At 38.9% G+C, this 72,089-nt stretch overlaps 4 protein-coding genes, 1 long non-coding RNA gene and 1 other non-coding gene across 10 annotated transcripts; 2 read left to right on the plus strand and 4 right to left on the minus strand.

The window, feature by feature from the left end:
* Positions 1-8,025: 8,025 nt before the first annotated feature.
* Positions 8,026-20,362, minus strand: LOC107778314 (uncharacterized). The gene is made up of 3 exons (XM_075224741.1): positions 20,228-20,362; positions 20,070-20,140; positions 8,026-8,344 (listed from the first exon to the last, which is right to left on the minus strand). The coding sequence occupies exons 1-3, from the start codon at positions 20,360-20,362 to the stop codon at positions 8,026-8,028; spliced, it is 525 nt and encodes a 174-aa protein (XP_075080842.1).
* A 2,852-nt stretch (positions 20,363-23,214) lies between these two features.
* On the plus strand, positions 23,215-23,318 carry LOC142174000 (U6 spliceosomal RNA). Its single transcript, XR_012703369.1, has one exon. It is a non-coding gene; the product is annotated as a U6 spliceosomal RNA (small nuclear RNA).
* A 391-nt stretch (positions 23,319-23,709) lies between these two features.
* LOC107778307 (serine carboxypeptidase-like 50) lies at positions 23,710-25,494 on the minus strand. Its single transcript, XM_016598533.2, has one exon. It carries the CDS (start codon positions 25,321-25,323, stop codon positions 23,956-23,958), a length of 1,368 nt encoding a protein of 455 aa, XP_016454019.1. The 5' UTR covers positions 25,324-25,494; the 3' UTR covers positions 23,710-23,955.
* A 686-nt stretch (positions 25,495-26,180) lies between these two features.
* LOC142169436 (uncharacterized) lies at positions 26,181-29,437 on the plus strand. Its single transcript, XR_012699206.1, has 2 exons — positions 26,181-26,373; positions 28,143-29,437. It is a non-coding gene; the product is annotated as an uncharacterized LOC142169436 (long non-coding RNA).
* Positions 26,697-30,258, minus strand: LOC107778313 (serine carboxypeptidase-like 50). 5 transcript variants are annotated; one of them, XM_075230708.1, is made up of 3 exons: positions 29,157-30,258; positions 27,608-27,797; positions 26,697-27,146 (listed from the first exon to the last, which is right to left on the minus strand). In XM_075230708.1, the coding sequence occupies exons 1-2, from the start codon at positions 30,256-30,258 to the stop codon at positions 27,631-27,633; spliced, it is 1,269 nt and encodes a 422-aa protein (XP_075086809.1). In that variant the 3' UTR covers positions 26,697-27,146; positions 27,608-27,630. The 5 variants fall into 5 exon arrangements, with proteins under 5 accessions (XP_075086809.1, XP_075086792.1, XP_016454025.2 ...); XM_075230691.1 differs by having other exon boundaries at positions 26,697-27,155; XM_016598539.2 differs by having other exon boundaries at positions 26,697-27,155; positions 27,584-27,797.
* A 1,400-nt stretch (positions 30,259-31,658) lies between these two features.
* LOC107778306 (dnaJ protein P58IPK homolog) lies at positions 31,659-37,147 on the minus strand. Its single transcript, XM_016598532.2, has 9 exons — positions 36,899-37,147; positions 35,690-35,855; positions 34,536-34,737; positions 34,241-34,401; positions 33,997-34,090; positions 33,669-33,881; positions 33,067-33,147; positions 32,357-32,575; positions 31,659-32,114 (listed from the first exon to the last, which is right to left on the minus strand). The coding sequence occupies exons 1-9, from the start codon at positions 37,032-37,034 to the stop codon at positions 31,941-31,943; spliced, it is 1,446 nt and encodes a 481-aa protein (XP_016454018.1). The 5' UTR covers positions 37,035-37,147; the 3' UTR covers positions 31,659-31,940.
* Between the last annotated feature and the right edge of the window lie 34,942 nt (positions 37,148-72,089).

Below are 72,089 nucleotides of genomic sequence, written 5' to 3' on the forward strand. Positions count from 1 at the left end.
AAGAAATTCAATTATCCCTAGTATAGAAGGGTTACTGCAAGGCGAGTAAGGGTCATTGAAAATATGGAAGGACACCGAAGATGAAAAGGTAAAACATCTGCATGTAAACTTCAGAGCATTAAATGCTAGTACTCCCCTAAAGGGGGAAAGATGGTGCGATATGGTATTAAGTTAGAATTAAGTGGTTCAAGTAACTATGAAATGGTAAAGGAAGAATGCAGTAAAAAGGTGAAAGGGATGAGAATAGGTAGTAAGGGTTCCTTGCCAGGAGTTTAATTGGTAAATAAGTGCGAATGGATACTTGATATATTAGGAGCTAGTACAAAAGGTAAATTAAGACAAAAGACATAACCCAAGAGAGGTTACACAGAATATAGATATGAGCATGGACTCACGAGTAGTTAGTAGTTAATTCAGGAAGAGCCTAGTTATGGCTAGACAAGAGGTCTTACATAAAGCAGTAGATCATGCAAGATAAACATAGTGAAACCCAGCATAGGAAATTCAATCTCGCAGATACGACATCCTAATCCTTGAGAAATATTCAGATAGGAGTTGGGGTAGTTAAAGGTACCGTATAAGTGTTACGAAAATAAAAGAGAGCCACTGGGGAGACAGTAAAAAATTTCAGTCCAGATTTAACCCTACGAGCACAAGGGCATGGAGGTAAGTAACTAAGGATAATTATAGGCGAGTAAGAACATCAAAAATTCCATTGGGTATACGAGGTAATAAGACCGCAGCTTTATAAGAGTTAGATGACCTTTCCTAAGTATTACAACGAAATACTAGTTAAGGAAATAAGGAAGAAGGCTTCAACCTAAGCATAGTAACTTGAAGAAGAAATGGTCTTGTAACAGCAGTCTCAGTACAACATCGTATGCACTCCATAAGAAAGTGGCACCTATCGTGGCTAATGAGCGAGAAGTAAAATCAAAAGTAATATTCGAGATCATATGAGTTTCACAAAAATGATGGCATGTGTGTGAACTAAGATAAGCCAAGTATTCACACAATAAGTGTCAGAATGACCAGGAAAAGTAATTGCTTACATTTAAAGAAAGTTGAGAAGGAACGAAAGAAATTATTCGATCAATGACCCAGAGTTAGTTACGTTATGAACACACTTAAGATTTTGGAATATTATCCATGCAGCATATATGTTGATATTCATACAGCCGTAGAAGACTACGGTATAAGTTAAAAGAAAGAATTGAGTCCAGGTCACAGACAAAGGATTGAATTGTTAAAAGATTATATTATGGATATTCCATAGCATCCATGAAAGGCTAAAGTAATAACTAATATTCCAAGCCGCAGATCGGAAGATAGCTTAAGCCTACATAAAGGCTGAGAGAGAAGAGGAAACTAAAGAGTTACATCAGCTAAGTAAAACAAGAGTCTGATTATTGGACCCAGATAATTATAGAAATCGTGATTGAGAACATTGCAGAATCACTCTTAATATTATAGGTACAAGAGAGATAGTACAACAACCATATTCTATAACAGCTCTATGATAAAGCCAGTTAGAAGAGTACCAGCCTCATAAGAAGTCATTATGAAGCTCCCACCGGATTGTGTACGCACCAGATGTGCAAGTATTATAGTAGAACTTCAAGTTGTGGATGCGAATTATAACTATGTGGAAGGGAGGTTATGAAAGAGATAGAAGATACGATGCGATATTTTAAGGTAAGTAAGGTAAAGGTGAAGAAGGTACGAGATACTCAAGTGTAGAAGGTTGTGAATAGTCCATACTTCAGATAGAGGGTTAGAAGCGCTGAGATTCAGTATCCAGAAATAATAGCTGTGTCGTCAATGGCATATCTTCTAGCCTATGGTTTCCAGGTACTGAGAGGTCTAGTTAAGAGAGTAAAGAAGAGTTAGAGACGATATGATGTCTCACTTGAGGTTCCAGAATAACATAAGGAAATCTATGGTGTAAGCAAGTTAAAGGAAGGTTGTGAGCAGTATAAATAGATATGTGTAGGTCGCAAGCTAAGGCATGGTAGAGCGACAAGGTTTTAGGAAGACATGAGTAAGAATAAGAAAAGGCGAGTGAGAAAGTGACGAGAATAGGTAAATCCTCAGGATTAAGCCCATGAAAACAAGAGAGCTGATAGTTTTTGTAAGTTATAGAAAGCTCAGTATAGCCTAAATGAACTTAGAGGAGTCTAAGACTAGGAGCATTTAGAAGAGATGGAATTATGCCTTGGTAGTAAAATGAAAGTGTAATTGTGATAAATGATAAGAGAATGACATTTAGGCCTTCAATTAAGTAATGATTCATAGAGAAGGGATTTCATGAATTGTACGGGATTAGAATACCCCCCATAAGATGAACTTCGTTGGGATGCCATGAAATATAGTTATTGAAGTATAATATCGCCCCTAGGTGGATTAAGCAAATCACTTCAAATATTCCCCGATGATACGTGAGCCCTAGTGATAATGTATTACGTAAGAGGTTTCAAGTTATCACTGGTTGATTATAGATAAACATTGAGGTGAATCACCAATAGATAGATAAAAGTTCCAAAGTATGAGATAAGATTAGGTTGTCACTCTTAAGATGAACAGTAACGAGGGAGCATTAAAGGACTTAAATTTATACATATAGGATAAGCAGTAAGAGAGTAACCTGGAGTTGGGTAGTAGACCTCGGTAATAATAAACCGAAGTAAGAGTTATGGTATAGTATAACCTACCTAGTTATAGTAAAGTCATAAGCATAGATAACCGAGGCTATGAAACAAGATATATCAATAGTCGTAAGTTTGACAAAGTACAGAGCGAAGAACTTTAGTATACCTACAAATGCCCAGAGGGATAACTTGTCATAGTACTGTATATGTTCACAAAGTGAGGCCTAGAGATTGACTAAAAGCTAGAGGAAAAAGGAGAGAAGAGTCACATAGGCGCACATCAGGTCAGAGTCATACATGCTGCATGACAGAAGGTAGAAACAGTTACGAGATTGGAAGAATTCCAATCATAAGTCGTGGTGTGTGAAAAAGGCCTAAAAGGGGGAATGCCCTGGCCTTTGGATTTATTCACAGAACAATTGCCTAGATGGATGGGACAAAATTAAAGTATTCATAAGAGCTATAGGTTATGAGACTGATAAGTGCACCAGTCAACATTCGAGGACGAATGTTCCAAAGGGGGGAATGAGGTTATACCATATATTTTCATACGTAAAAGTATATCGTAAGTCAATTAATGTAAGCTCAGAAATGAGATCATCTTTGAAAGTACATAAAGTAATTTAATAATATTACTTTGGAGGTTACAAATATTAAAAATTATGGATAACAAGTACCAAGAGGGTTGGAAGGCTTAGAAGCTAAACGAATTGAAAAAAATAAGTTTCGTCGAAAGTCGATAAGTTGGGAGTGTTATAACATCTACTTTCGGGGTGAGACTAGGGTGCTTAACATGATAAGGAGATTATGTTATGAGTTATTTTAGTCGTATGATAGTCGTGTGTTATGTTTTGAAGTCAAGCGAGTTGTGGAACAAAGGTTGGCAAAGGTCATCACAAGTTACATTCATAAATGTGCTAATAATTAGGTCAAATGTAGCTGAGCTTTTCTCCCCATGTACTTTGAATTATGGAGTAATCCATCTACCAAATTGAATATCTACGAGTCTAGTTTCTAACGCATTAAACCGTTCATCGATACGACATCAGAGTAGAGAGATATTTACATTTTTGCAAGACTGCGCAAGTAGCTCCCTTGGGACCCACAAAGTCGGTGTAAAACTCCAGCTTGTATAAAAGTCAATTCTAAGTCGTTTTAACTCATTTTTCTCGACAAAAACAGTTCCTAAACCCTCCTAGATTCGCTCCAAGGGTTCCCCCCCATAATCCTAGAGAGAATCCAAAGATAAACCACCCAAGTTCCGCGTAAAGAATATTGTGGTTACCATTAACTCCCTTTCCTTCTCATTGTGACGACTTAGGAAGCTACTTGGTGTTGAAGTAGAGGGTTCTTGGTATATTTTATGTAAGTTTCATCTTCCATAACCTAATCTTAAGTTTGTACAAGTGTTAGTTGAATTGTTTTGGAGGATTCTTGAAGAAACTAGTAACTATGAAACTTGAAGCTATATTATGTGGGCTATTTTTACATGTTTTAAGATACCAAAGGGAATTGTAAAGGTATGGATATCATGGTGAGGATGAGGGGAAGTGAAGATGAAGATCACTGTGATATAACATATTGAATTATATCTATAAAAGACCCTATGAAGTTATGCACATAAGTTGTTCGATAAAATGACTAAATGTACTTCCCTATAGAATATGAAGTCGATATTGATACCAATCCTTTGTATGATATAGATTACCATTTGTAAGAGGTGTGAGGACTTGTGAAATAGTTGTAACTTCGTTGATAAGGTATGTTAAGTCTATCCATTCTTTCCTTTTGGCATGATCCATATGATACAACAAAACGAGCAAACACACAACCTTCACAAATGACTCTATTCTTAGAAGTACTAGGGTTGTCTATGTTCTTGATTCCCTATATGTCCTACTATTATATCGTCTGTTCATGGATCTCAGAAAATACGTAAATTGATAAAGTTTATTTGTGATATTAACCGAAGGTATATTAATCTTATGATATTCCTAGAGATCTTATTGATTTACTTCATTATGCATTGCATTCATTTATACATATATATTGACCCGTGACCAGATGGCGTTATATACATGTATATTATATGTATATGGGATATGGGGAAATGTTATGGCGTTATATACGCACCATCACCTGATCAGCTAGCATACGTTGATGATTTCGTCCACAGAGGCCGAGATAATATGATTGGATGCTCTTAGAGTCTTGATGATGTTATGTACGCATATACCTATGCATGATATGACATTTATATGCATATGCATGACATTATAACTGTTTCATGATTTACAGATTTATTCAGACTTACAGGTTGTGTCCTTTACTCCATGTTTCTTTCATCTCTTTTATATACTGATTTTTATGCCTTATATACTTGGTACATTATTCGTAATGATGTCCCTTTTGCTGGGGATGCTGCATTTCATGCTTGCAGGTCCTGATAGATAGTTGGATAGACCTTCCCACTAGACAGAGTCAAATATCATCTTGGCTGGTAAGCTCTACTTGCTCGGAGTTATAAGGTCTAGACCTTGGAGTCCATTTTATATATACAGGTTTGATGGGTAGGTCGAGGCCCTGTCCCGACCATGATATAGTTCAGTTATCTCTAGAGGCTTGTAGACGAGTCCTGTATATTTTGTATATTAGTATTGTGGCCTTGCCATCCTTGTGTACATGTTAGTTTGGTATTGCTGGTTGTAGACATTCATGGTGGAATTATCGGCCTTGATTGGTATTGTTAGCTCACAGGTAGTCCTCGTTGGCCTAAGTTTAGGGTTACCCCTCCAGAGTTCACAGTTACAGAGTGGTACGCTCGGGCCAAATATCGCATCGAGTGCCGGCCACGCCTCCCCAGGTTTGGGGCGTGACAAACCAATATACATCACTCAATAAACTTTGCCTTTTAACGCAAACTAGCCACAGTATATAAATGACAAAGTAATTTGAATCTTTTGTCACTTGGTTTCAGAACTACTATTTGATAATGTATGTAACTATATCAGTTATCTGCTCCACAACATTCCATTCGAGTTAGGAAGTTACACATTGACTTGTTATCAATCCGAACTATTCTCCTTTAAGTCTTTTTTCTTTAGTCAAAAGATCCACCAGGTTGGTGGGAGTTAGGACTAGCCCTAACATGTATATAAATCAAATAACAAAAGTACATGGAGAAGGACATAAACCATAGCCTCTAGAGCATGATGAACAGTGCTGCTAGACATTCCTATGCAAAAATGCAAAAGGGATGTAGCTAAGATATGGGAGGACTCCTCTATTACAATATTTGAAGAGTCAACTATAAAGCACAAAGCTAAATAGTGTAAGTGTATAACATAGTTAAGCTCCTTCATCTCAGCCATTACTAACAAAGAAGAGATTCTTCTTTGGCCTAAATCTGAAATTTGGGAAGCCATCCTGTTCTTGCTTCAAGTAAGCTCTAACTTGCCTAGGCAACGAAAGATCTTCAATGAAGACAATCTGGTTCCCGACTTTCTCACCCAAACTTTCCATTTGGCCTACAATCATATTTCCTTCCCTGAATATATGAATAAAAAGGAAGGTTCCCTTCTGTATCAACTCCCCTATTTGTGCCATGATGTTATGAATATTACATGGAGGTCTGACTTTCTTATTGATTATATTAACCAACATAAAAGAATCAGATTCAAAAGTCATTTTAAGAAAACCTGTATCAATACATATACGTAACCCTTGTAGAATTGCCATAGCTTCAGCCACATTGTTACTACAAAGACCAAAGTAATCAACAAATGCTAAAATCATATGCCCACGATGATCCCTTATTATGCCACCCCCTCTAGCACTCCTAGGATTACCCTTGCTACATCCATCTACATTCATTTTCATCCACCCCTCCTTAGGTTTGGACCATATCACTAATTGACTGTGGATAACTTGTTATAATTTCTCCACATAAGCACACTTGTCCTCCCATGTTACAGGTAAATTTAACTTAGAGAATTGACATTGTAGAATCAATGACATTAAGTGACACACCTAACAGATGATATACTTCTAGACATATATAAATTCTCAAACCTTGTTGCACATCCGTTCTTCCATATTTTCCAAAAAATTACAGATGGAAGACACTGCAATAGAATCATATGCACTTCGTTCTTTGGTATAGTCAGCCACCGCTGCATCGTCAAACTCCTAACTGATCTTGTTGTATGCCTTATGCCATATGTACCGGAGAAATAATTCCAAACCTGTCTAGCAATGTCACTATCACCAAATAGATGTGAGCTTGTCTCATGTTGATGTCTGGTACAACAACTGCATCTTGAGGGGATCATGATACCAACTCTTTGAATCCGTTCATTTGTTGAGACTTTGTTCTTTAGAAGTCTCATCATCAGAAAAGAAAAATTAAAAGGCATTCTTTTGTGCCATAAGGACTTTTCAATGAAGGTTTCACTTCTAGATGTCCTTAATTGTTGCCAAGTTGATTTTGTAGAGAAGCTACCTGAGTTTTCTAGAGTCCAGTAGGCCCAATCTTTCCTGCTCTGAGCCACTTCAACCCTTTGTATCTTGTTAACAACACTCGCAGGTAATAAAAGACTTAGCAAATCCCACCTCCACCTACCATTTGATATGATATCTTTTACTTTGATATTCATTGGAGTTGGCCTGCCATCTGTTAGCTTGGACAGTGGTCCCAAGCTAGTCCAGTTGTCCCACCAGAATGAAGAATCACCATCGCCTATTCTCCAGAGAATGAAAGGTTACACTACATCTTTGATCTCCATCATCCTTCTCCAGATATGCGACCGGCCATATCTCCACTTCTTTGACATAGAGTGACCCCTATTACAATATTTGGCAGTCAGGATTTTACTCAACAAGGAGTTATTAGTTCAGAAATTCCACCACATCTTGGCAGCAAAAGCATTACAAAATCTTGGATGGATCTAAATCCTACCCCTCATTCAGAAGTTGGGTAGCATAAATCAGACCACTTCATCCAATGAAATTTGTGTTTGTCCTCCAATTTTTCCGAGAAAAAATTAGCCACAATTTTCTCTATTTGTTTAATGATAGTTTTAGGTGGAGATAACACTGACAGCTGATGAAGAGGTAGTGCTTGCAACACAAATTTGATAAGAGTAGCTTTCCCACCATAAGAAATCATTTTTCCTTGCCAGCCTTGTAATCTTGCAGCTACCTTTGTTACCATATTGTTAAAGTACATAACATTTTTCCTTCCAACATAAATAGGACACCCAAGGTATTGCATAGGGAATTTTGAAGTTGTGACACCAGTGATTCTTCCCACCTCTGCAATTGTATCATCCAGAGAATTTGGATGCATCAAGAAACCTGACTTCTACTTATTTACCTATTATCTTGAGCATTGTTCATAGATATTCAAATTATCCATCATCATCTTCAAAGATTCTGGATCATTAGTGGAGAACCAAACAGTGTCATCCGCATAGGATGAATGAGTAATAATAGGCCCTTTCCTATCAACAACATAAGGAATAAATCCATCATTTACTAGTTTGTCCATCAATCTTGAAAGAAGTTCAGCTCCTGTGTCAAATAATGAGGGTGATAAAGGGTCCCCCTGCTTGATTCCTCTGGTTGACTTAAAGAAACCATATCTGCCCCCATTTATGTTCACTGAGTACCATACATTTGAGAGGGTCCTCCATACACTGTCTATCCATAGTTCATTGAATCCAAGTTGTCTAAGTACTTGGCATAGATACTCTCATTCAACTCTGTCATAAGCCTTTGTCATGTCAAGCCTTCAGTACAACATTTCCATGCTGCTTAGTTTTTCTGATGCTATGTACCATCTCCTGAGTCATTATAATATTTTCTGTGATTGATCGCCCTTTAACAAAGCATGTTTGGTTAGGAAAGATCAGCTTCTGCATCAATGGGGCCATTCTTTGATTCAACAACTTTGAGATGATCTTGCAGGTGAAGTTACTCAGACTTATTGGTCTGAGTTCACTAAACTGTTGTGGGCACCCTACCTTAGGTACGAGTACAAGGCATGTATGTGTGAATGCCTTTGGTAATTCAGTACCTGTAAAAAAATCAAGTATCATTAGTAAAAGATCATTCTTGATGATCTCCCAACAAGAATGATAGAACTTTCTAGACATTCCATCAGTCCCTGGTGCACTGTGGCTGCTCATCGACATCATCACCACCTCCCTTATTTTGTCTATCGTAGGGATAGAATTCAGTGCCAAATTCTCTTCACTCCCTATAATCTTTAGTAGTAGGTTCACTGGTAATAGGTCTCTATTCTGTATTTCCTGAGAAAATTGTTTCTGAAAAAATTCCATAGCTTCATTGGCTATGTATTCCTCTCCTTCGATCTAGTTGACACCCCCCTTCCTTATTTTCTTAAGAGAAAGTTGTAACGACCCGACTTGTCATTTTAAGAATTTACGTTCCATTCAGTGACTTAAGGTCCCGAGCAATTTCTTAATATGTATTATGACCCGGGTGTAGGGTCGAGTTTGGTTTTCGGAAGATTCAGAATTTAATTGAAAGAACAATTCTCATTTATAAAGCGTGAATTTCTAAAGTTTGACCGGAGATTTGACTTTTGAGCAAACGACTCCGGAATGGAATTTTGATGATTCCAATAGCTTCGTATGGTGATTTCGGACTTAGGAGCATGTCCGGATTTGGATTTGAAAGTCAGTACGATAATTCGGCATATTTTGGCAAAAGTTGAAAAATAGAAGATTTTTGGAAAGTTTGACCGGGAGTTAACATTATTGATATCAGGGTAGGAATTCAATTATGGAAATTGGAACATCTCAATTATGTCATTTATGACATGCATAAAAAATTTAAAATTATTCCGGATTGATTTGATACGTTTCGGCACAAGATATAGAATTTAAAAATTTTCATAAACTCATAAGTTCGATTCGAGGTGCGATTCGTTGTTTCAGTATTGTTTAATGTGATTTGAGGCCTCGACTAAATCCGTAATATGTTTTGAGACTTGTTGGTTTGTTCGGACGGGTCCCGAGTGGCTCGGGTGAGTTTCAGAGTGGTTTCGGACCATTTCTAGGCCATTTTTAACTGCTGGTTTTTGGCTACAAAGTATGCATCGCAAAAATTTCTACTGCACATGGCTGACTTTGGGAGCTTATATCTCGCCATCTATAAGGAATTGGGAGATGAGCAAAACATGAAAGTTGTAACCCTTGGTGTCTAGTTTCCAGAAAGTTAAATCATTTATCATTCGGAGACAACTATTTTTCTGGGGCTGAGGAAAATCGCAGGTGTCAAATACGATTTATAAGTCTCAAATGTCAAATGCGACTTGCCTGGACAAATTCTAAAAACGGGGGTTTCAGCCATTTTAACATATTTAGAGCTATGGAGCTCGGATTGAAGCGATGTTTGAGGCAATTTTTACCATATAGATTGGGATAAATATTCTATATCCAAAAGTGATTATACTTCATGATTCCTTGGTTATTTTCATCAATTATTAGTGAATCAAATGGAAGAAATTGGAGAAATTTGTAAAACTCTTCAAGAACGAAAATTTAAGATTTGGAGGTCGAGTTGTTATCGGAATTTGATAAAATTAGTATGGTTGAACTCGTATCGGAATGGGCATTCGAATTTGTAAAAATTTTGTCGGGTTCCGAGAGGCGGCCCCCGCGTTGAATTTTGGTTGACTTTTTAATGTGAATTTTTAAGTCGACGTTTTATTAACCGGAATTATTTTCGATGAATTTTAATGAAGTTATACAATTAATTTGGATAGATTTAAAGTGTCCGGAGGTCAATTCAAGCAAGAAGGTTATTTTGGAATATCGGCCTAACTTCAAAAAAGTAAGTATTCTGCCTAACCTTGAGTGGAGGAATTACCCCTTAAGCATTGAGTCGTATGTGCCAGTTGGTGTAATGTGAAAGCCGTGTACGCAAGGTGACGAGTACGTACTCGGGCTTATATGTGCAAATTATATTATTTTAAATTTGTAGGAATTTTTAAGTATTAAATTAGAAATTTCTGGCACTTATTAAATCCTTATTTGTCATGCCTCGTTCTTTGTTGTCGAATTTATTTTATATGATAATTTGGTGTTATTGCTACTTTGATTTTTATGTGAATTCAGTGTGCTTGTTGAGTTGACATTTTCTGGAAATAATTACATTATGGTTTTTCCATCTGCAAATAGTTAATTTAATAAGTTTAAATGGAGACGTTAATATATTTATCAGAAATTTGGATTTAAGAAGAGGCTGTTGTTGTTGAGTTATTCTTCCGTCTTTACTGTTGCATATTTACTTTTGGGACTATGAGGCGGTACCTCGGGAGATCCCCCTGTTTGCATATTTACTTTTGGAACTACGAGGCGGTTCCTCGGGAGATCCCCTGTTTGCATATTTACTTTTTGGACTACGAGGCGGTTTCTCGGAAGATCCCCTGTTGCGTATTTACTTTTGGGACTTCGAGGCTGTACCTCGGGAGCACCCCTATTGTTTACCTCTATTTGCCGTGTTGTTGTCTTTCTGTAAATTCTTATTTGTTCGCTTATCAGTCATTTCATTATATTATTTAGTCTTATGTTTTGTGAATTGTTCGTGCAGTTGTGATAGAGATATGGGCACGGGGTGCCGTGAAAATATGTAAGTGGGCTGAGACCCATAATTTTTATGAATATGAAATGAGGTATCACATTGTGACTTTTACTTGAAAAGAATTAAATTCGAAAGATTTTATTTGAAGAATTTTATTCGAAAGTTATTTATTTGAAAGAATTATATTCGAAAGATTTTATTTGAAGAATTTTATTCAAAAACTATTTAATTGAAAGGATTATATTCGAAAGATCTTATTTGAAGAATTATATTCGAAAATTATTTATTTGAAAAAATTATATTCGAAAGAATTTATTTGAAGAATTTTATTCAAAAGTTATTTAATTGCAAGAATTATATTCTAAAGATTTTATTTGAAGAACCATATTCGAAAGTTATTTATTTGAAGGAATTGTATTCGTAAGATATTTATTTGAAAGGATCATATTCTAAAGATTTCTATTCAAAAAATTTGTAGATAAAAGATGTATATTTTGAAGGACTTGATTTATTGGCTGTGCTAGTGTTCATTATTTGTTTGGGCAATATTTGTGGTGTTCTTGTTGCCTTGCTGCTTATATCAGTAGTTGATTATTATTGCCATCATTGTTGTTTGTCTTTCGTTTAATTTTGTATGCTAAAATGCACAGGTTATTTGACTATACCTCGTCACTACTCCACCGAGGTTAGTCTTGATACTTACTGGGTACCGACTGTGGTGTACTCATACTACACTTATGCACATTTTTGTGCAGATCCAGGTATTGGAGATATCGGACTTGGACAGAGTTAGTGTGTTGATCGCAAGGATTCAAGGTAGAGCTGCTTGGCCACCGCAGTCCCTTGGATTCTTTCCATTTTTATTGTATTGTCAACTCTTATTCGACCAAGTATTGTATACTTGATCCTTGATATCATTGCATGTATTCAGTTAGAGTTCGTGACTCAGTATTATCAGTTTTGGAAGATTTTTATATTTTTTTCCGCTTTTGATTTCGACACTTGTATTAAATTATATGTTTCAAAAAACAAAGGCTTGAAATGTAATTGTAATCGGCTTACCTAGTCTTAGAGACTAAGTGCTATCACGACGCCTATGGTGGTATATTGGATCGTGATAATTTGGTATCAGAGCTCTAGGTTCATAGGTTCTACGAGTCACGAACGAGTTTAGTAGAGTCTTGCGGATCGGTATAGAGACGTCTGTACTTTTCTTCAAGAGGCTACAGAACTGTTAGGAAATTTCCACTACTTTCATTCCTATCGTGCGGATTTATTGATTCTGTCACAGATGGTGAGGACACGTGTTTCTGGGTCAGCTGAGCAGACACCCGTGCATTCTGCTAGGGCCGTAAGAGGCCGGGGCCGAGGTAGAGGCCGAGGAAGGGCACGTCGAGGAGCCGTTAGTAGCTCCAGTTGGGTTACAAGCACCAAAGACACCTGTTGTTACCCCCGAACTTCAGGAGTTTTAAGCACAATTCCTGAACATGTTTGGTACATTAACTCAGGCGGGATTGATATCCGTTTCACCAAATATTTCACAGATTTGGGGGAGGAGTTCAGACTCTTACCGCCTGTACTCCAGAGCAGCAGGTTCACATTGGTCAGGTTTCGGGTATAGTACCGGTACAACATGTTATTTCGATTCAGCCTGAGGTCAGGCCAGAGGTGTCAGAAGAAGAACAAAAGAGACTGAGATTTAAGAGGTATAATCCACCTACTTTTAGTGGCACAACTACCGAGGATGCACATGGATTTCTAGAGAATTGTCATCGTATTCTCCGTACCATGGGTATTGTGGAAGTGAGCGGGGTTGCCTTTACTATATTTTAGCTATCAGGAGCAGCATATCAATGGTGGCAAGTTTATGAAGAGGGTAGACTAGCCGATACAACACCACCAACTTGGGCTCAATTTTCAGAGATATTTTTGAAAGAGTTTGTTCCCCAGACTCTCCGGGATACGTGGTGCACAGAGTTTGAACGGTTGCATCATGGCGCCATGATGGTGTCAGAATATGCCATCAGATTTAGTTAGTTAGCCCGTCATGCAACTATTTTGGTTCCTACAGTCAGAGAGGGAGTCCGCAGATTCATTGAGGGGCTCGATTATGATCTTAAAATATGCATGGCTCGAGAATTGCAGTCTGACATTTCGTTCCAGTAAGTAGTAGAGATTTCCAGGATGTTAGAACGTGTTCGAAGTGAGGAAAGGGAGTCTACAGGAGGCCAAGGGGTCTCGAAATTTTGGAGAATTCAGTGGATTTTACTCTGTAGCTATCACTCATCATGGCGGAGGTTTGGGCAGTCGGTCAGCCCAGTCCGTAATTCAGAATACTCGCGATGCTCCAGTTAGTACTTTTAGCGCACCACCGGCACGAGATTCTTACAGTGGTTATTCCAGTTATCCGGCACAGACTCAGTATGAAAAACCGCGACCTTAGGGGGGTTGTTATGAGTGTGGTGATACTAGGCACATCATGAGAGATTATCCCAGACTTGGGAGAGGTGAATTTCATCAGAACACTCAGGATACAGGCTCTATTCCAGTTACTACCCCACATGCACAACCAGTTAGGGGTGGAGGACAGGCGGGTAGAGGGCGCCCTCGAGGGGGAGGCCCAGCCCGTTGATATAATTGCTATGGTATGGCCGAGGCTACTACACCAGATGGTTTCATTATAGGTACTATCCCGATTTGTTATAAAGGAATATTTTTCTTAGTTTGATTCGGTTCTAAGTATCGAGGCGAGTCTTCCTATTATGCTCCACTTATGGGTGAGCTTCGTAATTCTGTAACCTACTTATGTGGTTACCGCTGATGGGAGATTTTATTGCGATAGCCGTGTCTATCATTTTGTGTTATACACTATTGAGGACTATGAGTCCAAAAGTGACTTTCTATTACTCGCTACAGTGGATTTTGATGTAATTTTGGGATAATTGATTACAATTTTATGAATTATATGCCCTACCGGTATGGAGGTTCATTATATGTTGTGAAATTGTTTATCAGAAATTTATTAAAAGAAGAAAAAGAAATGGAAGGATTTCATTGGCCCGATGTGCATATTACTTGTGACACAGAGCTGAGGACGGGATTGTCACGACCCAAACTGATGGGCCCCGTTGGGCACCCGGTACCTTACTCAACCGAGTACCAACGTAACGTATCTTTCGTATCATACTATTACAGGTAAATGAGTCAGAGAGGCTATCGTAAGATAAGTAGAATAAAACATGAGGAACTACTCAACATTGGACGACCCAACATGTAATACAAACTGATACATATGACATACGTGCCTATAAGACCAAAATGATCACTCGTACACTGAACATAGGCCGACAAGGCCATACAATATTTCACGTACATGACATATGTCTACAAGCCTCTAAGAGTAGATAAACACCATAAAGGTCGGGACAAGGCCCCGCCATACTAATCAATACATGATCAGATCATACTGACCAAATAAATAACTCCGGAGCAAATGGAGCGCACCAACACCTTCCGCTGAGCTGATAGCCTACTTGGAGGACTCTCAACCTGTCTATCGGGACCTACGGGCATGGAACGCAGCGTCCCCAAGCAAAAGGGATGTCAGTACAAATAATGTACCGAGTATGTAAGGAATGAAAATCAGTAAATAATAGACATAAGAGGAACATGGAGTAAAAGACTCGACATGTAAGTCTGAATAGCTCTGTGAATCATTTCATATTTATAATGTCATGCATATGCGTATAAATGTCATACCATGCATAGGTATATGCGTTCATAACATCATCAAGCCTCTGGGGGCATCCCATCATATCACCTCGGCCACTATGGGCAAAATCATCAACGTATACCAGCTGATCAGGTGGTGGTGCGTATATAACGCCATAACCTTTTTTCATATCCCATATACATATAATATACGCGTATATAACGCCATCTTGTCATGGGTCAATGTACATATATAAATGAATGAAATGCATAAGAAATACGTTAATAAGATTCCTCGGAATGTCATAAAATCAATATGCCTTTTGGATAAACTTTATCAACTACGTATTTTTCTGAGACCCATGAACAGAAGATATAATAATAATTCACATGGAGAATCAAGAACATAGGCACTCCTAGTATTTCTATGAATAAAGTCATTTATGAAAGCTGTATTTTTGCTCGTTTCGTTTGTATCATATGGATCATGCCAAAAAGAAAGAAGGGATAACCTTAACATACCTAAGCCGATTATCTTCACAATCCCTCTAACACACGTCTTTTGTGATAAAATACGTAACGGCAGATCGAAGTAGGGGAAAATCCGTATGATATTCTTGAGAAAAATTGCACCATACTCCTTTAGAATCGCAAAATCCCGTTGCTATTTTCTAAGAAGCCTTGTAATATAACTTCGGATAAATTCTGTTGAAGCAAAATCACGTTGCCAATCTATATCACTTTGTGAATTTGATCATAATCTCATTCCCGAACTTACGTCGATTAACTTACGACGAAACTTTAACATACGAAAATGCGGGATGTAACATCTCATTTCCGAGCTTCCATCAATTTACTTATGGCGTACTTTCACGTACGAAAACATGGGGTGTAACAGGGATCCTTGTATTTTAATATGATGTGAAATGTTTAAACCGGGCTACAAGCCGCGGTAGAAGTTATATAAGGACGAGATCCTTGTGATAAAAATTTATGTGTTTAAATTATCCTTTGTGAAATTAAATTGTACTATAGTACTAATAGGGAGTCATGCTTGTTAGACTTATTTGATAATTCTTGTATGTGTTTTTATGTGCATATTTAGCCATTTCGCGCGGCAATTATTGAGTTTTAGCCTACGAGATGAGTACCCAGGTGGCGTTAAATGTGACTCGTTAATTTGGGTAAATAATTATGAGGTCTTCATGCCTCGTGTCTCGTTATTAGTAAGGTGAAGGTTTGAAACGAGATTTTAGTCAACATGAGGTTAATTGACGACGTTGTAATCGATTATGAACAACTATTATGACCAGAGATGTAGTTATGGGAATACGTATGACGTGTGCGTAGGCACCAGTTGCTACAACCGGTTGAGACTAATAATGTGTGTTGATGTGAAAAATCAGGCCTTTTAGAAATGTTTAGAGTGTAAGAAATTGGTTTTAAAGTTTATAAATGTGGATAAAAGAAATAATCTCAATTCAGATGGTGTTGTCGGACCATGTTAAAATTTCGGTGACGTGGACTCACCGCGAGTAGGTGTGTAATAGTACACTCAGTAATTTAATGTCCTCAGAATAATTATTGGCACGTTCGAGGACGAACGTATGTTTTAAGAGGGAGAGAATGTAACGACCTGACTTGTCGTTTTGAGAATTTACGTTCCGTTCAGTGACTTATGGTCCCGAGCAACTTCGTAATATGTATTATGACCCGCGTTTTGGGTCAAATTTGATTTTCGGAAGATTTGAAATTTAAATGAAAGAACAATTCTCATTTATAAAGCTTGAATTTTTAAAGTTTGACCGGAGATTTGACTTTTGAGCAAACGACTCCGAAATGGAATTTTGATGATTCCAATAGCTTCATATGGTGATTTCGGACTTAGGAGAATGACCGGATTTGGATTTGGAAATCCGTAGGACAATTCGGCGCATTTTGGCGAAAGTTGAAAAATAGAAGATTTTTGGAAAGTTTGACCGGGAGTTGACTTTATTGATATCGGGGTCGGAATTCAATTCTGAAAATAGGAACAGCTCCACTATGTCATTTATGACTTGTATGCAAAAATTTGAAGTCATTCCGGATTGATTTGATACGTTTCGGCACAAGATATAGAATTTGAAAAATTTCATAAACTCATAAGTTCGATTCGAGGTGCGATTCGTTATTTCGATGTTGTTTGATGTGATTTGAGGCCTCGACTAAGTCCTTAATATATTTTGAGACTTGTTGGTATGTTAGAACGGGGTCCCAAGGGGCTCGGGGGAATTTCGGACCATTTCTAGGCCATATTTAACTGCTGATTTTTGGCTACAGCAGTGTGCATCGCAGAAATTTCTGCTGCACTAGGATGATTTTGGGAGCTTATGTCTCGCCATCTATAAGGAATTGGGAGATGAACAAAACATGAAAATTGTAGCCCTTGGTGTCTAGTTTCCAGAAAGTTAAACTATTCATCATTCGGACATCGTATGAGAGAGTTATGTCCATTTCTGTACCGGGAAAGACTGCTATTTTTTGGGGCTGATGCAAATCGTAGGTGTCAAATGCGATTTATAAGTCTCAAATGTCAAATGCGACTTGCCTGGACAGATTCTAAAAATGGGGGTTTCGGCCATTTTAACATATTTGGAGCTATGGAGCTAGGATTGAAATGATTTTTGAGGCGATTTTCATCATATGGATTGGGGTAAGTGTTCTATATCCAAAAGTGATTATACTTCATGATTCCATGGTTATTTTCATCAATTATTAGTGAATCAGATGGAAGAAATTGGAGGAATTTGTAAAACTCTTCAAGAACGAAAATTTAAGATTCGTAGGTCGAGTTGTTATCGGAATTTGATAAAATTAGTATGGTTGAACTCGTATCGGAATGGGCATTCGAATTTGTAAAAATTTTGTCGGGTTCCGAGAGGCGGCCCCCGCGTTGAATTTTGGTTGACTTTTTAATGTGAATTTTTAAGTCGACGTTTTATTAACCGGAATTATTTTCAATGAATTTTAATGAAGTTATACAATTAATTTGGATAGATTTGAGCTGTCCGGAGGTCAATTCAAGCAAGAAGGTTATTTTGGAATACCGGCCTAACTTCAAAAAGGTAAGTATTCTGCCTAACCTTGAGTGGGGGAATTACCCCTTAAGCATTGAGTCGTATGTGCCAATTGGTGTAATGTGAAAGCCGTGTACGCAAGGTGACGAGTACGTACTTGGGCTTATATGTGCAAATTGTATTGGTTTAAAGTAGTAGGAATTTTTAAGTATTAAATTGGAAATTTCTGGCACTTATTAAATCCTTATTTGTCATGCCTCGTTCTTTGTTGTCGAATTTGTTTTATATGATAATTTGGTGTGATTGCTACTTTAATTTTTGTGTGAATTCCGTGTGCTTGTTGAGTTGACATTTTCTGAAAATAATTACATTATGCATTTTTCATCTGCAAATAGTTAATTAAATAAGTTTAAATGGAGACGTTAATATATTTATCAGAAATTTGGATTTAAGAAGAGGTTGTTCTTGCTGAGTTATTCTTTCGTCTTTGTTGTTGCATATTTACTTTTGGGACTACGAGGCGGTTCATCGGGAGATCCCTCTGTTTGCATATTTACTTTTGGGACTACGAGGCGATACCTCGGGAGATCCCCCTGTTTGCATATTTACTTTTGGGACTACGGGGCGGTACCTCGGGAGATCCCCCTGTTTGCATATTTACTTTTGGGACTACGAGGCGGTACCTCGGAGATCCCCCTGTTTGCATATTTACTTTGCGTATTTACTTTTGGGACTACAAGGTGGTTCTTCGAAAGATCTCATGTTGCGTGTTTACTTTTGGGACTACGAGGCGGTACTTTGGGAGCGCCCCTATTATTTACCTCTATTCGTTGTGTTGTTGTCTTTCTGTAATTTCTCATTTGTTCACTTATCAGTCATTTCATTATATTATTTTGTCTTCTGCTTTGTGAATTGTCCGTGCGGTTGTGATAGAGATATGGGCACGAGGTGTCGTGGAAATATGAAAGTGGGCTGAGACGAGTAATTTTTATGATTATGAAATGAGGTGTTACATGGTGACTTTTACTTGAAAAGAATTATATTCGAAAGATTTTATTCGAAAATTATTTATTTGAAAGGATTATATTCAAAAGATCTTCTTTGAAGAATTATATTCGAAATTTATTTATTTGCAATAATTATATTCGAAAGATTTTATTTGAAGAATTTTATTCAAAAGTTATTTAATTGCAAGAGTTATATTCGAAAGATTTTATTTGAAGAACCATATTCGAAAGTTATTTATTTGAAGGAATTATATTCGTAAGATATTTATGGGAAAAGATCATATTCTAAAGATTTCTATTCAAAAAACTTGTAGATAAAAGATGTATATTTTGAAGGACTTGATTTATTGGTTGTGCTAGTGTTCATTATTTATTTGGGTAATATTTGCGGTGTTCTTGTTGCCTTGTTGCTTATATCACTTATTGATTATTGTTGCTATCACTGTTGTTTGTCTTTCGTTTATTTTTGTATGCTAAAATGCACATGTTATTTGACTAGTGAGTGTCTTGACTGTACCTCATCACTACTCTACCGATATTAGTCTTGATACTTACTGGGTACCGACTGTGGTGTACTCATACTACACTTCTGTACATTTTTGTGCAGAGCCATGTATTGGAGATATCGAACTCGGACAGAGTTAGTGTGTTGATCACAAGGATTCAAGGTAGAGCTGCTTGGTCGTCGCAGTCCCTTAGAGTCTTTCTATTTTTATTGTACTGTCAACTCTTATTCGAACAAGTATTGTATACTTGATCCTTGAGATCATTGCATGTATTCAGTTAGAGTTCGTGACTCAGTATTACCGGTCTTGAGAGGTTTTTATATTTGTTTCCGCTTTTGGTTTCGACACTTGTATTAAATTATGTGTTTAAAAAAAAGCTCGAAATGTAATTGTAATCAGCTTACCTAGTCTTAGAGACTAAGTGTCATCACGACGTCTGTGATGGGATGTTGGGTCGTGACAAAAGTCTCTTCTTCCTTCCCTTAATAGCTGAACGAAAAAAATTGGAAATTGACTTCACCCTCTACAAACCATCTGATCCCAGCTTTCTGTTTCCAGTAATTCTCCTCTTTCTTTACTGCTCTAATTAGTTCTGCATTAACCTGGTTGAGAGCAGTTCAAAAGTATTCAGAGTTATCAACTATGGATATAGCCTCCAGCTCTGCAACCCTATCTTCCAGCTCCTTTACTTTATCAAAAATGTTACCAATAGAGTTTCTAGACCACTCAGATAACCTCTTTGCAGTGTTCTTTAGTTTCAAATGAAATCTCCACATTGGAGAGCCATTAATCTCCTCATCCCATGCTTGTTCCACCACCTCCATGAAGTCAGGTTCGTCAACCCAAAAGTCTAAGTTTATATAGTATTTAATAGGTTCCTTACTCTTGGAAATCACTATGAATAGAGGGGAATGATCAGAACCAGTTCTAACTAAGTGTGAGATATTTGTAGTAGCAAACTAATTCATCCATTCTTGATTCACCAGCACTCTATCCAATCTCTTCCAAACTCTCCTATTAGGACTCCGTCCATTACACCAAGTAAAATTGGAGCTAGTATACCCAACATCCATCAGGTCACAATCCATGATACACGGTAAAAAAGCCATACTTTTTGCCATTCTGTGTGGACTTCCTCCCCTTTTTTCCATAGGATCAAGAATGCAGTTAAAGTCTCCAGCCACAATCCAAGGTATCTTATAAGTATCAGATATAAGCCTAAGACTATCCCATAGGACTTCTCTCACACTTGCTTTACATTTAGCATAAACAAATGACATCAAAAGAGAACCTCCATCCACTGTCACTTCATATGTAACTTGTTGCTCATCAGACTGCACCACCTGACATACCACTAGTTCATCCCAGAATACCCTTATCTGACTATTAACATTGGAGAATGCATTTGCATAACCCAACATTCTTTTGTATTTGTCCGGTTTATCAACCTTGTAGAAAGGTTCTAATATTGCAATAATTGGAAGTTTCTTGCTTCTAATCATTTGTCTAAGTCTCTCAAGGGCACCCATAGATTTGATGCTCCTAACATTCCAAAAAAGAGACTGAATCATGATAAACTTATTCAGAGAGTTTTTGACCTCTCCTTTAAGTCTATTGCTAATAAATTACCCAAAAGAAAGAAAAAATGGTATCTGCAGAGCAAAACTTCTTGGAAATGAGTATAAGAGCCTACAGTACTTTGTGCTGTGCGTCCCTTGCAGCAACCAATATGAGGAGTTCTTGGCAAAGTCATTAAGAAAACATGAATAACAAACACCATCCAGGTCAAAAATGGAATCCGCCAAATCCCCCACCTGAAAACCCTCCTTCAAACTGGAATATAAGTTGCTGCCTTCCTCCACCGAATGGGTTGAATCCCCCACCGCCATTCCTGAACCCGTGTCACTGTCTTCTCCCCTGTCATATCATGTACGTTTTTCCTCATCGCCGAGAATCTGTTAAGAGAGGCATAACATTGAAACAAATAGCAAAAAGTTCAAAGAGGTCATCCTTTTTCAAAAGGGGATTATAGCAAAGTAACATTGGGCAAAATGCTAATAGAGGAGAAGCTAAAGGGGGAAAAGTTGAAAAAAGACCATCTTACACAACGCAATCTGTTAACACAATGGCATACAAATTCAACCAGTAAATGTCACCATGCACCAACATAATATTTTCAAACTACTTTATCTGAAATTAGGGTGATGGGTTGATAGACAGTCTAGAGTTTCGCCTTGTCTTACCAATAGTAGTAGTACTAGTCGGGTACTTTCTGATTCCTAGTCCCTTGTTTCTATACGGTGTGTAGGATTGGCACTATTCTTGTAGTTTCATATCCCTGAATCTCTGTCATTACTCATTGTATTATTTGCTTCTACTGTCTTATTACCTTGTTGTTGCTATTGTTTCTCTATTGCTCCATTTTTTACGTTCTTGAGCCGAGGGTCTTTCGGAAACAGCCTCTCTATCTTCATAGGTAAGGGTAAGGTCAGCATACACACTACCCTTCCCAGACCCACTTGTGGGATTCCACTGGGTTGTTGTTGTTGTTGACTCACTTGTATCATCAATCTAACATTACAAGGTAGTAGCTAGTTACAACTATTTTCAGTATGTATGGAAGTGTACGTCGTATTTGATATCTAGATTAAGGCTAAAAAGATAAAACTGTATAGTATGGATTTTGATATCTAGATTAAGCCTACAGATATAGACAGATATTTGGATTCATATGCAGAAAAACAACAGACAAGCAACAGCAAATCGCTTGAGCAAAAACCATGCTCACTTGGTTTGAGTCAAAAGGAAGGACCTCACCTAGACGGGAGACAGTGAATCGTGATTTTCTTTTTTTTCTATGCTGACTTTTGTATCATGGTTGTCACAAAGCATGCGCATGGGCATCAAGTCCATGTTGCTATTCTTGGATCCAGCGGGTGGTACCCTTGGTGAAAAAATTCTTACATGAATTACTGCATATGGATTTTGCCTTAAGATACTAAAAGGTTTCAATCCAGTCATGTTTTGAAATGTGTTGAAAACCTTGATTCTGACATTTGTTGCTTCACTCCGATTGCCACCTTTGTCAATGAACGGACTTCAGCTTGGAGAGATTCTAACTGGATCTTCCTCTTGTCATTTATCACCTCAAAACAGTCGCATTTGTAGCAAAAGACAATAAGGAGAATAGGGAGCTTGTAGTGGTCTGCTGCTGGTATTCACATGGACTCGACAACAAATTATCGAGGTGGAGTGAGCATGAATGTATCGACATTGAGTAAATGACAGATCTTTATAAGAATGAAAAACCTATATTTGAAAGAGCAGGAGGAAGCAGACTGAAAAAAGTTCATTACCTTTAGCTACTTCCACTGAAATTGTCAAAGAAAATATATCCTGATTTATTGGTGTTATTGACCAATGTTGTTTTGTTTTGCTCTCCAAATCAAAGGAAAATAATATGCTTCCTTCAATTATATACACTTTTTAAACACATACAATGACATTAGATGCTGACCTTATATTGTTTTTTCTTTTTCTTTTTCAATCATTGACAATTTCTAAGCAATAATTTACAGAGTCACCAAGCTTGGATAAACACGCCACCTTGATACAAGAGAATGAAAAGCTATCTCTAAGATTCATTACTACTCTATTTTCCTATTAGTCTAGAAGAGTCCCTTCGGGGACATCCGATAAAACTGGAACGATACAGAGAAGATTAGTATGGCCCCTGCGACAAGGATGACACGCACAAATCGAGAAATGGTCTATTAGTCTAGAAGAATGAACACGAGAAATTAGATAGAGTACTAGTGTAAATAAACTAAAAGAAATAGGATGATATATTTTGAACAAACAATGTGTTTTCCGAGCAACATTACCTTATCTTGGGTGAGTAAATTATGTCTTTCAATTTAGCATGAAAATTGTGTCAATTCCCTATTAATCTTCGATTCTTCAATATGCCCCTCCCCAATTTACTATTTTTCTTAAGATCACATCTATTCGATGGGCCAGGTACCTGTAGCTGCAGTGTATCTGAATGGTTAGGACGCAACATTTTAGTCTTTCATTCCCAGAAAACAAGACATGTAAAGATCACGAAAGCATGAGCAAGAGCAAGAGAAACTAGTGATGGTCACATGAACTCCAAGTGTTCTGCTTGCAATTATCAGAAAGTTTTTCCTTTTATTTCTACTTACAACATTACAAACATTGTGTAAGGAACTGATACAACAGTGGCATTAGTGATGGCCAAATGAACTCGAAGCATTAGATTATCAGAAAGTTTTGCTTTTTATTTCTAGTTAGAACATTTCCAACTTCGTGAAGGAGCTGATACAACAAGCATAAAACTCAAATTTCCAGGAAGTCATAGTACAACTACAACTGAGTAGCAGATGCCACAAAGAACTCAGAGTGATTTACCAATATTTCTTGGCTTTTGCTTAATCTGACCCGTGGCAAACAATCCCTTTTCCAATACCCAATCTTCAATCATCACCTGAGAATTCACTGCTTGATCAGTAGGCACAAGATGCCCTGCGTTCATTACCACAACATGGCTCAAACTCTCCCACTTTTGCACATATCCAGCAAGCCCGTCATTCACTCTCCAAACCTTCCGCTCCGCCTCCAAAAACTTATCAATTTCGTCCCACTTCATCTTCTTCATCCATGCCTCAGTCGACACCACTCCATCTCTCAAATCACACTGTCCCTGGTATAACAACACCTTAGTATTCTTAACCAAGAACTCCACCATGTACTTCACGCTTTTCATCACGTCCTCGTGCAATGCTTTGCCTACTGAATCACTGCATACTTCAAAAGCTATCGAATCATTTGCTTTTAGAGCCCTCTTGATATCTACATTGCTTAAAAATTTAGCCACCAATTCATCTTCATAAGGCTTTAGCCTCCTAAAATCATATAAAGTGGCAAGCCCCGTCATATTCGTCAACATCCCTAACACCCTCGATCTAGCACTCGTTGCCGCGCTCCAATTGCCATTTTTGGTAAGTCGAATCGCTTCCTTTTGAAGCGATTCCAATTGTGTCTTTTGCTTCTCATTGATCAATCCGGAATAATAAGCACTCAAAGCATGAGTGCCCACTTGAGTATCGGGGTCAGTCAATCCATTCCCAATCGCGACACCAGCTAAATTCAACTGTCTTGATTTAGGCAAACCCGCATTCTTTTTCACTGTATAGTACCCAAATGCTGGCACATATTTACCAGCATAACTTTCACCGGTTAAGTAAATCGGACGCGTCTTAAACAAAGGATCTAATGCAACAAACTCTCTTGTAGCTTTAAAAAGGTGTTTAGCAACATCATGTTGGTTTCTTGGTATCTCATCAGGAGTCGAAGCAATACTAAATCCAGTTCCAATAGGATTATCAAGAAAAAGGAGCCCAAATATTCGATTCCAAGAACCAGGATTAGGTTCGAGCGAAAGATGTTCGACGTTTTGCCTGAAAGAAGACGATACACGGTAAGGACCAAGTTCATAGAAGTTTCCAAGCATAGAAGAGCAACCAGGACCACCTTGGAGCCAAATGAGAATTGGGGTTTCAGAAAGAGGGAGTTTTGTGCTGGGTTTTTGGGCTTCATAGAAAGTGTAAAAAATGGCTGAGCCAGTTGTTGAGTTAACTGTGAGGTAACCTGATTTTGTTGGCAGGGCTTCTTTGGGAAAGGAAGATAGCACAGTTATTATTGCTGATGATAATAAGCAATAGAAGAGCATAAGGAGGGGCAGTGGTTTTGGTCTGGACTCCATTATTGGTACAAGGGAATTGACCTGTGTAACTCACTGATAAAGTACATATATAGAAGTACTAAAGATTAGAAATTGATTATTGTCTCATTATTGTTGTTGTATAAATCAGTGCACTGTGTCCAGACAATAATTCTATAGGCAATATTCTCCAGACGGATATTCTGATTTCTCAGATGTGCTAAACAATGGATTTTTGCATTTAAAAAGAAAATAAATCATCTAGTACTATAATTCAGTTTAGTTCCTTTTATTATTTTTGTCTGTTTCTTTTGTACTTTTATTTTTGGCATAATACCTCAGGATCCCCTTGTACTTGACACCATTTATTCCATGCATATGTGAGTTTTTTTTTTAGTTTCTTATCCATGAAATTCAATCTAAGTTTTTGGATTGTTGTTACCCATTATTGCATAATTTATCGTTTTGTATGAATAATTGATAAGTTTGCTCAAAGTCTTTAATTGCTATAAATATTATAGATTTTTTTTTAAAATGGTAGCTCGGTGCACAAGGCATTCCGCGTTCACGCAGGATCCGGGAAAGGGCCGCACTCCAAAAGGTATATGATATAGACAGCATACCCTAATGGCATCAGTGACTGCTGTTATAGCTATTCAGATAAAATCTGCTTAAAGACGCTCTTCTTTAATTGTAAAACCAGCCTATCCTAACATGGTTACATGAGAGCATTTGGTAACAAGACTTCCTCAACACTTAAATTGGTCAAGTGGCCTCCCCTTTTCTTTCTCAATTTCTTTTGGATTGGAAAATGGTTAAATAAGTGGGTTGGGGTGGATGGAGCATTTTTAACATTTTAAAAACTTGTGGGTCACATATAAAGTTTGAAAAATATTACTCCTTCCTCATTTTTCCGCCCAATTTCTCTTTCATCTCTCTACTCTCTATGCTCTCTCTTCTCTCTGTCACTCAACCCCATCGACCAAGGCGGTTTCCGGCGGGAAAGGACAAGGATCAAGCTTGGATTTTGGGTGTAATCGTCTCTATAGACCCATCAAGCACTATATTAAAGCTCAGAACGTGTCAATTTTGGTAAATCCTAAATTCTTGTTTTCCGTTTCTTACATTTTTGATTTCGGGTTTTGTAGTGATTCATTCATGTGCATGTTCAAGATCGATTGGGTTGTGTATAACCATATCTTATATGGCGTGGGTGGTTATATTTGCTTCTTGGACTACCCCTATGCTCTGTATCTGAGTTACTTGGCCTCAAAAACTTCACTTCACCTTATTTCTGGAGGTAAATGCAGTGTACAGTTGCTCATGTGAACCAGTATACATCACTCAATCAACTACGCCTTTTAACCCAAATAAGCCAGAGTATAGAAATGAGAAAGCAATTCGAATATTTTCACTTGGTTTCAGAAGAACTATTTGATAATGTAACTACATCAGTTATCTGATCCACAACATTCTATTCGAGTTAGGAAGTTACACATTGACCTGTTATCAATCCGAATAATTCTCCTCTAAGTCTACTGCTACTAAGGTACATAAAAGAAAGAAAAATGGTATCCACGGAGCTAAACTTCCTGGAAATGAGCATAAGAGTGCACCCCTTGCAGCAACCATGTGAGGAGTTTCTTGGTAAGAAAACGTGCAAAACAAACACCATCAAGGTCAAAAATGGAATCCACCAAATCCCCCACTTGGAAAACCATCAGCTGGAAATCCTCCTTCAAAGTGGAAGTAAACTGCTGCCCTCCTCCCGAATGGGTTTAATCCCTCACCGCCCATTCCTTAACCGATGTCACAATGTCTTCTCCCCTGTCATATCATGTACGTTTTTCCTCATCGCCCAGAATCTGTTGAGTCTACGAGACAAATAGCAAAAGGTTCAAAGAGGTAATCCTTTTTCAAATCGCAATTGTAGCAAAGTAACATGGGGCAAAATGCTAATAGAGGAGAAACTAAGGGGAAAAAAGTTGTACAAAGACCATTTTACACAACGGGGTCTGTTAACGGATTGGCACACAAATTCAACCAGTAAATGTTACCATGCACTAACATAATATTTTCAAACTACTTTATCTGAAATGACTCACATGTGTCATCAATCTAACATTGCAAGGTAGCTACTTACAAATATTTTCAGTATGTATGGAAGTGTACTTCGTATTTGATATCCAAATTTAGGCTAAAAAGATAAACCTCTATAGTATGGCCCATAGATATTTGGATTCATATGCAGAAAAACAACAGACAAGCAACAGCAAACTGCTTGAGCAAAAACCATACTAACTTGGTTTGAGTCAAAAGGAAGGACCTCACTTAGACCGGAGACAGTGATCATGAATTCTTTTTCTTTTCTATGCTGAATTTTGGGTCACCGTTATCACAAAGCTTCCGCAGGGGCATCAAGTCCATGGTTCTATTCTTGGATCCAATGGCTGGCAGTAGCAAAGCCAGAAATTTCCTCAAGGGTGTTAAAACTTGAAATAAGTGAAAAAAGTTCCCTGACAAAGAGTGTTCAATATATGTCATATACCTCTAAAACCTAATATTTTACCTATATACGAAGTATAATTTTCCGACGAAGGGTGGTCAGTTGACCACCCTTTAAGACATATAGTTTTGCCCCTGGCGGGTGGTACCCTTGGTACTGCAAATGACTTTTGCCTTAGGATACTAGAATGTTTCTTATCCAGTCATGTTTCGAAATGTGTTGAAAAACTTAATTCTGACATTTGTTGCTTCACTCTGATTGCCACCCTTTGTCAATGAAATGGCTTTAGCTTGGAATTCTAACTGGATCTTCCTCTTGTCATTTATCACCTAACCGTACGCATTTGTAACATGAGACAATAAGGAGAAATGGGAGTTTGTAGTGGTCTACTGCTGGTATTCACATGGACTCGACAACAAATTATAGGGGTGGAGTGAGCATGAAAGTATCGACATCGAGTAAATGACAGATCTTTACAAGAATGAAATTCCGATGTTTGAAGGAGCGGGAGGAAGGAGATTGAAAAAAGTTCATTACCTTTAGCTACTTCTACTGAAATTGTCAAAGAAAATATACACTGGTCTAATGGTGTTATTGGCCAATGTTGTTTTGTTTTGCGCTCCAAACCATAGGAAAATAGTGTGCTTCCTTCGATTATGTACACTTTCTTTATCTAAACACATTCAATGACATTAGATGCTGGCCTTATATTTATTTTTCTTTTTCTTTTCAATCCTTCACAATTTCTAAGCAATAATTTAGAGAGTCACCTAGCTTGGTTAGACTACGCCACCTTGAGGCAAAAGAATGAAAAACCCACCTCTAGGATTCATTACTACTCTATTTTCCTATTAGCCTGGAAGAATGAATACGAGAAATTAGGAGTACTAGTGTAAATAAACTAACTGAAATAGGATGATATAATTTGAGCAAATGCTGTGTTTTCAGAGCAACATTGCCTTATCTTGGTGTCATTCCCTATTATGCCTTTCAATTTACAGTGAAAATTGTGTCATTCCCTACTAATCTTCAATATGCCCCTCCACAATTTACTATTTTTCTTAAGATCACATCTATTCGATGGGTCAGGTACCTGTAAGTCTGTAACTGCAGTGTACCTGAATTGTTAGGATGCAATGTTTTAGTCTTTCATTCCCGGAAAAAAGGAATGTTAAGATCAAGAAAGAATGAGCAAGGGGAGCAAGAGAAACTAGGGATGGTCAAAAAGAACGCCAAGCATTATCAGAAAGTTTTGCCTTTTATTTCTAGTTAGAAAATTTCAAACATCATGAAAGGAACTGATAAAACAAGCATATTACAACAACTACAACTGAGTAGCAGATGCCACAAAGAACTCAGAGTGATTTACCAATATTTCTTGGCTTTTGCTTAATCTGACCCGTGGCAAACAATCCCTTTTCCAATACCCAATCTTCAATCATCACCTGAGAATTCACTGCTTGATCAGTAGGCACAAGATGCCCTGCGTTCATTACCACAACATGGCTCAAACTCTCCCACTTTTGCACATATCCAGCAAGCCCGTCATTCACTCTCCAAACCTTCCGCTCCGCCTCCAAAAACTTATCAATTTCGTCCCACTTCATCTTCTTCATCCATGCCTCAGTCGACACCACTCCATCTCTCAAATCACACTGTCCCTGGTATAACAACACCTTAGTATTCTTAACCAAGAACTCCACCATGTACTTCACGCTTTTCATCACGTCCTCGTGCAATGCTTTGCCTACTGAATCACTGCATACTTCAAAAGCTATCGAATCATTTGCTTTTAGAGCCCTCTTGATATCTACATTGCTTAAAAATTTAGCCACCAATTCATCTTCATAAGGCTTTAGCCTCCTAAAATCATATAAAGTGGCAAGCCCCGTCATATTCGTCAACATCCCTAACACCCTCGATCTAGCACTCGTTGCCGCGCTCCAATTGCCATTTTTGGTAAGTCGAATCGCTTCCTTTTGAAGCGATTCCAATTGTGTCTTTTGCTTCTCATTGATCAATCCGGAATAATAAGCACTCAAAGCATGAGTGCCCACTTGAGTATCGGGGTCAGTCAATCCATTCCCAATCGCGACACCAGCTAAATTCAACTGTCTTGATTTAGGCAAACCCGCATTCTTTTTCACTGTATAGTACCCAAATGCTGGCACATATTTACCAGCATAACTTTCACCGGTTAAGTAAATCGGACGCGTCTTAAACAAAGGATCTAATGCAACAAACTCTCTTGTAGCTTTAAAAAGGTGTTTAGCAACATCATGTTGGTTTCTTGGTATCTCATCAGGAGTCGAAGCAATACTAAATCCAGTTCCAATAGGATTATCAAGAAAAAGGAGCCCAAATATTCGATTCCAAGAACCAGGATTAGGTTCGAGCGAAAGATGTTCGACGTTTTGCCTGAAAGAAGACGATACACGGTAAGGACCAAGTTCATAGAAGTTTCCAAGCATAGAAGAGCAACCAGGACCACCTTGGAGCCAAATGAGAATTGGGGTTTCAGAAAGAGGGAGTTTTGTGCTGGGTTTTTGGGCTTCATAGAAAGTGTAAAAAATGGCTGAGCCAGTTGTTGAGTTAACTGTGAGGTAACCTGATTTTGTTGGCAGGGCTTCTTTGGGAAAGGAAGATTGTATGTACAGTTATTATTGCTGATGTTAAGCAATAGAAGAGCATAAGGATAAGGGGGGGAAATGGTTTTGGTCTGGACTCCATTATTGGTACAAGGGAATTGACCTGTGACTTGTATAGAGGTACTAAAGATTAGAAATTGATTATTGTCTCATTATTGTTGTGAAACTGAGTGCACGTGTCCAGAATTACGAGGCAATAGCAATAATTCTATAGGCAATATTCTCCAGGCGAATATTCTGATTTCTGAGAATTCCTTCCATTTAAAAAACAAATCATCTAGTACTATATCCTTTCTTTCAGTTTCAGTTCCTTTGTACTTTTATTTTTGGCATAGTAGCTCGGGATTCCCTGTACTTGACACCATTTATTGGATGCACATGTGATTTTTTTTTGTTTCTTATTTGTTTTGTACGAATACTTGTTAAGTTTGCTATTATGATATTTAGATTTATCTGCTTAAAGACACTCTTCCTTGATTGTAAAACCAGTCTATCCTAGGATAGTTACATCTAGGGGTGTCAAACGGGCATGGCGGGTCGGATATAGACATGTCGAAAACGGATAATGCAAAAAACGGATAAATTACATGACCCGACCCATATTTAATACATGTAAAAAATGGGTTAACCGACAGATAATGTGAATATCTATATTATCCATGATTTCTCGTGTATGATCACTTTAGGAAGAATTCTTAGTCTCCAAACTTGAGAAACCCTCAATTTGAATCTTTGCAAATATAAAAATTAAACTCATTGGTTATCCATTTTTTAAACGGATAATATAGATCTTATCCATATTTTGCTCATTTTTAAAAAATTTACTATCCAATCCATTTTTTAATCGATAATATAGATGAATAGCCGCTTTTATGCATTTTGCCATCACTAGTTACACCATTGCAGTTGAACTACTTATATATAAATAAAGAAAAGCTATTATTTGGCACAAAAACTATTTAAGAATCCAAATAGTAATTCAAACGAAAAGAGAGTATGAATCCCTTTTCATAGTTGAATGTCAAGTTTCTTTCATAAACTCGGTATAATCAGAAAAGCATTTAAAAGTTATCACTAAATGCAACCCAGAAAAAAAAAACATAACCAATTGCATCAACTACCTGTAATTCAACTTGTCAATCTCAAATATGAGTTACTTGGCTTGACAAACTTCGCGCTACTTGGCTTGGCTCCTGTGAACTCAGTACAGAAATGAGAAATTATTTCGAATCTTTGTCACCGGGTTTCAGAAGAACTATTTGATAATGTAACATCAGTTATCTCCTCCACATCCCATTTTGAGTTAGGAAGTTACACATGGACCTGTTATCGATCCGATCAATTCTCCTTAAATCTACTGCTTCAATTACATAAATGAAAGAAAAAAATGGTATCCGCAAAGCAAAAACTTCTTGGGAATGTGTATGAGAGCCTACTGTACTTTGAACTGTGCATTCCTTGCAGAAACAATGCGAGGAGTTTCTTGGCAAAGAACAGCGTCGAGGTCAAAAATGAAATCCGCCAAATCCCCCACCTGGAAATCCTCCTTCAAAGTGGAATGTATACTGCTGCCCTCCTCCGCCGAATGGGTTGAAACCCCCACCACCCATTCCTGAACCCATGTCGTCAATGTCTTCCCCTTGGTCATATCGTGTACGTTTTTCCTCGTCACCTAGAATCTGGTAAGAGAGGCATGAGATTCAGACAAATAGCAGAATGTCCATAGCCTGACATGCTAATAGAAGAAAATTTAAGGGGGAAAAAAATCAAAGAAAAGCCATTTTATAATATGAGATCTGTTAATAGATAGGCATAATTTCATACTTTATCTGAAATGACTCACTTGTGTCATCAATCTAACACTGCAATGTGGCTACTAAAATAAGAACTGAAAACTGATGGAAAAGAAACAAAAGCGAACCTCATATGCAGCTGCTATTTCACGAAATTTGTTTTCTGCTTCTTCTCTGTTTTCAACGTTTTTGTCTGGATGCCATTGCAGAGCAAGTTTTTTGTATGCCTTTTTGATCTCTGAAACAGATGCTGTCTTTGACACTCCCAAGATCTTGTACCAATCCTTCCGTTGGCTCAATTTCAAAGATCTCTCAGCCCTCATCAGCGTTTCACGAATATTCCTATCCTATAGAAGTATACTTCAGATTATTTGATATTCAGATTAAGGCTAAAAAGATGAACCTCTATAGAAGAGGACCACAGATATAGATGTAGATATATGGATTCATATGTAGGAAAACATCGGACAAGAGAACTGGTTTTGAGTAAAAAGGAAAGATCTTATTTTGACTTGGAGACAGTGAATCATGAATTTTTTTGCTTTTCAATATGCTGACTTTTGGTTCACGGTTATCACAAAGCTTGCCAAGTCTAAGCCTTCTTTGAAATTTCTCAATTCCCTCCCCCCCCCCCCCCCCCAAAAAAAAAAAGAGGAAAAACGACAAATCATATCATATATCCACCATATGTGTTGGCCAGATTGAGTTATCATGCCAATGTCTTCTCTCATCTTAGATGCAGTATTACTATGTGAAGAAACAACACTGAGAAGAACAGTTTGAAAGTCAAAAAGAGCAAATGAACAAACAAAACCACAGCAAATAGTTGCCAACAAACCTGAGGAGATTTTTCAGCTGCTTCTTTCAAATCCGCAACAGCCCCCTCCCAATCTTCTGTTAGAAGCTTGGCTTCACCCCTCTGTAAAAATATGCCCAACTCAAAGATTCAGGATTTATGGTGTAAACTTGATATTTCTAAGCAAACAACTTCATCGAGTACAACTATGCCAAGTTGCTCGGACTCGGATGCGGTGGTCCGATACGGGTCCGAATCTAGAGGTCCGATCCTTCATGATCTAAATTTTAAGATTCGAGGACATGGATCCTGATATGGATAACAACGCGGGGATTCGGCTAAAAATAATTCAAATATTTTAAAAAATGAATTATGGGTCATTATGTGGAAAACTTACAAGGTATTCCGAGGAGGAGAAAATATTGATCAAGAGGAGAATCCAAGAAGGAGATAAAAGGAAAAGGACTGACATAGAAATTTCTATATACAAGGTATTCCATTTTCTTCAATTTTACCCTAGCTTTTGTTTTGATTTCAGAAATAACTGTATACGCTCCGAATTTCTTCGTCAATGTGCGGCATCGAAGGTGAAGAGTCCGAGCAACTACAAGTTGAAACAAAGCAGAAGCAGATGAAGATAGAACTTGCACTAGAGCATCAATAAGCTCTCCATCAAGCTCAAGAGCTTCTGAGCAACTCGATATGGCATCCTTCCCTCTTCCAAGCTTCACCAAGACTTTACACAAACCAAGATGAAGATTAACATTATGTGCAGAATGGTTGGGGTCCATTGTCAGTGCTGCTTTATACTCCTCCACAGCAAGGCGAAGCTTACCCTTACTTGCATTATCTTCTGCCTGCGCGAAAGGTCAAGGTTTAAGAAGCTCACATTGTAGCATATCTTGGAGATATAGCAGCAGGAAAAAGGTCTGCACTTAGGGGAAGATTGTCGGGGAAGATAGCGAGGCTTACACTTTTAGTCTTTTTCAGTAAGTTTTTCAAGCCAAAATATGCTTTCTTCAATTCCCCATGCTCTGGGTCTGAACGAAGACCCTTTTGATAGTGCCTGAAGAAGTGCGTAAAAAGCTTCTTTAAACAACCTCAATAACATGACATTTGGCTTTTTTAACATTTGCCTTTCATTTTCTTTTGGAATGATTTTATCTTGGATTGGTGTAGTGGGAGGTAGGGAAATAGTGACAAGATCGCTAGTTACCTTAAGGCGACATCATGATCAGCCAGATAGTAGTAGGCACGGCCTCGTAGCAGTAAAGCCTCCAGATTATCCTCATCTTCTTTAAGTATGTATCCCGTCTCAGATATGACACTGGAATAGTCTTTATCTGAGAGCAATAGCTTCGCCTTAAGGAGTTTGGCCTAGAAATTCACATTAAGAAAACATCATCCTCTGTGTAACACCAAGTGGCTTTTTCACAAGAAGTTAGGACAATAATACAATATGACTACATCTCTAACAATGACAAAAGCCTCAAATTGCTAGAAATGAATACCTTGGAGCACGCCGGAGAGAAAACGAGAACGACTTTTTCTATATACTCCAATGCTTTTTTAATGTCACCTGTCTCCAACAGGTTGGTCGCTGAATCAAAAGCACTCTTAGATTGGTGCAATTGAGAAAGCTCCTTTTCCGCAGCTGAGTCTCCTGGTTTCATCTCCAGAAACTTTTTGTAGCTTCTTTCTGATTCATCATATCTACATAAGCCAAAGATCGCCTAAATCATATGATTTTTTGATGCAAGGTAAATGCCTTAATAACATAATTTTCAAATCAGATGCTACCTATAGAGACAAGATCTTAAATGCTTGAACGCTAACTAATGGGGAACAAGGTTTGTGGGACCACAGATACATTTATTGCGCCATTCCAACGTAAATAGCCCACAATTTGAGACAATCGGCTACTTGAGCGAGATGCCAACAAAATTAAGAGGTACATGAATTGACCTAGAAAATAACAATTTTGATGATATGCTAGTGTAGTCAAGCTCCGGACATGATAAATGGTTGTTACCATATTCACACACCTAAATATCTTAAACCTAGGTCAGAATAACAAATTCAAGAAAAAGGGCAGCCCGGTGCAAAGCATCGCGCGTTCACGTAGAGTCCAGGGAAGAGCTGCACGCGTTAGGTAGATGCAAGGAGGTTCAATTGAATTAGCTTTATAGGAAAATTATAAGTACAAATAGGGCAGTTGGGCAGTTTTTGTATGTATTCAAATAGCTTTACAGGAAAATTACAAGTACAACTACGGCAAAAGTAAACTTCTTGCATATATATATATATATGTTTTGACTCCCCATGACATACGAGAATATTCCAGTCCAGTGGCAAAGGTGGTTCAAAAATGTTTTGGGCAATAGGTTTAAATCCCAGGAGTAGCATTCTTGCAATTTTTTGAATACTCTTGTTATAATTCTTGGTTACGCCACTGCCTAGGAGTCTAATCATTGAAGGCGTACCCCATTAGCCATTGTAATTATTTGCTATCTAGAAGCTGCATAGCACCATCAACAACAACATGCAGCACATGCCGTTAAATGGAAGATAATAGGAAGCGGCTAATGAAGATGTTCACATACATCAAACAAGCTTATATTAACACGACCAGCTTTTAATATGCAGTAAAAGAGTTGGATTTAACCTGCACAACTGACGAAGAAGAGATGCACGGTGCCAATACGCTTCTGATAGCGCTGGGTCTGCCTCTATGGCTGAATTTAGATCATTAAGTGCCTCACTGTATTTCTTAACTTTTACATTTTGTGAAACTCTCTCAAACAATGCAGCAGCGTCACCAGGTTTAGTGTCTACATATCAAGAATAGCAAAAATATTAGAGAACAATAAATGCCACTTCAATGACATGACAAAAGAACAGCATAAATCATGCTATTAGTAGGCACATAACCTCTTCGCTCCTTTCTTACAACAACAAAACTACCGGATTCACTCAAGATAACATCAAACAACAATTCAAATCCCCCCTCCCAATTTAAAGTATCAACTACCCACTTTACAACATTGCATTACTTTAAAGTTCAATCACTCACATTCCATCTTTTTACCAGATCTAGTTCTTTCTCATTACTGCATGACCTAAGATCTGCCACAGTTAACCTTTCTATCTAACTTTCTATCACTAACATCCTTATTTGAATTGGTGCCTCAGTTTCCCCCTCACTTCCTCAATATCGACGCTAAGTCTCTGATATTTCCTTTTCACAAAAGAACTTTGGTTCCGACAAGCCTGTGAATACACAGACTTCACCTTCCTAGGTTCTTTTTCTTTTTCGGGATAATGTTGGTGTTTGTGCCAACCTGTGCGCACAATCATATCTACCACATCCTACCAGCACACGTATCGAGTAACTATGTCCAGCTTAGGCAAATGGGATGAAATGCAGATTTTTCATTACTTCGAAGACAATTCATTAGCAGAAAGACTAAAAGAGAGGATTAAGAATGCAATATCTTAGAAGTTAATAACAACCAACCAAAAGATGAACAGCAAATTGTCTAATAACCAACCAAAAGAAGAACAGCAAATTGTCTTTTTTACTTCTAAACTTTTTTACTAAGAATTAAATTTGTAATCTTTATACTCTCTAAGTAAAAAATTAAATGAGTTGAGTCTGGTACAATAGCAATATGCATTCTAAGCCAAGAAAATCATAAACATTTTTGCTCAAAGCTCAAATCTTGAAAGTTAAATCCCCAAATCAACTGTCACTATTAATCACATATTTCAAATGCACAAATCTAAAGTATCCAAATTTACAGCTAAAATTTTAAAAACCCCAAATCAAAAAATCAAACAATATAATCATAAAAATCAAATCTTGAAAGTTTACCTAAGGCAGATACAAGGGGTTGAAGAAAAAGAAATTGGCAGGCAAATACAAAGTTGAGTATTAATGCTGAAAATAGAAAGCCCCTCCATGCTACGAAATAATCAAAGCTCCATAGCTTCGTAATCAATGGCTCCATTATTCAATTGACTGTAAATACATACAAAATACAATACATATGTGCGTGTAATTTTTGAACCAAACTATATAGATTTGTCTTTTTTTCACAATGTGAAATTCTTTTGTGTTACAAGTGACAAAGAGGGTTCAAAGGTTAAAGGATTCTCGTGTCATTCCACGTTAGATTAGCCTATCGGATTCTGCCACGTGTCTTTGACGTAGGTGGTTTTTGTGGGATCTTCCACTGGGATCTTGACACGTAGGATTTTGCTATGTGCATTTGTAGGGGAACAAAATTTAATTTGTATATTTTCTTTGATTAGTTGATTAGACATATTTGAAGAGATTACTAGTTTTGCTTAACTATCTATTTTCGGAATATATTGATTCGATTAATCTAAATTTATATTTGAAATCTATATCTATATCTATATCTATATCTACCTATCTATATACCTATATATCTATATACCTATATATTTATATCTATATCTATCTATATTTATATCATACTATATTATAAATTTTAAAACTTTTGGAAAAGTTATTTTACTAAAATATATTTCAAAAGCTAAACGATCATTTTACCCTTCAGTTTAACAATACTCCTTTAACATTGTTAAATAAAAATGTAATTATACGTTATAATGAATACCAAAGATAAAATTGAGCACATTTATTGTATATACAAGCTTTAGACATTTATTTTTAATGATAATAATCTTACGTTATCTCTCAAACCCAGATTTCTTGTTATGTTTGGAGTTAATATGTCACGACCCAAAATCTCACATGTCGTGATGGCGTCTATCTCAATACTAGGCAAGCCGACAATCTCAATAAACCACCATATCTTTTAAATTTGAAAACATAATAATTAAATTCAGCGGAAGAAATCTCACAAATACAAATATAAACACTCCCAAAACCCGGTGTCACTAAGTACATGAACATCTAATATGAATACAAAGTGTCACTGATAAAAACACTGTCTGAAAGTATAGAACAGTACAATAACTGAAGGAAAGAGAGACAAGGTCAGCGGATGCCAAGCAACTACCTTGATAGTCTCCAACTAGTAACATACTGAGGTCTAACAGTTGTCGTGTCCGGAAGCACCTGGATCTGCACACGAGGTGCAGAGTGTAGTATGAGTACAACCAACTCAATAAGTAACAAGACTAACCTTTGGGCTGAAAGTAGTAACGAGCTCCACAAGTACAGTCCAGTATAAATAATGGTAAATATGTAGGCATGCTTTCAAGTTCAACAGTTAAACTCAGTACAAATGAAATAGATCAATACTGCATGATATGAGGAATAGGACATCTCAGTAGAAAGACCTCATGTAAATACTGGTCACAAATTATTCGGTCACTCGGTACTATTTATGGCCAATCTAGCCCAGGGATATTCCAACTCGTATATAAATACACATTGACTGACAGTCAGTCACTCGGTATCGTATAAGGCCAACCCAGCCCTAGGGTAATTTTTCCCCAAATGTAAATGATTCGGACAAGATCCATGTCCAGATAAATTCATTACAATATAAATAAGTAAGGCAAGTCCATGCCCTGGAAAATCCATCTCGAATATATATAATCATCTACGCTCACTGGGGGTGTGTACAGACTCCGGAGGGGCTCCTTCAGCCCAACCGTGATATAAAGCCTTTATGGCCTACTGCAGGCAGGCAGTCCCGATCCGTATAATAATAAAGCCTATAAGGCCTGCTGCAGGCGGGCAGCCCCGATCCATAAAATAATAAAGCCTATAAGGCCTGCTGTAGGCGGGCATCCCTGATCCATATAATAATAATGTATAAAGCCATTATGGCATGCTGCAGGCGGTCATCCCCGATCCATTTAATGATAACATATATAAAGCCAATATGGCCTGCTGCGGCACACAGCTCGATCCCATAAATATCCTCACAGTGGACGAATATGACTGAGTATGAAATGTATATTTTTTTAAAACAATTAATTCAACAGCAACACGACCCCATGGGTCCCAAAAATATTGGCATGTAGCCTAAACATGATCTTTAATAAGAGTATCAGCTCAATTTCTCTAACATGTTCAAATAATAACATTATTCTTTAATTTTTCAACTTCACATGATTTCGTCGAGTAACAATTTCAATGGTGCACGTCCACACGCTCGTCAACTATCATGTGTGTCACCTCCAAACAATTTATATAACATAAATTTGGGGATTCATACCCTTAGAACCAAGTTTAGAAGTGTTACTTACCTCAAACCGTGTAATTCTTTACTCCGATAGGCCCTTGCCTCGTGAATTGGTTTCCAAATGCCTCGAATCTAGCTACAATTAATTCGATTCAGTCAATAAAATTTATTGGAATTAATCCCATAAGAAAATACTAATTTTCCAACAAAAATCCGAAATTTAGCTCAAAATTCGCTCGTGGGCCCTACGTCTCGGAACCCGACAAAAGTTACAAAATCCGAGAGCCCATTCAACCACGAGTCTAACCATGCCAATTTTTCCAAAATCCAGCCTCAACTCGACCCTCAAATTTTCAAATTAAACCAAGAGGGTTTTCTAAATTTTTCAACTTAATTCACCCACTAAATGTTAAAAATCATGGATTCGGGTAATTTAACCAATATTGAGTTAAGAACACTTACCCCATTATTTTCTCTAAAAATCTCCCAAAAATCACCTTTATCCGAGCTCCAAATCGGTAAAAATAAAAAATGGGACAAAGTCCCTTTTCAGAACTTAAACTCTCTGCCCAGTCATTTGCTCTACGCGATCGCGGACAACCATACGCGATCGCAAAACACAAACTTTCACTGCCCAGAAAAGACCCTACGCGATCGCGGTGTCCTTCACGCGATCGAGAAGCATAGGATCCTCAACCCTACGCGATCGCGGACAGCGACACGCGATGGCATAGAGCAAACGCGTGGCCCAGCCTTTTGCCTCATTCCTCTTCGCGAACACGGCATTTCACACTCGTTCGCGTAGCACAACCTGGCCAAACCTACGCGATCGCGGAATCCTTCACGCGATCACATAGCATAAAATCTCACTGCTCCAACTTAGCCTACGCGATCGGGGACATTCTCATGCGATCGCATAGAAGGAAACCAGTGACAGAAAACCAGCATTCTTCAACTGGAATGCCAAGTCCAAAATTGATCTGTTAGCCGTCCGAAACTCACCCTAGGCCCCCGGGACCTCAACCATACCAACAAGTCCTAAAATATCATACGAACTTAGCCGTGTCTTCAAATCACATCCAACAACACTAAAAATACGAATCACACATAGATTCAAGCCTAATGAACTTTGAAACTTTCAATTTCTACAAACGACGCCGGAACCTGCCAAATCACGTCCGATTGACCTCAAATTTTGCATACAATTCATAAATGACATAATGGAGCTATAAAAAATTTCAGAACTGGATTTCGACCCCGATAACAAAAAGTCAACTCCCCGGTCAAACTTCTCGAAAATTCAATTTTCGCCATTTCAAGCCAAATTCCACTACGAACTTCTAAATAATTTTACAGACACGCTCCTAAGTCCAAAATTACTATACGGAGCTATTGGAATCATCAAAACTCCATTCCGAGGTCATTTACACATAAGTCGACATCCAGTCATTATTTTAACTTAAGCTTTAAACCTTGGAACTAAGTGTTCCAATTCCTTCCAAAACCTCATCGGATCCGAACTAATTAACCCGGTAAGTCATAAAATAATTTAAAATCATAAATTGAGCAGTAAATAGGGAAACGGAGTTGTAATACTCAAAACGACCGGTCAGGGCGTTACATTCTTCCCCACTTAAACATACGTTCGTCCTCGAACGTGCCAAAAGTTATTTCCAAGCCATCTCATCACTATTCCGTCTTACCACGCACATACCCGAGGGGTGATCCCACGTCACCCTATTCTGTGTAAACTGTATAGGCCTGACAACAGAACATAATTAAAAATTATTACTTCAACCTTAGCCCATAAACCTTGGAATTCAATTTCCAACATTCAGAATTTCTTACAAGACCCGAATCTCACAGTTACACACTGTATAAGTCTGAACAAGCTGCATCAAGCCATAACTATAACCACGGATATAATCACCTAACATATTACACAACTCGCATGCTCGTAGCACCATTCCTGATCACAGTAACTACTCCAAAACCAACGAAGTACTAGTATTAAACCCCATATCAAACCAAACCTCATCCCAAAACCTTCGTACATTGTTGATAATAAAAGAAACACGTGATATTTCATGACCACTTACCAGATCAACAAGTCACGGAGCTTTCCCTCGTTCAACAAGTACCATAGCCAATTATTTAAGCCGAATTCTAAGTTATTCTTCCAACACGCTATAATCAAACCTGAGAGTATCCATTCTAGGTCCAATGACCTTATATTATTAAACACAACTATCCCGAAGACAAGCCACACCAATATAACTCCAGCCACAATGGCGCAATCCGCGTACCCAAAAATAAAAAATGACTCAAAGTAGAGAACTGTATTGCAAGTTCAACGAGCACCACCACAACTGCAATGCTATAAGCTCATCATACATGGTAAAACCAAGACTCACGAATCTAATAATGGTAACCAGCTCTCCTAGAGCTCACATTAACATCACCCGCACGGACAACTCACGTGCCAATAACATAATCCGCCTGGCATGCTCACATGCCTCCAGTCCAAGCATATCATACATGAGCAATCAAATAAGTACACATGTATATGATAAATGAAGTAAAATTCACATGCTCCTAGACTAGTATAAATAACACGTCATAGAGTAGGCATGTGCAAAGTGCACTATCACAAATCAATTCGGAAGTTAACGCGAAAATAGTAACTACCCAGTTAATTCTCAACAAAGGTACGAATAGGAGAAACGTCATAACTTTACGCTTAACCGTCAACTCTAGGCATATCATAACCTAAACATTTTCCCGAATCTGAATACTTGCCCTGATGCCCGTATATATATATATATATATATATATATATATATATATATATATATATATATATATATATATATATATATATATATATATATATATATATATATATATATATATATATATATATATATATATATATATATATATATATATATATATATATATATATATATATATATATATATATATATATATATATATATATATATATATATATATATATATATATAATAATTAACGCAACTAGTGCCTCCACTGAGTTTAAATAAAATACTCACCTCAAACAGGCCGCAACCCTGAAACAATATGCTTCTGAGAACTCTCAGTTCCCCAAATTCATAGAACACATGAACCATCATAACTGATCACAACTCCAGCACTCGAATGACTATCACATCCTTCATGCATGATCATCCCACTAGGAATATTTTCATAATTCTTCTGTGTCACATATCAATAATTTGAATATCAGCAGTCTATCAACTAGGTGAGTATCGTTATACCGATGCCATCGGAAAGTCAAAACATAATGTGCCTTTTGAAATGCGCACCCTTCTCAGGGATTACCGAGCAGTTACAACATTCATTTAAATATCTAAAGCTGACCATGTTGTCCCAAATTCGGGACCTTCCCTTCAAGACTAAACTGTCATATCGTATATGTAGGTTTTAATCTCGCAAAATACACCGCATCTATCATGCCATCATGTGACAAGCACAAGAATCTCATTATAAACTCTGAGTCACCAGCAAATTTCATACCCAGTTGCCTATTTTCTCCGATTTTTCTTCTAAATTACCCTCCAGTTGTCACTTTCCCTTGTCAGAACACTACGATCCTTGCCCTAAACTCACTACAAGACATCCTGACATAAAATCGCATCGCTCTAATGCCCATAAGGTAATGTATTCTTCTTAAGCACCCTTCATAAATACCGCAACTATAACGCTCACTTTGAAAATACCTTATGTGAATTTTAAAATTATTCTTCTTACATTTCTTATACTAAAATGTAGAATCCATAATCATACAGAATTACCGTAAGTTCCGACACCATTAAATGTCTTTTCAGATTATAAATTGCACCGCCAAAAGGGGCTGAATTCTATATATAAATCTCGAACCCATTAGGACCTCTTCGGGAGTCACCCACTTTGCTCAAATCTAAATTGCACCACCCAAATGGGCTGAAAGACACGTGCCTCATTAGCACAACAACACTCAAAGAGGTAACCCTGCTCTAACACCACCAATTAAATTCATACTCCGTGCGTACTGCATCCTTCACAAATAACAACTCACTCATCCCATGATTTTCACATACTCATAAAGTGCAATATATCCCGTATCTAGGAATTTCAGTATTCGAGTCATCCTCAATCTCAACCTCTGCAAGTCGTAACTAATCCACAAATATGCTCAGACCAAAACTAAAATTTAACATATAACCATGAAATTGAATTGTCCATAACAGGCTCCCCTACTTGGCTCAGAGCCATAAATTAAAACACTCGATAATTCGCAATACCCGTACTCTATTACTATCATAACACCGCGGTCAGTTCAACGAAAATTCTTCTCAAGCTTATACCACGCCAACCATAAAATACCTCAATCGTCCGCTAAGCTCGCATTCATTCTCTTAACACTCAAGTCAACTTTCTCAACCAGACTCAAATTCAAGTCTCAACACATACGCCTCGCTGGCAGAAAAGCAACTCTCTCTATTCACATTATAAGGAACACATCTACGTAGATTACTCCGCAGGGGATAATCCACTTGCTTAGCCTCAAATTGGTGTCTTGTTATACCCTTTCGCAGTTACAGTTTCTATGAAATCACTTAGTCTATCTGAGTCCAAACTCATTAACCAGACATGAGAATTTAATTTGTCCCAAAATTTAACAACGCGAAAGGTCCTTCAAAATATTCATACTCATCACAGAGCCATTCCACCGCTTATCGAGCTACAAATTTCACTCGTAGGGACATTATTAGACATATGAGTCCAAATGTACAAGTTACAACTGAAGCCACCGAACTTAAGCTACGGTCTAACCCTGGCCTCAAGTCCTCCAAACTAGACCATCACCAAAATATAGAATACTCATCTTGAACCTCATTCATGTAATCATAAGCCGGTGATGCACAGTTGATACCGAGCACTCACATGCGCACACGAATGTGTGAAGGAATTCAAAGAGTTATATTTCAAGCTGAATCAATTCCGCACGATAAGGAGAGAAAGATGGGAAGTTTATCCTAAAATTCCTTGTAGCCTCTCGAAGATAAGTATGGACGTCATCATACCGATCTGCAAGACTCTACTAGACACTTGCTCATGACTCGTGAGACCTATGTAACCGAGGCTCTGATACCAACTTGTCACGACCCAAAACCTCACCTGTCGTAATGGCGCCTATCTCAATACTAGGCAAGCCGGCAATCTCAATAAACCACCATATCTTTTAAATTTGAAAATATAATAATTAAATTCAACGGAAGAAATCTCACAAATACAAATATAAACACTCCAAAAATCCGGTGTCACTGAGTACATGAGAATCTAATATGAATACAAAGTCTGACTAATAAAAACACTGTCTGAAAGTATAGAACAATACAATAACTGAAGGAAAGAGAGACAAGGTCAGCGGACGCCAAGCAGCTACCTTGATAGTCTCCAACTGGTAACACACTGAGGTCTAACAGTCGCCGTGTCCGGAAGACTAACCTCTGGGCTGAAAGTAGTAACGAGCTTCGCAGGTACAATCCAGAATAAATAATGGTACAAACATATAGCCATTCTTTCAATTTCAACAGCTAAACTCGGTACAAGTGAAATAGATCAATACTGCATGATATGAGGAATAAGACATCTCAGTAGAAAGATCCCATGTAAATACTGGTCACAAATTATTCGGTCACTCGGTAATATTTATGGCCAATCTAGCCCAGGGGTATTCCAACCCGTATATAAATACACATCAACTGACAGCCAGTCACTCAGTACCGTATAAGGCCAACCCAGCCTTGGGGTAATCTATCCCCAAATGTAAATGATTCAGACAAATTCATTGCAATAAATTCATTGCAATATAAATAAGTAAGGAAAGTCCATGCCTTGGAAAATTCATCCCGAATATATATAATCATCTACTCTCACTGGGGGTGTGTATAGACTCTGGAGGGGCTCCTTCAGCCCAAGCGTGATATAAAGCCTTTAAGGCCTACTACAGGAGGGCAGACCCGATCAGTATAATAATAAAGCCTAGAAGGCCTGCTGCAGGCGGGCATCCCCGATCCATTAAATAGAAAAGGCTATAAGGCCTACTGCAGGCGGGCATCCCCGATCCATATAATAATAATGCATAAAGCCATTATGGCCTGCTGCAGGCGGGCAACCCCAATCCATTTTATGATAACATATATAAAGTCAATATTGCCTGCTGCGGCGCGCAACTTGATCCCATAAATATCCTCACAATGGACGAATGTGACTGAGTGTGAAATGTATATTTTTTTTGAAACAATTAATTCAACAGCAACACGACCCCATGGGTCCCAAAAATATTGGCACGTAGCCTAAACATGATCTTTAATAAGAGCCTCAACTCAATTTCTCTAACATGTTGTGATAATAACATGGTTCTTTAATTTTTCAACTTCATTGGATTTATTCGAGTCACAATTTCAATGGTGCACGTCCACACGCTCGTCAACGATCGTGTGCGTCACCTCCAAACAATTCATATAACACAAATTCGGGGATTCATACCCTCAGAATCAAGTTTAGAAGTGTTACTTACCTCAAACTGTGTAATTCTTTACTCCGCTAGGCCCTTGCCTCGTGAATTGGTTTCCAAACGCCTCGAAGCTAGCCATAATTAATTCGATCCAGTCAATAAAATTTATTAGAATTAATCCCATAAGAAAATACTAATTTTCCAACAAAAATCCGAAATTTAGCTCAAAAATTGTCCGTAGGCCCCACGTCTCGGAACCTGACAAAAGTTACAAAATCCGAAAGCCCATTCAACCACGAGTCTAACCATACTAATTTTACCATAATCCGACCTCAACTCGACCCTCAAATCTTCAAATTAAACCAAGAGGGTTTTCTAAATTTTTCAAATTAATTCACCAATTGAATATTAAAAACAACCATGGATTCGGGTAATTTAACCAATATTGAGTTAAGAACACTTACCCCATTATTTTCTCTGTAAATCTCCCAAAAATTGCCTTTATCCGAGCTCCAAATCGGTAAAAATGGAAAATGTCCCATTTTTAGAACTTAAACTCTCTACCCAGTCATTTGCTCTACGCGATCGCGGACAACCATACGCGATCGCGAAGCACAAACTTCCACTGCCCAGAAAAGACCCTACGCGATCTAGGGGTGGGCATATTTCGGTCTGAACCGAAAAAACCGACTGAATCGAAAATATTTTTATTTCGGTTATTCGATTTTTTCGGTCGGTTTCGGTTTAAAATATTAAATTTTCTGTTTTTCGGTTCGATTTTCTATTATTAATTTATTTGGTTCGGTTAACCGAAAAACCGAATTATTAGCAAACCAACAAATTTTCGGTTGGTTTTAGTCTAATTTACCGAAATTTTGAAACAAAACCAACAAATTTGTTAGTCCAATTATTACATAGAGAGAGCCCAATATGATAATGTTCAAACCAAAAACCGAACCGAAATTAGAAAACCGAACTGAACCGAAGTTATTCAGTTCGATTTCGGTTACTACTTTTACAAAACCGAAAACCAAAAAATCGAACCGAATTTCTTAAAACCGAACCGACCGAACGCCCACCCCTAACGCAATCGCGGTGTCCTTCACGTGATCGTGAAGCACAGGATCCTTAGCCCTACGCGATCGCGGACAGCCACACGCGATCGCATAGAGCAAATGTGTGGCCCAGCCTTCTGCCTCATTCCTCTTCGCGAACCTGGCATTTCACATGCGTTCGCGTATCACAGCCTGGCCAAACCTACACGATCGCAGATGCCTTCACGCGATCGCATAACACAAAATCTCACTGCTCCAACTTAGCCTACGCGACCGCGTACATTCTCTTGCGATCGCGTAGAGGGAAACCAGTGACAGAAAACCAACATTCTTTAGCGGGTGTGCCAAGTCCAAAATTGATCCGTTAGCCGTCTGAAACTCAACCGAGGCCCCCGGGACCTCAAACAAATATACCAATAAGTCCTAAAACATCATATGAACTTAGTCGTGTCTTCTAATCACATCCAACAACACTAAAACATGAATCACACATAGATTCAAGCCTAATGAACTTTAAAACTTCCAATTTCTACAAACGACGTCGGAACTTATCAAATCATGTCCGATTGACCTCAAATTTTGCACACAAGTCATAAATGACATAACGGAGCTATGAAAATTTTCAGAACTGGATTCCGACCTCGATAACAAAATGTCAACTCCCCGATCAAACTTCTCGATAATTCAATTTTTGCCATTTCAAGCCAAATTCCACTACGGACTTCCAAATAATTTTTCGGATACGCTCCTAAGTCCAAAATTACCATACAGAACTATTGGAATCATCAAAACTCCATTCTAGGGTCGTTTACACATAAGTTGACATCCGGTCACTATTTTAACTTAAACTTTAAACCTTGGAACTAAGTGTTCCAATTCATTCCAAAACCATACCGGATCCGAAGCAATTAACCCGGTAAGTCATAAAACAATTATAAAGCATAAATTGAGCAGTAATGGGGAAACAGGGTTGCAATACTTAAAACGATCGGATGGATCGTTACAAGTTGAGTCATTATTTGTCACGGCCCGAAATTCCCACCTTCGGGACCGTGATGGTGCCTAACATTTCACTTGCTAGACAACCTAACATTAGAATAATATTAGCCATTTTAAAACTATTTTAAATTAATTAATAACAAAGAGACAATTGCTGAAATAAAGTCAGAAATCTAGTGAATAATCCATAATAATAGCGTTGTCTAAATACCATCCTAGAACTGGAGTCACAAGTGCACGAGCTTCTAGAATAATACAAATAAGGGTCCGAATAAAATAGAGTTGTCTGAAAGGAAACATACATCTAAAATAAAGTAGACGGGGACTTCGTAACTGCGGACGCTGTGCAGTTATACCTCAAGTCTCCTCTGGGTAGCTAAAATCTGAGCAAATCTACGGTACGCCGCTGGGACCAACTCCGAAATATGCAAAAGAAGTGCAGAGTGTAGTATCAGTACAACTGACCCCATGTACTGGTAAGTGCCGAGCCTAACCTCGACGAAGTAGTGACGAGGATAAGGCAGGTCGCTTACATTAGTTTGTACAAAATAATAATAATAATAGTATCAATAATTGAAGTCAACTCAGCAGTCACAATCCCTTAACTTGTTTCTATTGCGGCGTGCAACCCGCTCTAACAATATAAACTTAGAATAAATCCGTGCAGCGTGCAACCCGCTCCCCCAATATATTTATTTTCATTTTCGTTGCGGCGTGCAACCGGTCCCCCAATATAAACTTTTAATAAATCTGTTGCAGCATGCAACCCGCTCCCCCAATATATTTTAACAACTCTTAAATGTAATAAAAATACTCTAATAAATACCACGTTCAATGAGAAACTATTAAGCATCAAGGCATACATTAATTATAATCTATTTAGAAATAAGTGATGACAAGTAACAATTAATTGTGAAAATCGGGGAGAAAATAGGCAATTTAATATTCAGTATGCTAAATGTCAAGTAGCAATTAAGTCACATAAATCAAATAAGCATGTAGCAATTAAAGCAGGAATTCAAGAATTGATATTTGATAAGGAATATAAGAGAAATAATTATTATAATAATTAATTTTTGTGTCCTAAACAATTTAAGATGTTAAAATAATTAAGCAAATAATTAATTTGACAAAGTATAGGCACTCATCACCTTGCCTATACATAGTTACACATGAAATTCACATAGCAAATAATTCAAGGGTTCTATTCCCTCAAGTCAAAATTAACCACGACACTTACCTCGCTTTGCAACCAAATTCAAGAATCCAATAAATCTTTGCCTTGCGAATTCATGTCCGAAATCCTCAAATCTAGTCATAAACAATTCAATATACTCAATACAAATCGTAGGAATTAATTTCATATGAATTTACCAATTTTCCGGATTAAAATCCGAAATTCATCTAAAAATTCATCAGTGGGGCCCATGTCTCGAATCTCGAAAAACTTGCAAAATCCAAACACCCGTTCTGAGACGAGTCCAACCATACAAAAATTATCAAATTCCGATGTCAAATGGACCTTCAAATCTTAAATTAAAGTCTTTGAAGATTTTTACCATTTTCAACCCAATCTTTACCCATTTTAACTCAAAAATCTTCCCACAAACCTTATTGGTATAAACATATATAAATAATACTCTTACACCCAAGAACATCCTCCTAATCAACCATCTTCTCCCCAAATCTGAAATTGAAAAAAAAACTAGGGTATGAAACCTTACCTCTTAGATGAAGAACTTGAGAGATTTCTTGTTGGATTTCAAGGCTTGAGCAAGATTTGATGAACAAGACACTTGAGCTTCTTCCTCTCTCTAGAACACTCTCACTTCTCTCTAAACATATCAGGTTTTAGCTAAAAAATGACTTAACCCCTCTCCCTACCCGGCCTTGTGGGTATTAAATGAGCTCCTACGTGCGCGGCCACGCACCTGGGCAAGTGGCCGCGCATCCGACCGCGCACCTGAGGCAGAAAGTCTCAAATATGCGCGGCCTAAGGCTGTCCAACCGGTCGAGCCGCCCCGTCCCGCGTCCCGTCCCGTTCTATTTTAAATACCCCCATTCTTCTTCATTTTTTCCCACAAAAAAATTAACTTTCTCTCTCAAATTTCTTACATTCTATCTATATTATTCTCTCAATTTTCTCACAATCAAGTGATCAACTAAGTTTCAACTTTCAAGTATTTGGGCAAATATTTGGAGCAACTTTCAAGTTTCAAATTAATTCGTCAAGTATTTGGAGCAATATTTTGGGCAATTTCTTCAAGTTTCAATATTTAATCACGGTGCACTCGTTCCATCTCCTAATTTTAATATATAATTTTTGCGTATCATTTTAGTGCTTAATTTTTGTGTTTACTTTACGTGTTCTATTTTCGTATTTCATTTGTGTGTTTAATTTTTGTGTTAACTTTTTTAATTTAATTTCATATTTAAATTATGGCACCTAAAAATGTATTTGGCTTTAAAAAAACTAGTAAAAAAAGTAGTAAAGGTGAAAGTAGTAGTAATCCTAATTCTAGTCCTAATCCTAACCCTTCTCCTAGAATTAGAAATCATATAGATTAAATGACTCATGTTGATGAAACTTCATTTTTTCAACCCCCTGCATGTTATAATATTAATTTCGGAGAATAACTAGATCATGAAACTTTACAAGGACAATTTGGCAATGATATTTTTATTGAGGACGAAGAAAATGAGGATGAAGAAAATGAGGAAGAAGATTTAGATGAAACACCCACTAGTCCCGCAACACAAACTCCAACTCAGACTGAATCTCAGTCTGGAGCTTTACCCCCTGTACCTCCGGTAAGGGGTAAGCCTAAGGGTGAACGTCCCAAAACATCACTTGTATGAAAATTTTTTAAACATGATAAAGTCAATCAACGTGCTACATGTGGAACATGTAAGCAAAACTTTGCGCACACCAAAAGAGGTGGGACGGGGGGTTTAACTAGGCACTTAGGTAGGGAGCACAAAGCTTTATGGATACAAGCTAAAATAGAAGCCGAACTAATAGCGGATCGTAGCACCGGTACTGGCACTCCTAGTGGATCTGGCGGGGGTTCTAATTTTTTACAACAACAACTTGACCATGCTTCTGGTACTATTTTACGCCCCTATAACAAAGATAGAGATCGTGAGAACTTAGCAAAAATGGTGGCTGTTTGTGGCTTACCTTTTACTTTTCCTTCTCACCCTGCTTTTGTGTATTATATACAAGAAACTAATAATCCTGCTTTTCAAGGTTTTCCTAAGACCACGGTTAGAAATGATGTTATAAAATTTCAAACCGAATATCTTCAGTATATTCGTTGTGTATTTTTTTACTTAGATTGTAAAGTTTCTATCACATCTGATATAGGTCGTAGTCCTAATGGTTGTGATTATTTAACTTTTATATGTCATTGGGTTGATCATCACTGGAACATGCAAAAACGTATTATTGGTTGTAAATTTGTTGATTCAAAACACATTGGAGTATATATTGCAACTACTGTTCTACAAATTGTTGATTTTTATGAACTCATTGATAAAGTTTTAACTATCACCTTAGATTAGGTGCTCTTCAAAAGGTGGTTGCGTAGATTAGGTGCTCTTCAAAAGAATTATATTTGTATGTGAGATTTGAAAGTTCTATTAATAAAATAAAAGGCTCTAAACGTTGAATTTTTTTTTATGAATTATCTTACACTCTTACTTAGTTACTTAATGGCTTAAAATTATATTAAATAAATTATAACTCTATTATAAATTTATAATTACTAGAATATTTCATTATAAGTCTTTTGTTTTAATATTTTATAATTCTTTACTTAGTTTTCTAATTTTTGTTTAATTTTTAAGTTTATTAAATGTAACGACCCGATCGGTCGTTTTAAGAATTTGAGCCCCGATCCCCTAATATCTATTTTTTCTATATCTGTTTCTGCTTTTGGGACTTTCCGGATTAATTAGTTATGGAATTCAGAGAGTTTTGGGACACTTAGTCCCTAGTTGTGAGTTTAAGCCTTAGAGTTGGACCGTAGTCGGAACTGTATGAAGACGGATCCAGAATGGAATTCCGTCGAATCCATTAGCTCCGTTGAGTGATTTTGGGGTTAGGAGCGCGTCCGGAATATGTTTTGGAGGTCTGTAGTAGATTTAGGCTTGAATTGGCGAAAGTTAGTTTTTCGGCGATTTCGTCCGATAGTGAAAATTTTGATATCGAGCTCGGAATAGAATTCCGAAAGTGGTTGTAGGTTTGTAGTGTTATTTGTGACGTGTGTGTAAAATTTGAGGTCATTCGGACTAGATTTGATGTGGTTCGGCGTCGTTTGTAGAATTTGGAAAATTTTAATTTTTTAGGCTTGAATCCGTGCTTAATTCATGATTTTGGTGTTGTTCGATGTAGTTTGAGGGCTCGACTAAGTTCGTATGGTATTTTAGGATTGGTTGGTATGTTTGGTTGAGGTCCCGGGGGCCTCGGGTGTGTTTCAGATGCTTAACGGGTAAAAGCTTGGACTTAGAGGAAATTTTAAGTTGCTGGTTCTGGTATTTTTGCACCTGCGGTGGGGAGTCCGCAGGTGAGGCCTCACAGAAGCGAGGCTTGGATCGCAGGTGCACTTTTAGGCCGGGGAGTCAGTGGTCACAGATGTGACGAGTGAGCCGCAGGAACGTGATATCAAGTTGATTTGAGCGGTCGAGGTAAGTGGCTTGCCTAACCTTGTGTTAGGGACTTTTCTCTTAGGATGTTTGATATTAATTGATGTGTGGGCGCCGTATACGTGAGGTGATGAGTACGTACACGGGCTATTATTGCAAAAATCCCATTTTTCCTTTCTAAATCATAAATTGTTTTTTCTTATTTAATTGCACTAATACGTTAATTGTTAAACTCAGACTAGAGAAGCATGCTTTCGTGTTTTAACTGCCTATTTGACATTCTGTGCGCCATGCTTAGTTAAGTCCCTACTTTCCTTATCTGTGTTCAGTATAAACTATATAACTCGATGCCATACCTGCCATTTCATCTTGCGTTGTATATTTAAATTGGGACTACGGACGTATTCCGGGAGATCCCCCTGTCTTGCATATTTATTTTGGGACTACGGACGTATTCCGAGAGATCCCCCAGCATTGCATATTTACTTTGGGACTACGGACGTATTCCGGGAGATCCCCCAACACTGCATATTTACTTTGGGACTACGGACGTATTCCGGGAGATCCCCCAACATTGCATATTTACTTTGGGACTACAGACATATTCCTGGAGATCCCCCATCACTGCATATTTACTTTGGGACTACGGACGTATTCCGGGAGATCCCCCAACACTGCATATTTACTTTGGAACTACGGACATATTCCGGAAGATCCCCATGTACTGTATATTCATTCGGACTACGGGACGGTATCCCAGGAGGTTTCCCACTGTGTTTACCTTATTCTAAGCCGAGGGCTCCCTTAACTGTTAAATTTTTGAGAATTTCTTTAACTGTGTAACCGTAAATTTTACTTATGTCTTTTACTGTTTAATTTATTATATTTACTCCGGTAGGGCCTTGACCTGACCTCGTCACTACTCGACCGAGGTTAGGCTTGGCACTTACTGGGTACCATTGTGGCGTACTCATGCCCTTCCCTGCACATGTTTTTGTGTGCAGATCCAGGTGCAAGCTATCAGCCTTGGGGTTAGTACGTGCTGCTGATTTTAGGAGACTTCAAGGTACTACTGCTTGCGTCCGCAGATCTTCGGAATCCCCTTCTACTCCCTCGCCTAGAGACTTTTGTATAGAGCTACATAGATTATAGCAGCTTGTGACTTAGTGATATTTCGGGTCTTGGAAAATTATTTGTATATGCCGAGTGGTACTACTCTTCGCTTTTCACAATATGCTGTTTATCTTTAAAATGTTGTGTTTTCTTTATATTTTTTCGTAATATTAGGCTTACCTAGTCGTAAATACTAGGTGCCATCACGACACCTTACAGAGGGTTAATTTGGGTCGTGATAAGTTGGTATTAGAGCACTAGGTTCATAGGAGTCGCGAGTCACAAGCCGGTTTATTAGATTCTTGCGGATCGGTGCGGAGACGTCCGTAGTTATCTCCGGGAGTCTATGTAACTATTAAGAACAATCATACTTCTTTGATTTCCTTGTCATGCGAGTTATTTACATCAAAAACGAAAAATTCTAAGATTTTATTCTATTCTTTCTCACAGATGGTGAGGACCCATACCGGGAGGACCGACGATCAGGCACCCGAGCCCCCTGTCAGAGCCGCCAGAGGCCGGGGTCGGGGTAGAGGACGACTACGCGGTGCCGCCCGAGCACTTGCGAGAGCTGCGTCAGAGGAGCCCCCAACAGCTCCAGCTAGAAGGCCAGCACCAGAGATCCCTATTGCTACTCCAACCCTCTAGGAAACTTTAGCTAAGTTCTTGAGCATGTTCAGCACTCTGGCTCAGGCTGGACTATTTCCGATAGCTCCCGCTACATTTTAGGCCGGGGGAGGGGCATAGAATCCCGCAGCCCACACTCCTGAGTAGAGGGTCCAGGTTGATCAGGCCCCAGAGTATATTTCTATGCCCCCAGTGGCTCCGGTTCAGCATGAGATCAGGGTAGCTGCTTCTAAGACAGAGCAGCTCAGACTTGAGAGGTACAAGAAGTACCACCCACGTACTTTCAGCGGACTAGCTTCAGATGATGCTCTGGGTTTTCTTGAGGAGTGTTATCGCATTCTCCGCACCATGGGCATTGTGGAGACGAGTGGGGTTTCTTTCACTGCTTTCCAGCTGAGGGGAGCATCATATCAGTGGTGGCCTGCCTATGAGCTGAGTAGCCCAGACGAGGTAGCTTCACTCACTTGGACTCAGTTTTCAGAGATGTTCTTGCGTGAGTATGTTCCTCAGAGCCTCAAGGACGCTTGACGCGCAGAGTTTGAGCAGCTGCGTCAGGGTGCTATGACTGTATCGGAGTATGCAGTCTGTTTCAGTGAGTTAGCTCACCATGAACTGGCTCTAGTTGCTACATTCATAGAGAGGGTTCGTCGCTTCATTGAGGGACTCCACCCCAGTATTCGGACCAACATGGACAGGGAGTTGGAGATGGACATCACTTATCAGCAGGCAGTGAGCATTGCCAAGAGAGTGGAGGGCATGTTTTTCCGGGACAGAGAGGCCGAGAGGTCTCGAGAGACTGGTCATTATTCGGGAGCTCGTGAACTAGCAGCACGCTATGGTAGGGGTTTTGTGAGTCACCCTGTTTATTCAGCTCTTCCAGCAGCCAGCAGTGTTCCAGCTCCTCCTAGACCTCAGGAGCCCTATTATGCACCGCTAGTATACAACATGCCTCCTACTCGAGGTGCTATTACCGGCCAGTCCAACAGACTAGGTTCGAGTCAGTCTCAGCCGTTGCGTCCTCCGAGAGGTTGTTTTGAGTGTGGTGACACTCATCACCTGGTTAGAGATTGCCCCAGAGCCAGGATGGGTGCACCTTCACAGACTTATCAGCCTCTACGTGCTCCACCGGGTCCTCCGGCCATTCTTCCAGCACCAACTGCCACCCCACCTCCTCAGCCAGCTCGAGGTGGAGGTCGAGGAGGTGGAGGTCGCCCTAGAGGGGGAGGCCAGGCCAGGTACTATGCCCTTTCAGCCCGTTCAGAGGACGTTGCTTCAGATTCAGTCATCACAGGTATCGTCCCTATCTGTCATAGGGATGCATCAGTATTATTTGACCCAGGCTCTACGTATTCATATATGTCTTCTTATTTTGCTCCACATTTGGGGATATCTGGGGATTCTTTGAGTTCCCCTATTTATGTATCTACTCCCGTGGGAGATTCTCTCATTGTGGACCGCGTATATCGGTCGTGTTTGATTGCTCTTAGTGGTTTTGAGGCCAGAGCCGATTTGTTATTACTCACTATGGTAGATTTTGATGTTATCTTGGGCATGGACTGGTTGTCGCCTCATTATGCTATTCTTGATTGTCACGCTAAGACCGTGACGCTGGCTATGCCTGGCTTGTCGAGATTAGAGTGGAGAGGTACCTTAGAGTATAATTTCCGCAGGGTCATTTCATTTCTTACGGCTCAACGAATGGTTGAGAAGGGGTGTGATGCGTATTTGGCCTATGTGAGATATGTTACTATTGATACCCCTATAGTTGAGTCAGTTCCAGTAGTGAGGGACTTTCCAGATGTGTTTCCAGCTGATCTTCCGGGCATGCCGCCCGACAGAGATATTGATTTTGGCATTGATTTGTTGCCGGGCACTCAGCCCATTTCTATTCCTCCCAACCGTATGGCTCCTCCTGAGTTGAAGGAGCAGTTGCAGGAGTTGCTTGATAAGGGTTTCATCAGGCCCGGTGTATCACCTTGGGGTGCTCCGGTCTTATTTGTGAAGAAGAAAGATGGTTCTATGTGTATGTGTATTGATTATCGGCAGTTGAACAAGGTTACAGTGAAGAACAAGTATCCATTGCCTCGTATTGATGACTTATTTGATTAGTTATAGGGTGCCAGAGTGTTTTCCAAGATTGACTTACGTTCAGGTTATCATCAGTTGAAGATTCGGGAGTCGGATATCTCGAAGACTGCTTTTAGGACCAGATATGGTCACTATGAGTTTCTTGTCATGTCATTTGGGCTGACCAATGCCCCAACAACCTTTATGCATTTGATGCACAGTGTGTTCCGGCCTTATCTTGATTCCTTCGTCATTGTGTTTATTGACGACATCTTGGTATATTCCCAGTCTCGGGAAGATCATGAGCAATACCTGAGGACCATGCTTTAGACTTTGAGGGAGAAGAAATTGTATGCAAAATTTTCTAAGTGTGAATTCTGGCTTGATTCAGTGGCATTATTGGGCCACATAGTGTCTTGTGATGGGATCAAGGTAGATCCGAAGAAGGTGGATGCAGTGCAGAGTTGTCCTAGACCGTCATCAGCTATGGAATCCCGTAGTTTCCTTGGTTTGGCGGGGTATTGCCGTCGCTTTGTGGAGGAATTTTCATCTATTGCGGCACCTATGAACAGATTGACCCAGAAGGGTGCTCCATTCAGATGGACTGAGGAGTGTGAGGAGAGCTTTCAGAAGCTCAAGACAGCTTTGACTACATCCCCAGTATTAGTATTGCCTACAGGTTCGGGGTCCTACACTATCTATTGTGATGCCTCGAGGATTGGCCTTGGAGCGGTATTGATGCGGGACGGTAGGGTGATTCCCTACGCATCTAGGCAGTTGAAGGTGCATGAGAAGAATTATACAGTTCATGATCTCGAGTTAGCAGCTATTGTTCATGCCCTGAAGATCTGGCATCATTATTTGTACGGTGTTCCCCGTGAGATTTACACTGATCACCGGAGTTTGCAGCACTTGTTCAGGCAGAAGGACCTTAATTTGCGTCAGCGAAGGTGGTTGGAGCTACTTAAAGAGTATGATATCACTATATTATACCACCTGGGGAAGGCCAATGTAGTGGCCGATGCCTTGAGTCGCCGGGCAGATAGTTTGGGGAGTTTGGCATATCTTCCGGCAACTGAGAGGCCCTTAGCCTTGGATGTTCAGGCCTTAGCCAGTCAGTTAGTGAGGTTGGATATTTCAGAGCCTAGTCAGGTATTAGCTTGTGTGGTTGCTTGGTCTTCTCTTTATGGTATCAGGGAGCGCCAGTATGATGATCCTCATCTTCAAGTTCTTCAAGACAGGGTTCGACGAGGTGATGCCAGAGATATGACTATTGGTGATGATGGTGTGATGAGGATGCAGGTCCGGATCTGTGTGCCCAATGTAGATGGGCTTCGGAGTTGATTCTCGAGGAGGCCCACAACTCGCGGTACTCCATTCATCCCGGTGCCGCAAAGATGTACCAGGATTTGAGATAGCACTACTGGTGGAGGAGGATGAAGAAGGATATAGTTATGTTTGTGGCTAAGTGTCTCAACTGTCAGCAGGTCAAATATGAGCACTAGAGGCCGGGTGGATTACTTCAGAGGTTAGAGATCCCAGAGTGGAAGTGGGAGCAGATCACCATGGACTTTGTAGTTGGACTTCCACGGACTTTGAGAAGGTTCGATGCTATTTGGGTGATCGTGGATCGACTGACCAAGTCAGCTCATTTTATTCCAGTGTTGACCACTTATTCTTCTGAGAGGTTGGCTGAGATTTATATCAGAGAGATTGTCCACCTCTATGGTATTCTAGTATCCATCATTTCAGACAGAGGTACACAGTTCACATCACGGTTTTGGAGATCCGTACAGCAGGAGTTGGGTATTAGGGTGGAGTTGAGCACAACCTTTCACCCTCAGACGGACGGGCAGTCCGAGCGCACGATTCAGATTCTTGAGGATATGCTCCGTGCCTGTGTGATGGATTTCGGAGGGTCATGGGACTAATACTTACCACTTGCAGAGTTCGCTTACAACAACAGTTACCAATACAGCATTCAGATGGCACCGTATGAGGCTTTGTATGGTAGGCGGCGCCGGTCCCCAGTGGGATGGTTTGAGCCGGGCGAAGCCCGATTGTTGGGTACAGATTTGGTCCAGGATGCCCTGGATAAGGTGAAGGTGATTCAGGAGAGACTTCGCATAGCCCAGTCCATGCAGAAGAGTTATGCGGACCGGAAGGTTCGTGACTTGGCATTTATGGTTGGTGAGCAGGTCTTGCTTCGGGTATCGCCTATGAAGGGCGTCATGAGGTTCGGGAAGAAGGGCAAGCTGAGACCGAGGTTCATTGGTCCTTTTGAGATATTGCGGTGAGTTGGGGAGGTTGCTTATGAGCTTGCCTTTCCTCCCAGCCTAGCAGGAGTTCACCCGGTATTCCACGTGTCTATACTCCGGAAGTATCACGATGATCCGACTCATGTATTGGATTTTAGCTCAGTCCAGTTGGACAAAGATCTATCTTATGTTAAGGAGCCAGTAGCCATTTTGGACAGGCAGGTCAGAAAGCTCAGGTCAAAGAATATTGCTTCAGTAAAGGTCCAGTGGAGGGGTCAGCCGGTCGAGGAGGCCACTTGGGACATCGAGCAGGATATGCGCAGCCAGTACCCTCATCTTTTCACAGTTTCAGGTATGTCTTTATACTCGTTCAAGGACAAACGATTATTTTAAGAGGGGGAGAATGTAACGACCCAGCCGGTCGTTTTGAGAATTTGAGCCCCGATCCCCTAATATCTATTTCCCCTATATTTGTTTCTACTTTTGGGACTTGCCGGAGTGATAGGTTATGGAATTCAGAGAGTTTTGGGACACTTAGTCCCTAGTTGTGAGTTTAAGCCTAAGAGTTGAACCGTAGTCGGAACTGTGTGAAGACGGATCCGGAATAGAATTCCGTCGACTCTATTAGCTCCGTTGAGTGATTTTGGGGTTAGGAGCGCGTCCGGAATGTGTTTTGGAGGTCTGTAATAGATTTAGGCTTGAATTGGCGAAAGTTAAGTTTTCGGCGATTTCGACCGATAGTAGAAATTTTGATATCGAGCTCGAAATGGAATTCCGAAAGTGGCTGTAGGTTCATAGTGTCATTTGTGACCTGTGTGTAAAATTTGACGTCATTCGGACTAGATTTGATGTGGTTCAACATCATTTGTAGAATTTGGAAAATTTTAAATTCTTAGGGTTGAATCCGTGCTTAATTCATGATTTTGGTGTTGTTTGATGTGGTTTGAGGGCTCGACTAAGTCCGTATGGTATTTTAGGATTGGTTGGCATGTTTGGTTGAGGTTCCGGGGGCCTCAGATGTGTTTCAGATGCTTAACGGGTGAAAGCTTCGACTTAGAGGAAATTTTGAGTTGTTGGTTCTGGTATTTTCGCACTTGCGGTGGGGAGTCCGCAGGTGGGGCCTCGCAGAAGCGAGGCTTGGATCGCAGGTGCGGTTTTAGGCCGGGGAGTTAGTGGTCACAGATGCGACGAGTGAGCCGCAGGAACGGAGCCGCATCTGCGGAAGGGAAGTCGTAGATGCGGAGGTGAGAAGGACCCAAGGTTCCGCATAAGCGGGCGATTTAGCGCAAAAGCATATCCGCAGGTGTAGACTCAAGCGCGCAGGTGCGGACCCAGCCCGGATAAGTGAACTTCGCACCTGCAATGATTTTTTCGCAGGTGCGTGACTGCAGATGCGACCCCATGAGCGCAGGTGCGGAAATCGCTGGGTTGAAGAGGGAGCTTCGAGGGTTCACTCATCATTTTTCACCAATTCGATTTAGAGCTCGGTGGGGGACGATTTCTCGAGGGATTTTGAAAGAGAACTCTTGGGTAACTAATTCTAACTCTATTTGGATCATAATACATAAATCCATTGTTGTTTTCCTCGTCTAATTAAGGAATTTGAGGGTAGAAGTTTGGAAATGGGGGAAAAGGTTTCCCAATTGAAAATCTGAGATTTGAATGGGAATTTGACATCGGATTTAGATGATTTTTGTTCGAGTGAACTCGTGAGTGAATGGGTGTTCATAATTTATAATTTTTACCCGATTCCGAGACATGGGCACGAGGAGACTTTTTGGGCGTTTTTCCTAATTTTGCGCTTTAGCTTCAAATTAATTAGTTAAATTAGTTACTTGTAGTTATATTTACATTATGCAATTAATTTGAATAGATTCGGGCCATTTGGAGTCGGATACTCGTGGCAAGAACGTGATATCAAGTTGATTTGAGCGCTCGAGATAAGTGGCTTGCCTAACCTTGTGTTAGGGACTTTCCCCTTAGGATGTTTGATATTAATTGATGTGTGGGCGCCGTGTACGTGAGGTGACGAGTACGTACACGGAATATTATTGCAAAAATCTCATTTTTCCTTTAACTGTATCACCGTAAATTTACTTATATCTTTTACTGTTTAATTTATTATATTTACTCCGGTAGGACCTTGACCTGACCTCGTCATTACTCGATCGAGGTTAGATTTGGCATTTACTGGGTACCATTGTGGTGTACTCATGCCCTTCCCTGCACATATTTTCGTGTGCAGATCCAGGTACGAGCTATCAGCCTCGAGGTTAGTGCGTGCTGTTGATTTTAGGAGACTTCAAGGTACTACTGCTTGCGTCCGCAGATCTTTGGAGTCCCCTTCTACTCCCTCGCCTAGAGACTTTCTTTATTATCTTCAGACTTTTGTATAGAGCTACATAGATTATAGCAACTTATGATTTAGTGATATTCCGGGTCTTGAGGAATTATTTTGTATATGTCGAGTGGTACTACTCTTGGCTATTACAATATGCTGTTTATCTTTAAAATGTTGTGTTTTCTTTATAGTTTTTTGTAATATTAGGCTTACCTAATCGTAAAGACTAGGTGCCATCACGACACCTTACGGAGGGGGTAATTTGGGTCGTGACATTAAATAAGTAAAAAAATTAGCCGTTGCAAACTTTAACAACTTAGTCATTGTAAAAAAAATAGTCATTTTCAAACTTAATGCTTAAATAATTATTTTTTAAAACGGCACTTAAGGCCCGCGAACCCGTTCCGTCCCATCCTGTTTGTTAGCGGGACGGGATGGGCCTACCGTTTTATCCCGTTTATCCCGTCCCGTCCCGTTGGACAGCCATAGTGCGGGCGCGCATCCGGCGCGCATATGACACAGGTCCAGTAAAATGGCCATAACTTTCTGTATACATATCCAAATGATAAATGGTTTGTAGCGTTAGAAACTAGAATCGAAGTTCTTTCATTTGATAGTCTGTACATCATATAACTCCTTATATATATGTAGATATTCTCGTCCAAAATTTTATCTTGTGCGTACTCATTTGGAACTTTAGTCTATTATGAAAATTTTCAACTTGGCTTAGACTTAGGAATCCTTAGACCCCATATCACTTATAATATGCCCCGTACACTTATTATCATATCCAATAGGTGTCCATCATGTTAATAGTCCTCGAATGAGAAGTAGAGTCCGCCCCCAAATAAAATTTCCAAAAATTTCGCGAGAGTTTCTTTTGTAACTGGGCCTATCCACCTGCCAGAGAATCCCGGAAACCAATCCTAACAACACATACATAATCCAATCAACGTAACATAACATAAAAATAATACTAACAGTGGCCTCATAAGCAATATATTTCTAGAAAATGAACGACATTAATATCAACTATTCTGATGATACGTAACTCATAGCAGGTAAACTCCCAACATCTTCATAAAACACAGAAATGAATGTTTAAATTAAAGATGATATTTTTTTTGGATTATCACATTATTCAATTACGATTCATAAGTATTGGCAAATTTTTACTACCGCACAATATGAATATACAAGTAGAATACATAATGTATTTGGCATTTAACTGATTAGTGAAGGTTATTAATTATCCATAACTGGCTGCTCACTCGACCATTTAACTTTTTATTATACGTTTATATTTATAATTCATTATAGCTCTTTGCTAGATTTGTAGACTATTTCACATCCTTGTTATCTTCTTTTATAGATATTGACTCATGTTATGGAGCATATCGGCAATCTATTTTACAAGGAACATTTTTTGTTGAATTTTAATTAAAAAGTTCAAAGTATGCTGCTCAATGTCTCAAACACCCCCATGGTTATTGGTCACAGTGAGAAAAGTTACTTAGGTTGAAGTGACATATACTAAAATATTTTAACTAAATTCAATTAGATAAGATACGTGTAAATTGGTATCCTTTTTTTAGATCTTTAACGGATATTTACAAAAGATTTTTAGAAAATTATTCATTAAATTTTTTTATTACGAGATATTAACGGTCTCATAAATTATTCATAGCGTGACGCAAAGTATATATGAATTCATTAAAAAAAAGTATTGGGAGTTCGCCATGAAAAAATAAAGGAATGCCTCTGAGTGGCACTAGGTGTTTTTGGCCCCATGGATCAACTGACTTACCTCCCAATGATGTTATTGATTAGTTATATCCGTAATTTATACGATTCCTCTTTCTATGGTCAATGATGTTCTCCTACATACCATTTGAAAAAAGACAGTGAATGACTTTTATGAATTAATTTATCAAAATAATAAATCAAACATGACAATCTTTTTCTTCTTCTTGAGACATGCTTTAGTCCTCAATCCTTTTTTCCAGAATTTTGAATGCTCTTGGATAAATCAAACGTAGCTTAAGTTGCCATTGGTGGACATGCAATATTTTTTATTTAGTAGGCTTTTTTAGCATTTAGTAGTTAGATTTATTTTTTTATACTTCAATTAATATTACCACCCGTAAAAAGTTGGATAATTCTGTGGGGCAGGTTTTTTCTTATATTGAATTAGCTAAATACAATTAAAGTCTATCATTTTCAAGAACTTGCAATTTTTATTTATTTTGTAAATCAAATATATATATGAATATTCTTAGGTCTTTTTTGAAAATTTTGTTCTCATTCACACATAATACATGCGCAACGCGCGTGTCCAAATACTAGTTATTATAAAAGCACGAATGTTGGAATGCTAAATGTTGAACGATAAAAATATCCCTAAAATATTAACCGACTTTTATACCCTTCAAAATTGAATTATTTCTTCAAAAATAAATAATAGAATATAGGATAAAATTGTAAAATTTAGTGCCTAGGAGTTTAAAACAAACTAATACTAGAAAATTTTAAAATCATAAAATAATGTGAACCAAGTTATAGTGCATAAAATATAGGAGTTTGTTACCAATTAATAATAGAACTTCTTAAAGTCACCTCTCATTGGAAAACAAGAAGAACAATTTTTTAAGCCACAACATAACGTAATGTAATGCGATCTATCTCGAGTAACAGATCCTCACCGCTGCAACCTTTCTTTTCGATGTCAGAGAAAACACTCCAAGCATGGAGCAAATCATAGGTGTCACGACCCAAAATTCATTAAAGATCGGGATGACATCGGACACTGCTGTCAGACAAGTCAAAAATAAATACTTAATTTGGTTCTGAAATCATATTTTCTTCAATTAAAAAGTAAAAGATGGAGTTTACAAAATAAATAATAATATCTTTAACAATTCCAATACAATGCAACCCATAATCGGCCCAAAATCCGGTATCACAAGTGCATGAGCATCAACTAGGAATATAAAATAAAATACAGCGTTCGTCCGGAATACAAATTGGACAGGAAAAATATAAATACTCTGTTGGCTGTGGGTCGTACTATGGAAATGCAGCTCACCTAAGTCTCTGCATGCCTACACTCCTCTGCAAAAGCTCACAAGGTCGCTAAACGTAAATGCACCTTGCACAAAAATATATGTAGCAAGTGTAGTATGAGTGCGTAAATCAACGCGTACCCAGTAAGTATCCCGCCTAACCTCGAAGAAGTAGTGACGAGGGGTCGACTTCGACACTTACTATGGGCTATAAATAAAATATCAATGATATAATTAAGCATGAATTACGTAGAACGGCTGTAAGCTCAATATCATGAAATAAGTAAATAATTCTTTTGTTCATAAGAAATTTTCAAATTTATTTTCATCATTTAACATTTTTGTCGCTCGGGCCAATGAAAGCAATATCAATTATTATCAATTTCAGAAAATATATCATGCGCAAATCATGCCGATGTCGTACGGCCCGATCCAACATAATATTTAAATTGTGCACTGCAAAGGGTCGAACGGCACGAACCATATATGCATCTATTTAATCTGCCGAGGCGTTCGGTCCGCTCCACAAAAGAAAAAACACATTAAACAACCAATTCAAGATTTATTAAGGGGCAATTACTCCAAATTTTCAAATTCTCATTTAACGGTCAAGTAAATGAAGTTTAACCTTTTTAAAGTTCCTTTACCAAGTTTCGATATGATTTAAGTAATTTAAATTAACAAGTAGGATGCATCACAATTATAACATGATCTGGGTCCTAGACTCCCTGGACATATTGAATTATTTTACCTATGGGGTTAATTCCCTCTTACAAGATTAAAAAGGAGACTTACCTTGCTCCGAAGTTCCATCACCGGCTCCAAAGCCCTTCCAATAACTCAAACCGATACCCAACGCTCCAAAACTAGTCAATAAACATGCAAATTCATAAATATACACTATAATACTTATTATAATCTAATTTATAACAATTCCTAACTCCGCTTGAAAAGTCGATAAAAATTACACTCGGACCCACGTGCCCGGATTTCGAAATTTTTTGAAGATAAACTTTACCCATGACACCAAGAGCTCAAATATATATAATTTATTTCTCATTCCATGCCCAAATTCATGGTCAAATTTCAAAATACCAATTTCTAGGGTTTCTTCAAAATCCCAAATTTCTATTAATTTTCATGTTTAAATCCTTATATAAACCATGTATTTAACTCACAATATGTCGGAATCACTTACTTTAACATAGATGACGAAAATCCCCCTTCCAAGAGCTCCAAAAATCTCACATCCAAAAGAAAAATGGAGGGAAAAGGCCAAATCCCGTCTTTAAAAAAAACCTCACAGCCCAGCTGATTTTCGCACCTGCGGTGCCTTGGCCGCATCTGCAGTCCCACTTCTGCGGACCTCCCATCGCTTCTGCGATCCAGGGCTTCCAGCCCATTTCTGCATATGTGGTCTCCCATGCGCAGATGCACATCCGCATCTGCGGATATGCTTTCACACCTGCGCCCCCAGGCTCTTCTCCCGATCTCGCACCTGCGACGCACCTCCGCATCTGCGACCTCGCAGGTGCGGACAACCTTTTGCACCTGCGGTCGCTGCCCAGCTTCGCCCAAACCGCACCCGCAAACTTTTCCTCGCTTCTGCGGTCACGCACCTGCGGTCAAACTTGTGCATGTGCGATTACACCAGAAGTGGAGCACTTCAGCCATTCCTTAAGTCCAAAACTTGCTCCGTTAACCATCAGGACCCACTCGGGGTCTCCGAAACCTTAACCAAATATACCAGCATGTTCCAAAATACATTATGAACTTAGTCGAGGCCTCAAATCACGCCAAACAACATTAAAACTATGAATTACCCTCCAATTCAAACTTAGTGAACTTTGAAATTCCAAACTTCTCTAATCGATGTCGAAACCTATCAAATCAAGTCCGATTGACCTCAAATTTTGCACATAAGTCATAATTGACATTACGGACCTACTCCAACTTCCGAAATCGGAATCCATCCCAGATATCAAAAAGTCCACTCCTGGTTAAAGTTCTCAAAATTAACCAAATTTTCAACTTTCACCAAATGACCTATTGACCTCCAAATCCACTTCCAAACGCGCTCCCAATACCAGAATCGCCATACGGAGCTATTCCCAGATTCGAAATCCCAAACGGACATCAATAACATTGAAATGAACCTCAACCCAAACTTATAAAATTCTTCCAAATTGCCAACCTCCACAATAGGCGCCGAAATGCTCCCGGATCATCTGAAACCCGATTCAGACATACGCCCCAGTCCATAATCATCATACGAACCTGTTGGAACCTTCAAATCCTGATTTCAAGGTCGTTTACTTAAATTACACTTTAGTAAATTCTTCCAATTTAAAGCTACCGAAATTCAATTCCAACCAAGCGCACAAGTCATAATACCTGAAGTGAAGCTACTCAAGGCCTCAAACCACCGAGCGACACGCTGGAGCTCAAAACGACCGGTCGGGTCGTTACATTCTCTCCCACTTAAATATACGTTCGTCCTCGAACGTGCTAAGAATTGCTCTGGAGTTGTCTAAAATCATTGGTCAACACCTCGTGCACCTACCCGTGATACCACAACCCAGTTGAGCATATTAGCTCGAGCAAACCCGAAAATCCTCCCTTTTATCTAGTCAAATAAGCCTTAGAGCCAAATTCCAACATTTGAAATCCTCTACCAGGTCTGTCTCCAACATACGAACACCGTATCCATCACTACACGATGCACCAATACATGATTGCACACCTTTACTGAATTCATTCCATGCACCGTGTAGTTCACATGACCATAATAACATCCTCCGATAATAATAGTCGAAATTCCACGAATATGATGCCCATAATACACTTCATGACATGTATAAGTCATGTTCCAACTCTTGAAATGCTACACAATAGAAAAGACGTGTAGAAATTCATAACCAACTTCCGAGTCGACAAATCATTGAGTCCCTCCTCCTGACAAGAACCATTACCCCATTATGAACCAAATAATGATATTTGCTTTTTAACATGCCTCATATAATCCGATCGCACTGACCCCAGGTCCAATAATCTTGTCTTACCCAGTATAAGCTGTTCCGGCAATAAGCCACCACAAACACTACTAAAGGTCTCATATGATGCCACTATGTGCCAACAATCCACAAACTCGCATGTGATACATAAGGAAAAATGAACTCCAGAAAGAATTGCTCAACCCACGTGACTAATTAAACAACTGAAAAGATGTTATGAACCTTCCTCAGAAAATGAGAAGCAAACACACAAGAATAGGTATAGGGAACTGTACTCAACATCACACTGTTGCGGCGTGCAACCCGATCCACACATGACACCATTGCGGCGTGCAACCCGATCCAGCCATGATACTTGTTGCGGCGTGCAACTCGATCCAAACAACATCTCTGTGGCAGTGTGCCACCCGATCCGCACATAGTAATAAAGGGGGAAATACCCACCAAGCCAGAAATGTTTATACCTTACGAAATGCCCGAATATCAACCATAAGCACGCCAAGTGCATAATATAAATTTCGAGGAGACGGGTAGCGTCATACGCTATAAAACTCAAGCACAACTAAGGTGCGGTATATGATCTGCATCTCGAGAGCCATCCCACTCACATAACACCACCGCTATGCGGGACCTCAACACATTGTAAAAATAATCAAGCCGTCTCACAACCCGCACGACACAATAGAGTATTACATGAAGTAGCTGATGACGAAATTAACATCTAACACCCGAATACTCCTCCATAAGGAATGCTATGCTGAATGAACAAACCCAGGCTGGTGTAGAGTACATATCCATATTTGGACCCATCAACGGACCCCAAACCGATTCTGATCATACCATGCTTGGGCAAATACCCTTTCAAGGATCCACAATGAACTTTTTCCTATGACACACAAGAAAAACCATCGAATCCGGAACAAACTTTCACAATTCACAATCAACCGAATATAGCGCCTTTCAGGCCTAAACTCTCACATCAACGATAGTACCAAAATCTCCATACTTGGTTCAATTCTTTAATCAATCAAGTGACTACATGTCACACTTATAAAATCTTCCCATGGGATATGCTCCCACGACCTTCCGCACCAGGTAACAAGTCTGCACATCTATACCACCGGCCACACTAATGCTGTAAAGCAAATCAAGAAGCCGCAAATCAGTACACCAAGCCTCTTACACAGGACGCCGATCTCAGGTGATGCTAAAGACAATGCCAGCTCACTCTAAACATCTGAATTCTTCCTTGATCATCCGAGCTCGTGACATTCTTGTCAACACTAAACCGCAACCTTGATCCTCAACTTCCAATTCCCATGCTGCTCACTGCACCTAATCATGCCAATGCGCACGAGTACAAGAATTTTATCATAACTCCCGAACCACTAATAGAATACACACTTTATCATATATGAACCTCTCACTTGACTCATTTCGGGAGAACTATTGCAACACGTGACTGAATTCTTATAACTGCAGAAAATACAACCCCAAGTAGTGGTCTAATCCACAATGTCCCTTCCGGGATCCATTTCCACACAACATGCCATATGAATTGAATACCTCCCAAATCAACCAAGCTTTGGTGGCGCTCAAGCCCAAGTGTACATCCACAAAACACATGTATAACTTCACGCTAGAGAAACTGGTCACTGCCATAACCGTGCTGATTCAACCATTACCAACTGAGCCACTTCTTCTAATTTACTCGGGACTTGCCCTAAAATAATAATAGCTCCATTCAAAATATCATGAACCCAAATCCGCACTCATCCTAAGTGACCTTATTTCACGAGACCATGTTGTATCCAAAACCCACGAACCATCTCATACCCTCCTTATGCACATCTTCACATCTTCAACTGGTACACCCATTCTAAACATCTCTCTATGAATCCAAAGTTATTTTCTCGCATTCCTCTAATGCCACACCGCAGACCGAAGATAATGCAGATCACTCCAAGCCACCTTTCATAATCCACTGCAAAATTTCAATACTTAACCATACTACTGGCTCGAAATCCTTGGGCACCATACTTTAAATTTTTTGAACCCACTAGAACCATTGTTGAGAGTCACCCACTCTGACTTATTCCCGAATATAATCAAACTTCAAGGCCCTGCTGGAACATGAACACTCTCTCAAAATCTCTCTCCTTGTAAATCATCCCTACACAAAGCATAAACTCAGAGTCTTCCCAAAGTCTGAACATGAATCGATAAGGCCAATTACAGCACACATTCCTTAAATCCTTTGCTCAAATTACCACTGGTGTTCTCTTTCTTTAGTCATAATAACCCACCAATATGCCGATAACCAAAAACCTCACAAGTAGACAACTATGCAATCCAAACGTAGGCGGTGTGGCTCTCCCACTTAAGCTTGAAGCTACCATTACATGACCCTAAAACCTACCAAGATTCCTTATCCCCCATTGATATTATTTTGCACAATCAACTCGCCAAATTCCTCGAAATCCTTATGTTAAACATTTCATGAACATTCTGAATCACTAGCCACATTCACATATTTGACCTCTTACTAGATAGCCAGTAAAATCCTTCGCAGAAGCTTTGTCAACACCACACGACTGCTAACCTTCTCATAGGAGATAACCCATATGTGGAAATTACATGCCGACATCTTCCAACAGCGCTGCAGCGAGTATAATTACTACGAAATCAATAAACCACCCTGAGCCCATGCTCATTCACCAGCTGTACAAGTCCGTTCACTCCCCATCGACATCAAATAGAGGTGAGACAATACATTCCAATCCAAAGTCATGTTGTATCCTTTTTCATATTAAGCAACTCTCTCCTGTCACACCCAATCATCCTCAATATAGCAGCCAATATTCCAAATTAAGCCCGTAGACCTAGTCACTGTCCACCATGAATCCCAAATCACTCTAAACTTTCTCAAGGCGTGTAGCTATCCTACCACAGAATCCATCTGCTACTCTGCCACTATCCCACTTTGGTCAACCCTTCCTTTAAGCAACTACCTGACTTCTGTTTCTCACACTTGGCCTTCTAGAAATTTAACCACCATAAGACACCTCCCATATGTCTTTCCGCATCCTTCGGTGCCCAGTTGTTGCCTTAACTCAATATCTAACTCTGTAGAACTTGAACCAATAGATCGCTACCAACTTTAAACCCCTCCGAAGATCGTCTTCCTCGAGCCGTCAACATTAGAAATACCCATTTAAATCCCGAAATTACTGCACTCCGTTGTCTCTGACAACCGCTTCTCCGACACCATCTCACACTACTCTGCCTTGAAGGCAAATTGATGAAGACCATGACATCGGCAAACCTTAACGCGTTCAGCAGGGACGGCGACACCACATCATAGATGAAAAATTCCACCACGCTCGAAAATACCAAGTCTCGTTACTCCATCAACCCAAACCTGAACATTTATAGTCTGATTGCCTTTCCTCCACCGAAAATAATATACCGAATCTCTGAATCATGCACTGAGTAAACCTCCTTCCAAGTCATTCACTACTTCGACCCATAGACAAACATCCTACCATTACACTAACATTGTGCGATAGCAATGCCCGAATCGTCATAACAATCAATGCCAAGTCTTAAAACCTTAAGTAATACTGATACTGAGCTAAAATGACAGAACGACATTCCATAAGGCAACGACAATAGCCCAAAGCAAATACGCAGGGAGAAACATCTTGCACCACATCTGTAGTGCCATTAAAATTCCTCGATTCCAAATTTATAACAAGCGCTTCACGTCGCACAAGATTGAATATAAAAGAAATGAAGGCATAAGCCTCAAAGGAATCAAATCGCACGATGAGGAATCAAGAAGGGAAGTGCTCCTAACAGCCTTGTAGCCTCTCGAAGATAAGTATAGACGTCTCCGTACCGATCCGCAAGACTCTACTAGACTCGCTCATGACTGTGAGACCTAAGTAAACCTAGTGCTCTGATACCATATTGTCAAAATCCAAAATTCATTAAAGGTCATGATGGCGCCGGACACCGCTGTCAGGCAAGCCAAAAATAAATACTTAATTTTATTATGGAATCATATTTCCTTCAATTAAATAGTAAAAGATGGAGTTTACAAAATAAATAATAATATCTTTAACAGTTCCAATACAGTGCAACCCATAATCGGCCCAAAACCCGGTGTCACAAGTGCATGAGCATCAACTAGGAATATAAAATAAAATACAGCGTCCGTCCGAAATATAAATTGGACAGGAAAAATATAAATACTCTGAGGGAGACTCTATTGGCTATGGGTCGTACTATGGAAATGCATCTCACCTAAGTCTCTGCATGCCTACACGCCTCTGCAAAAGCTCACAAGGCCGCTAAACGTAAATGCACCTGCACAAAAAAATATGCAGCAAGTGTAGTATGAGTACGTAAATCAACCCGTACCCAGTAAATATCCCGCCTAACCTCGAAGAAGTAGTGACGAGGGGTCGACTTCGACACTTACTATGGGCTATAAATAAAATATTAATGATATAATTAAGCATGGATTACGTAGAATGGCTGTAAGCTCAATATCATGAAATAAGTAAACAATTCTTTTGTTCATAAGCAATTTCCAAATTTATTTTCGTCATTTAACATTTTTGTCTCTCGAGCCAATGAAAGCAATATCAATTATTATTAATTTCCAAAAATATATCATGCGCAAATCATGTCGAGGTCATACGACCCGATCCAACATAATATTTAAACTGTGCACTGCCGAGGGTCGAACAACACGAATCATAGGTGCATCTATTTAATCTGCCGAGGTGTTCGGCCCACTCCACAAAAGAAAAAATACATTAAACAACCAATTCAAGATTTATTAAGGGGCAATTACTCCAAAATTTCAAATTCTCATTTAACGGTTAAGTAAATGAAGTTTAACCTTTTTAAAGTTCCTTTACCAAGTTTCGATATGATTTAGGCAATTTAAATTAACAAGTAGGATGTAATCATCGCAATTATAACATGATCTGGGTTTTAGACTATCCGGACATAAATATATTAGTAGCTACGCACGGACTCTCGTCACCTCGTGCGTACGTAGCCCTCACAAATAGAAGCACATATTGAATTATTTCACCTATGGGGTTAAGTCCCTCTTATAAGGTTAGAAAGGAGAC

This window comes from Nicotiana tabacum, chromosome 2 (genome assembly GCF_000715075.1).
Source record: "Nicotiana tabacum cultivar K326 chromosome 2, ASM71507v2, whole genome shotgun sequence".
NCBI lineage: Eukaryota > Viridiplantae > Streptophyta > Magnoliopsida > Solanales > Solanaceae > Nicotiana > Nicotiana tabacum.

What these genes read in the sequence shown, in the direction of transcription:
- LOC107778306 (XM_016598532.2), bottom strand. Translation starts at nt 37,034, where the DNA reads ATGGAGCCATTGATTACGAAGCTATGGAGCTTTGATTATTTCGTAGCA. An exon ending in TCTCTCCGGCGTGCTCCAAG is followed by an intron (nt 34,402 to 34,535) that starts GTATTCATTTCT and finishes GTGAATTTCTAG; the next exon opens with GCCAAACTCCTTAAGGCGAA. An exon ending in TTATTGATGCTCTAGTGCAA is followed by an intron (nt 33,148 to 33,668) that starts GTTCTATCTTCA and finishes ATATTTTTACAG; the next exon opens with AGGGGTGAAGCCAAGCTTCT.
- LOC107778314 (XM_075224741.1), bottom strand. Translation starts at nt 20,362, where the DNA reads ATGGAGGTGGTGGAACAAGCATGGGATGAGGAGATTAATGGCTCTCCA. An exon ending in TTGGTAACATTTTTGATAAA is followed by an intron (nt 20,141 to 20,227) that starts GTAAAGGAGCTG and finishes GCTCTCAACCAG; the next exon opens with GTTAATGCAGAACTAATTAG. An exon ending in CAGAAAGCTGGGATCAGATG is followed by an intron (nt 8,345 to 20,069) that starts GTTTGTAGAGGG and finishes ATGGATAGACAG; the next exon opens with TGTATGGAGGACCCTCTCAA.
- LOC107778313 (XM_075230708.1), bottom strand. Translation starts at nt 30,258, where the DNA reads ATGCTTGGAAACTTCTATGAACTTGGTCCTTACCGTGTATCGTCTTCT. An exon ending in GCAAAAGCCAAGAAATATTG is followed by an intron (nt 27,798 to 29,156) that starts GTAAATCACTCT and finishes ACTCTTTGTCAG; the next exon opens with GGAACTTTTTTCACTTATTT.
- LOC107778307 (XM_016598533.2), bottom strand. Translation starts at nt 25,323, where the DNA reads ATGGAGTCCAGACCAAAACCACTGCCCCTCCTTATGCTCTTCTATTGC.